The following is a 57918-nucleotide window of genomic DNA, read 5'->3' as shown; positions in this document are numbered from 1 at the left end:
TTCAAGGTTCGTTCAATGTCAAGGTTTCTGTGGAGGCCGCGATGCCACAACCTCTGATTGGACGCTAATGTTCATGTGTCTGTAGATAACGTAGCTATAAATTCGTGAATTGTAAAGTAAGCTTGCAACGTCCAGATGTTGTAAAACTTGAGTACGTTGCTTCAGGAACATGATATATTGGTGAATATTCCCACTTTCTCTTTTTCAAATACAATGTTAAATACGCTGGTCAATTCTGTATTATAGTCTTGGATCTGACTATGGTTCTGTAGGAAAGTTTGAGTAGGGAGAATATTTTTGAAGAAATGTTTAGTTGGTGGCGCGTAGTCAGTATTTTGGACTTGGGTGGACACTCACCAAGTGGTAGGTTATTCCCTATGACGTCAACAAAGATGGCCACCGACGTTACTTCAATTTTATCCTACCTGCTATAGTTTTCTGCCAATGTCTATGAAATAAAGGTCAGAATGAAGCTGTCTATGCGAACTAAAGAGAAAAATATATTTATTACTATTGTTTTATTAATTTTTCACGAAAACTCACCCAATTCCAAATGGCGGTCTTCTCGGAAAGCGTTCTCTCGTTATCAGTGTGTTTTAGTGGTGGGAGAATAACTCTTTTTTTTTTAAATTCTTCAAACTCAAATGGTGATAGAGGCGAAATGTGCTGAAATAAAGAATTGGACCCCAAAAAACTGTATTTTTCATGCTATTTCGTAAGGTGACTTAGCTATAAGGGTTCAAAAATTAATTTCCGATAAGATTGTCTGTTATTCATTTCACAAGTTCTTGTGATTGCCACAACAATACTGTTTTTCATCAGCAAGGGACACTAGGCAAATAGGCAAAAATGCACCTAATGATACCCCAGGGGCGGAGTGATCATTGCTCCGTAAGGGCGGGGTTCCGCTGGGGTTCTCTCCGAACAGGCGCAAAATTTCGTTAGAAAAACTGACTGTAAATTGTGCCTTATAGAGTATATCTTAGAGTTTCTAGATTCTGCACATATTTAACTTGCGGCAACCTTAGCAATTCATCAAAACCGACGCAAATTCATGAACATTAACTAGTTTCGGGAGCCCTGAAACTACCATACTCCTGTTCAGTTCATCCCTAAAAAGGAAGGGGAAAGATAGGATGTTAAAACGTGTTGCAAATTTCTGCATTACTTAATTAATCATCAGTAGAAATACTCTATATAAAATGATAAATGAAATGAAATAAAATGGAGTTTAACGTTCTACTGTTCTGCTCCTAACCTGGGCTAATGAAGACAGGCATACGCCATACAGTGTGGTATGAGGGAAATTTTGCCTGGACAGCGGCACTACGGCCCACTCTTATATCGAATTCCAACTGCCATTACGTGCACGCCAATGTGTACACGGGACCTCGGTTTTCGTCCCATCCGAACGACTAGACAGCTTTCCTTGTCAGCCCCCCCCCCCATCCTGCATCACTGACAAGGGAGAACCACGCCGGAAAATCTGGATGAATTTTCTCGGCCAATGCAGGGATCGAACACCCGACCTCCAGGCTAGCGAGCTAGCGTCTTACCCACTTAGCCACGTGATCCCCTATAAAATGATAAATCGTGTATTATTTTACAGGTACAAAATAGAAAAAAAAAGATATGTTTCCGTTTTATCTAATAAACAATTTGTTATAATTTCATGCAGAAAGATTTTCTGTTAAAACGTGTTGAAAAATTTTGTATTACATGGAATTTTATCTTATAAATTAACACTTGGTATTTTGATCGAGTATTTTACAGCAACCGTTTCCGTTTAATCGAAAATTAAAAAAACCCAATTTATTTTTAGTTGGAGTGGAAAGTGCTACAGGTGGTAGATAATATTTAAATGTTGTTTAAATGTGTATTTTCATAAACTTATTATGCAGATAGATTTTTATACGGAAGGTCCACTTGGATATAAAATACGATTTTGTGTGAAATAGGCGTCCTGAATACAATGCAACATAGGAGGATTATGAAATTTTACAGTCTAGTAGTTTATTTATCCCCTGATTCTGTGAAATAAAGAACATTTTGCCACCAAAGCTGGTTTAAATACCGTTTGATGCAAAGTAAACATACCCTTTTCTGCTTGCCCAGTTTGCGATATTTTAGTATGTTTACGGTAATAACATGTCTTAAAACGTTTCTATTTTAAAGGTAACAATTATTATCGTTTTAGCCTCTTGAGCGCCCACAAGAATTTTCAAAGTGATCAAGGGCCTTCCATCTGGCAGTAATTATTGGAAATTGTTGAAAATCAATAGGCTTCTTCGTCTCATGAACTTACACACAGTGTATAAATTTAAAGTCAATCCGATATTAACTTTAGCCCCTAAAGCCTCAGCAAGCAATTGTGGACGCTGGACCGACGTACGGACGGATTGGGACGACGGCAATATACGACCACCATTTCAATATGGGCACATAAAAATTGTTTGCATCATTTTTGGGTAATCCGCCCAGTGGTGTTGGGTATGTCGCCAAGGTATAGGCGGTATGCCCCGAGCAGTAGTGGGCTATTTGCCCCACTTCCACCACTCGTGCAAGTTTTAAAATGACCGATACTAAATACTGGTGTTATTATCGATATAAATTTGATTTCTATATCTTTCATAGCTAACTTATAGCTACACTCGATGACTCCCATCTACAAATTTGAAAGTCACACACTAGGATAAAATTGAAATAACGTCGGCGGCCATATTTGATGACATCATTGTTGAATAACCTACCACGTGGTGAGTGTCCACCCACTTTTACTGCACCCTATTACATTACGGCGTAGTGATACATCATTTTTTGACAGCAATTCAACCATTGCAAATTCCTTTATTTTGACCCAGTGTTTCCATCAAAGTCAATTAAATAAAATAGTTCATGTTAAATAAAAAAAAAGTTACTTTCAATGAAAATTGAATTGTTCTTTGAAAATAAAAAAGTAGTCCCTTTTTAATTGACCAATCAAATTATAAGGAGATACCACAGTAGATTATGAACTTTATCACATAAGCGATATCTACGGTAGAATGTGCTATTGGGTGGTACAGGAATATATTCTGGGTTATATTGTTCTAATAGCTAAATACTCTGCCGGTTTTGCTTTCCGAATACGATTTGTCACGTGGATCAGTATATAAGAGGCTCAACTGTACTAAATGAAATGAAATTGGGGTTTAATGTCCCAACGTTCTGCTCCAAACTGGTCTAATGAAGACGGGCATACGCCATACATAGGGTGACCCATGTACTCACAGAAATACAGTCCACCGCTGATAGTTCGAGACTACCACTGAAGCGTGCACATTCGCCGTGCCGAGACCAACTTTCTTACAGTATGATACTATAAATAGCCATGGCACGTGCAATTCTCTACAAATCTATCAACTATTACTGCCGTAAAAAAATGATTGTTGACGATTTTGAATAGCAGTTAAATTAAGCTTCTTGGTTATTACAGCAGATTTAGAAATTACGTTCGTTTCATTTTTTAAATCGCTTTATCATTAACTGTACCGTTAAGAGCGGCATCTTTTGGTTTAGTACAAATAATATCTCTGAATCACTCGGGTTAGGCAGGAACATGATACTAGCAGTAGTTTCATTTTACTTTTACAAGCTTCTTAAAACGATTGTTGAGCTACCTAACGTGCTTATTTCTAAATTCAATTTCTTGTTCTAGCTTTCTGTTACGTTTCGTAAAAAAGTAGTCTTGATTATCCCGACCTGTCAATCAGACGTAGAATGGTCGATAGACTGGTTAACCTATCTTTTACTCAAAAGTGTCTGGATGTTATGGACGACTCTTGGAACCAGTTTTCAGTCTATTATTTATACATGATTAATGGTCATAGCTTATTAAGTACAACATGATCGTTTATTTAGTGACTATAATTGTGTGAAACTGATCTGAGGCTTGGCATATATATAAATATTGTGGCGTAATTGTCGAGATATATGGAGATATTTATTTATGGTGGGTCACCCTACCATACAGTGTGCTATGAGGGAAATTTTACCCGGACAGCGGCACTACGGCGTACTCTTATATCGAGTACAAACTGTCAAGGTATCTTTTACGTGCACGCTAATGTGTACACCGAACCTCGGTTTTCGTCCCATCCGAACGACTAGACAGCTGTCTTTGTCCACAGTCCACTGACAAGGGTGAACCACGCCGGAAAATCTGGATGAACTTTCTCGGCCAATGCAGGGATCTAGCATCCGACCTCCAGACTAGCGACCCAACGTCTTACCCACTTAACCATCGTGCCCACCCCCTCGAGTGTACTATGGTTAATCCAAATGACCAAAATAAGTTTACTTTCGCCAACGTCTTTACCACATCAATCAGTGTAGTCTATTGACGGAACAATATATTTCCGTATGACGAAGGTACACATATTAGAGCCCAAAATATCAACCAGGCTCGTATTATTATTTTTACATCATATTTATAGTGCGCCCTTTCATATAACATGCTCAGGGGTACTTTACAAAGTGACAATGTAATCGTAAATAAACAACAAGATTATGGACAGGTTAACGATTGTATACAGATTCAGTTAAAAGCCTGGTTAAATAAATGTGTTTTAAGTTTAATTTTTTTAAAAAAAAAAAGAATATAGAGATGTACAACATCTGAAACTAAATGGTAGATTATTCCATAAAACAGGTGCTTGATAATGTTGACGACAAGAAAACCTCATAGCAGAGTTCACAATATCAGCCGGACAGGTGATTGTCACCACATTCAACTTAATGAAAACGATAAGAACACCTCACAGCACATTTCATATAATATGTGCACATTTAATAGTGTATTTTGTACCCTTAACATTTACACTTGTGAAACCCCCCGTGGGATGTAGGGTATGGCAAGAAATAGTTACTTTAGTAACGTATTGTATCGGCTCTGCTCTATACAGCTAATATGAAAATAAGGCTTTTCCCTCATCTCGGCTCTAAGGCTATTTTGGAATCCTTGCCGTCTATTTTTTCACCGTGATTCTTCTTTGGTCGCCAAAAGGAATCATTTCTTGCCACACCCGACACCAATTTATAAAATTCCAACACTATTTTCATGTAGAATTGTGCGAAACAAAAACAACTTTCATTTGAATTGGTCGCCATTTTCAAATTCGCGCTCATCCAATATTCCAGATTTAGGAATGGAATTTTACCGTAAACCAAAATTCGTGCTGTACATGAGAATAACACATATAATATTTAAAATATTTTATGCAGGTCAATATAATGTGTTGTTCTGTTTTATAGATTTTATGTAATAATTGTTCATGTATGTTGAATAAAAAACTTTAGTGATCATGTACAGCACGAATGTTCGACTCTTTACAGATGACTGCCTGCTCTACCGCACCATCAAATCTCCACAGAACCATCAAACCCTTCAAAATGATCTCTCGGCCCTTGAAGACTGGGCCAATACCTGGGGAATGAGATTCAAATTGTATATTGTATTGTATATAGGCTTATCGGTAATTGTTTTATAATAAGCCCAGCTGAGACATAAAATTGTTAGGTGTTGTCTTTTTTATCACACATTTTTGGCAGATAAAATATTCCAGTTGGCGGTAAAGAATGTGAACATTTTTATAATATAAAAATTATCATCCATTTTGGCGGAAAAAAATCGGAAGCCAGTGTGAGCCCTGGATTCAATGCAAAGAAATGTTATATCATGAGTATAAACAGCAGGCCTATCAATTTATATACCCTAAACAACGTCATACTCCAGCAAGTGAAACAAAACCCGTACCTTGGAGTTACACTCTCTGAAGACCTAAAGTGAGACACTCACATTACCAGGCTAATAAAGAAGGCAAACTCCTCAGTTGGATTCCTTAAGCGCAATCTCAAGTACTTTCCCCAATCTTGCAGAAGATCAGCCTACTTAGCGTTGGTTCGCTCCACCCTGGAGTATAGCTCACTTGCCTGGGACCCCTACTTACAAAAGGATATCAACAGACTTGAGAGAGTCCAACGCCAAGCTGCAAGGTTTGTCTCCGGTGATTACAATTCTAAAGAAGAAGGCTGCGTCACAAGGATGCCGAAGGACTTAGACCTACCATCACGTCAAGGTGGTTGAGGGGCTGGTCCCAGCTTTTAATTGTGATGACTAGTTACCTCCCGCTAAACCCAAACGCCGAATTAAATCCAAACAGAATTCTGATTTTATAGTAAAACATATAGTAGAAAATCATGTAACAAACAATTTCAAGTAACAAACAATTCCAAGTGCTTTAAAACAGTGCCATGTAATACTGAACTTTATAGACACTCATTCTTCCCAAAAACAATTATTAATTGGAACCACATGGCTCCATCAAAAGAGAGCTTTAAATCAGCTCTATCAAGATAGTAACGCACTCCCTGTGACCCATATTGACATTGTTGGTAACCTTCTAGTGTTGTAGAGTGAAGTTGGTATTGTTATGAAGCGTTAAGTGAGCTGTTATTCATTAAACTCATTCTAGGTATTGTAAAGTTTTCAGTCTCATTTACTTATATTTTACAATGGCTTTCACCACTTACGTTTTTGCCTTTAGCTTTCCTTTTTCTTTTCTTCTTTTTTTGGGGAACTCATATGTACATATTAATTTTATCCATTTAGAATTTATTGTTTTCCAATTACTTATATGCGGTTGGCTAGTTACTGGACAGCACGCTAACACGTCCTCAAAGCATTTCTCAAAGTGATTTGTATTGGTAGTGATCTTAGTCACAGTGTGTCGATCATCCGCCATGTTTAGACAATGACCGAGTCTCAATATCACCTTCGATATGTAACTAACACAAATTTAGGGATCACCACAGGTTTCAAATTCACATAGATAATAGTCTGGTCGCATGCCACTATGCCCACTTTTCTAATAAAAACAAGTTTCACTCAGGCGAGGAACAATAGAGGGATTAAAAAGCGTTAACGAGGGAACAATAGAGAGATTAACAAGGGATTAATTAGTGTGGTCAGTACTTAGCACATATCTCCTGATATATGAACTACAGTTCACCTGCATTTGCAGAAGTAAACTGGAAGTGACTAAATATTCAGTCTGATGATTGACGAGATGAACTCACTCTAATCGTTAAATTGATGAATTTTATGATAACATGATTACACTTGAATATAATATGAATAATGTTCAGCACACATTACACTGTCTTTATAAGGACACACAGAAGTCATTCTGCCATATTTCATCATGGTAAACGTTCAAGTAGACATCCAGTACATCCCAAATTCCCGGGGAGGAGAAAACTTAGTCTATGGAGGATATAAATTCCGTGTGAAGAATAGGAAGGAAGAGCGGGTATACTGGAGATGTTGTATACGAGGTTGTCCAGCAACCCTGAACACCCATCATGGCCTCATCACCAAATATTCCAGAAACCACAGCCATGCTGCTAACCCACACAAGGTGGCAGTTGACAAATTTCTTGCTGCCATGAAAACCAAGGTGCAAGAGGAAACCAAACCAGTCTTTGCCATTTATCAAGAGGAAGTATCAGGTATGTATTTATCTCAATGCATTTAGAATTCATTTGTAAATCTGTAATCTTGAGTGTCGATGATTTAAAGGCTTCAATGTTAAAGCATAATGAACATTGTTTCTAAACAAATCAATCGAGCGTCTTGTCGAGTATTAATGAATATTTTGTTTTCTTATTTTGTGTACAGCCCTTCGATCTGACCCTGACTCAACTGAGATGATTAGTGAGGTACCAACACTCTACAGTTGCGGTTCTTCCCTGTATAGAGCCCGAGCAAAGATCCTTCCAGCACTTCCTCAGACCCGCAACGACATCCAGCTTCCAGACTCCTACACCAAGACCACATCCGGAGACGACTTCCTTCTCCATGCAGCAGCAGACAACAGGTTCCTGGTGTTTTCCACTCCAGAAAATATTTACCACCTCGCCAATGCAGACACCATATACTGTGATGGAACACATGAGCCCTTCCTTGTACACCCAGATCTACACTATACATGCTTTTGTGCACAATAAAATGTTCCCTTTGGTGTATGCACTATTACCCGATAAGAAGGAGACAACATATGTTGAGTTCTTCAGATGTGTTAGAGACAAAACATTGGCACTTGTCAATGTTGATCTAAACCCAGATCATGTGTTTACGGACTTTGAGGTTAGTGTACAAAATGCTGTGAGAAATGTGTTAACTAGATCCGAACTGAAAGGTTGTTTTTTTCACTTTGGTCAGTGCATTTGGCGCAATGCCCAGAAGTATGGATTTCAGGCAGATTTTTCTCGAGTGCCGGAAATCAAGAAGATCATCAAGCAAGCAGCAGCATTACCGCTGATTCCAGTACAGCAGGTTGAAGATGTATGGCTGCATGCTCTTGATGACGCACCACTCCAAGATGCCAGAGTGTTGCAATTTGCAAACTATGTGACTGAGTTCTGGGTGGAGGGGCAGCATGGCAGAATGATGTGGAATCACTTTGACACTGAAGGCCAACGCACAACGAACCATGTTGAAGGATGGCATTCGAAGATCGCATCCATTCCTGCCACCCCTCACCCAAATATCGTCAAGTTGGTAGATTTCCTTAAGAATGAGCAAGCGTACTCTGAGGTCACCATACTACAGTTGGGTGCCAACGGCAAATTACGGCCTAAGAGAAGGAAGTACCGGCAACTTGAAAGCCGACTTCAAACCCTGAAAACTGATCTTTAAAACGGTATAAAGACCTTATTTGATATATGCCGATTGCGTAGCCCATTTAACTGCTTTGTAAATGACATGAATGATTTTTGATTTTTTACTGTTTATGTTTTACTATTATGATATTTTTTTTATTGTTTATGTTTTACTATTATGATTATAATTTTAACCAATTCATATTTATCTTGTTGTAACTATTATTATTGGTATGTTATATTTTTATTGAATTGTAAAATGTGATGTATGATATATCAAACAGAAAAATAAAAATAAAACTTTATACAGTAATATCTATATTTTTTTCCTTCCAAGTGCCCACTATCAACTAATCCTAATCCGCTTAATATACTAATCCGCTTAGTGGGGGCACACCAATAGTCTAGGTATTGCGCAGAAACATATAAATCCGTCAGTTTCTTCATACGAGGATAAAAATTTACTCAGACCGAATTTTTAAGCGTCCTCTCACATCCGCCATTTCAAGTAAGTAATTTTTATACATAACTTATACCAAATACAATAAATAAATAAAAATACAATACATAAACAAGTAATGTAAAGGTGTTAATGGTACAAATGTTGTAGGGAGTCAAGTTACGAATAAATTAACCACACAAGGGTCCAGTATGACAGCGGTTTATTTATTACTATACATTCAAAACTCTGAAAGGATACAATTTCAATATAAATAAGATAATCAAACATATAAAATCAATGCATTCATATTCATTAAAACAACATATTACATTTTAATAATAAAACACCTCTAAATACTATTTACATATACTTATATATATATATTTAGTCTATATCAATACTTTAAAGGGAAAACTACCTCCTGTTAACCAACATGAAATATGCAGGTATAAATTAAAGATATATTATGGGAGATAAGATAAAGAGGTGGCAGTTCTCGCTATGATAGTTAAAAACTAGATAGTGTAAAGGTAATTTGCTGAAAATTTCAGTCAAATTGATCCACCATGAGCCGAGAAAGAGAGAGAGAGAGAAATGGGGTTTAACGTCCACTCGACACAAACTAGGTCATTTCGGGACTAAAATATGGTTTGATTTTATTTACATAATTCGCTTGCGCGTAGGGGTCTTTAGCAGTGGGAGGAAACCGGAGGACCCGGAGAAAACCCACGAGGTTGGACAGGCGACCCTACTCCTTGCCACGTACAACCGGGGATTCGAAACCACGCCAGTCGACTCAATGACAGACTTTATGATACAGCGCGCGCACGCTAACCATTCAGCCATCCAACCCCCCAGCCGAGAAAGAAGCGGGTGAAATTTTTGCATAGTCTCGGTCATGATAACTAAAATCATTAATATAAACAGCATAGTCTCGATTATCCACTTTTTCTGATTTAATTATAAGTGGCCGTTAGCGGCATATAGGAATCTAATCCAGCCAACATCGAAGGCTAGCCTTGACATCGAGAGTTTATTATGGTCTGGATAAGTTAATTTATGTCTAATTGATAATTTAGATAACATGTCAGGCCTAACACAAATTTAGGGATCACCACAGGTTTCAAATTCACATAGATAATAGTCTGGTCGCATGCCACTATGCCCACTTTTCTAATAAAAACAAGTTTCACTCAGGCGAGGAACAATAGAGGGATTAAAAAGCGTTAACGAGGGAACAATAGAGAGATTAACAAGGGATTAATTAGTGTGGTCAGTACTTAGCACATATCTCCTGATATATGAACTACAGTTCACCTGCATTTGCAGAAGTAAACTGGAAGTGACTAAATATTCAGTCTGATGATTGACGAGATGAACTCACTCTAATCGTTAAATTGATGAATTTTATGATAACATGATTACACTTGAATATAATATGAATAATGTTCAGCACACATTACACTGTCTTTATAAGGACACACAGAAGTCATTCTGCCATATTTCATCATGGTAAACGTTCAAGTAGACATCCAGTACATCCCAAATTCCCGGGGAGGAGAAAACTTAGTCTATGGAGGATATAAATTCCGTGTGAAGAATAGGAAGGAAGAGCGGGTATACTGGAGATGTTGTATACGAGGTTGTCCAGCAACCCTGAACACCCATCATGGCCTCATCACCAAATATTCCAGAAACCACAGCCATGCTGCTAACCCACACAAGGTGGCAGTTGACAAATTTCTTGCTGCCATGAAAACCAAGGTGCAAGAGGAAACCAAACCAGTCTTTGCCATTTATCAAGAGGAAGTATCAGGTATGTATTTATCTCAATGCATTTAGAATTCATTTGTAAATCTGTAATCTTGAGTGTCGATGATTTAAAGGCTTCAATGTTAAAGCATAATGAACATTGTTTCTAAACAAATCAATCGAGCGTCTTGTCGAGTATTAATGAATATTTTGTTTTCTTATTTTGTGTACAGCCCTTCGATCTGACCCTGACTCAACTGAGATGATTAGTGAGGTACCAACACTCTACAGTTGCGGTTCTTCCCTGTATAGAGCCCGAGCAAAGATCCTTCCAGCACTTCCTCAGACCCGCAACGACATCCAGCTTCCAGACTCCTACACCAAGACCACATCCGGAGACGACTTCCTTCTCCATGCAGCAGCAGACAACAGGTTCCTGGTGTTTTCCACTCCAGAAAATATTTACCACCTCGCCAATGCAGACACCATATACTGTGATGGAACACATGAGCCCTTCCTTGTACACCCAGATCTACACTATACATGCTTTTGTGCACAATAAAATGTTCCCTTTGGTGTATGCACTATTACCCGATAAGAAGGAGACAACATATGTTGAGTTCTTCAGATGTGTTAGAGACAAAACATTGGCACTTGTCAATGTTGATCTAAACCCAGATCATGTGTTTACGGACTTTGAGGTTAGTGTACAAAATGCTGTGAGAAATGTGTTAACTAGATCCGAACTGAAAGGTTGTTTTTTTCACTTTGGTCAGTGCATTTGGCGCAATGCCCAGAAGTATGGATTTCAGGCAGATTTTTCTCGAGTGCCGGAAATCAAGAAGATCATCAAGCAAGCAGCAGCATTACCGCTGATTCCAGTACAGCAGGTTGAAGATGTATGGCTGCATGCTCTTGATGACGCACCACTCCAAGATGCCAGAGTGTTGCAATTTGCAAACTATGTGACTGAGTTCTGGGTGGAGGGGCAGCATGGCAGAATGATGTGGAATCACTTTGACACTGAAGGCCAACGCACAACGAACCATGTTGAAGGATGGCATTCGAAGATCGCATCCATTCCTGCCACCCCTCACCCAAATATCGTCAAGTTGGTAGATTTCCTTAAGAATGAGCAAGCGTACTCTGAGGTCACCATACTACAGTTGGGTGCCAACGGCAAATTACGGCCTAAGAGAAGGAAGTACCGGCAACTTGAAAGCCGACTTCAAACCCTGAAAACTGATCTTTAAAACGGTATAAAGACCTTATTTGATATATGCCGATTGCGTAGCCCATTTAACTGCTTTGTAAATGACATGAATGATTTTTGATTTTTTACTGTTTATGTTTTACTATTATGATATTTTTTTTATTGTTTATGTTTTACTATTATGATTATAATTTTAACCAATTCATATTTATCTTGTTGTAACTATTATTATTGGTATGTTATATTTTTATTGAATTGTAAAATGTGATGTATGATATATCAAACAGAAAAATAAAAATAAAACTTTATACAGTAATATCTATATTTTTTTCCTTCCAAGTGCCCACTATCAACTAATCCTAATCCGCTTAATATACTAATCCGCTTAGTGGGGGCACACCAATAGTCTAGGTATTGCGCAGAAACATATAAATCCGTCAGTTTCTTCATACGAGGATAAAAATTTACTCAGACCGAATTTTTAAGCGTCCTCTCACATCCGCCATTTCAAGTAAGTAATTTTTATACATAACTTATACCAAATACAATAAATAAATAAAAATACAATACATAAACAAGTAATGTAAAGGTGTTAATGGTACAAATGTTGTAGGGAGTCAAGTTACGAATAAATTAACCACACAAGGGTCCAGTATGACAGCGGTTTATTTATTACTATACATTCAAAACTCTGAAAGGATACAATTTCAATATAAATAAGATAATCAAACATATAAAATCAATGCATTCATATTCATTAAAACAACATATTACATTTTAATAATAAAACACCTCTAAATACTATTTACATATACTTATATATATATATTTAGTCTATATCAATACTTTAAAGGGAAAACTACCTCCTGTTAACCAACATGAAATATGCAGGTATAAATTAAAGATATATTATGGGAGATAAGATAAAGAGGTGGCAGTTCTCGCTATGATAGTTAAAAACTAGATAGTGTAAAGGTAATTTGCTGAAAATTTCAGTCAAATTGATCCACCATGAGCCGAGAAAGAGAGAGAGAGAGAAATGGGGTTTAACGTCCACTCGACACAAACTAGGTCATTTCGGGACTAAAATATGGTTTGATTTTATTTACATAATTCGCTTGCGCGTAGGGGTCTTTAGCAGTGGGAGGAAACCGGAGGACCCGGAGAAAACCCACGAGGTTGGACAGGCGACCCTACTCCTTGCCACGTACAACCGGGGATTCGAAACCACGCCAGTCGACTCAATGACAGACTTTATGATACAGCGCGCGCACGCTAACCATTCAGCCATCCAACCCCCCAGCCGAGAAAGAAGCGGGTGAAATTTTTGCATAGTCTCGGTCATGATAACTAAAATCATTAATATAAACAGCATAGTCTCGATTATCCACTTTTTCTGATTTAATTATAAGTGGCCGTTAGCGGCATATAGGAATCTAATCCAGCCAACATCGAAGGCTAGCCTTGACATCGAGAGTTTATTATGGTCTGGATAAGTTAATTTATGTCTAATTGATAATTTAGATAACATGTCAGGCCTAAAGAAAGACTTCTAATAAGCAGATTTTGCTCTTGCATAATGCATTTTTAACTAATTAATTTTACTAATAGAAATAGGTTCTTACCCAAGAAGGGTTTTTGAAATGAAAGTAGCCAGAGACTGGAATGAGGTGAAGTACCTTATACGCTCTCTGTAAATAAATAAAATATGGGTTATTGTATATTAAATGTATGAAAGAGGTGTATTGACAATAAATGTATTATTAAAGCCACGTGCTTTAAATATTGTTAATACTGTTGATTGTATGCAATGTAGCCTATTTGCAGAATGTAATTAAAAAAAACAGATTAACTTTAACTTATTTGAAAATTTTACTAAAAGCCAACATGGCCGCAACTTTAACAAAGACCTTTTGAATAATGAAATATATATATAAAACTAATATTAACACGTACCTTTAAACTGTAAACACAAATCTGTAGATAATAATGCTACTAATGCACACGATTGGTGAAAATAACAATCGACAATTCTGAAACTCTAAGTATAAAACTGATATAAGGATTGAATGAAACATGCAACCCTATTCTACAAAATTCTATCTAAGAGTGACCAAGGAAATGATAAATACAAATCCACGAAACCTTCGGGTCAAAGGTGAAAATGAACCCCCAGTGAGCAGAGGATGAACTCGAACTCACTGGATACCTTTAAGAAGAGTGTACAGAACAGGACCGTTTAAAGATGAGTTCCCGCGTACAAACTGGATGATTTAATGGTATATATGTATGGAAGGGGATCGACGCCACATTAAAAGACATGTAAACACGAGTAGAAGTTACTATGTCAGCATATGAAAGTGTTGTTTTGATGATTTTTCCATGTTCGATTTTACAAAATAGAAAAGTATTGTCCACTAACGAAAAAACACATGTACAAATGCGCCTTGTAATGTTTGTATTTTCTACATCTGATCTTTCAACTGTTGTAATTTCTACTAGTGGATAATCGACATATGTAACTTCGACATCGGTATTTTCTTCCAATGTAATTTCTCCACATGTCACATTCATCAAGGCGTGGTTCCGATTTTAGCTGAAGCTTGCGTCATAAAAACAAAACCTCCCTTCAAGTAGTCTCGGTCATCCAGACAATATGGCTCCTCCGCGATAGCTCCCTCGTATGGAAGGGGATCGACGCCACATTAAAAGACATGTAAACACGAGTAGAAGTTTCTATGTCAGCATATGAAAGTGTTGTTTTGATGATTTTTCCATGTTCGATTTTACAAAATAGAAAAGTATTGTCCACTAACGAAAAAACACATGTACAAATGCGCCTTGTAACGTTTGTATTTTCTACATCTGATCTTTCAACTGTTGTAATTTCTACTAGTGCATAATCGACATATGTAACTTCGACATCGGTATTTTCTTCCAATGTAATTTCTCCACATGTCACATTTTTAGCAACTATTAAAAGTTGTATTAAAATTTAGCATAACACAATATGTTAGTGTTAACTTCCGTTAAAAATTATTGATGCTCCCCATGCAACTTTCTGGTAGTAGGAATGACTTTCCTCGAAGGGTAGCCTCGGTCATCCAAGCCCGTTAGTCGAGGGAGCTATCGCGGAGGAGCCATATTGTCTGGATGACCGAGACTACTTGAAGGGAGGTTTTGTTTTTATGACGCAAGCTTTGGCTAAAATCGGAACCACGCCTTGATGGATGTGACATGTGGAGAAATTACATTGGAAGAAAATACCGATGTCGAAGTTACATATGTCGATTATGCACTAGTAGAAATTACAACAGTTGAAAGATCAGATGTAGAAAATACAAACGTTACAAGGCGCATTTGTACATGTGTTTTTTCGTTAGTGGACAATACTTTTCTATTTTGTAAAATCGAACATGGAAAAATCATCAAAACAACACTTTCATATGCTGACATAGTAACTTCTACTCGTGTTTACATGTCTTTTAATGTGGCGTCGATCCCCTTCCATACCCCTCGACTAACGGGCTTGGATGACCGAGGCTACCCTTCGAGGAAAGTCATTCCTACTACCAGAAAGTTGCATGGGGAGCATCAATAATTTTTAACGGAAGTTAACACTAACATATTGTTTTATGCTAAATTTTAATACAACTTTTAATAGTTTGCTTTCTTTGTTATTTTTATGTGTCTTGAATTCACCATTTCTGGTGTTCATGTCGTTAACATAATTTTGAATGCATAGTTATAGTTTCGAATAAAGAACCGCCCCTGTCGGTCCTGTCGTCTGCTCCACATTGGTGACATCGATCAATCGTAGCCATGGACAATAATAATCAGGTATATTTATGTTTGAATATCTTCCACAAAAAACTTGTTCTTAGAGCACATAAGCGTACAAATATACTACATAAGTGACACAGGTCTTTCTTCTTTTTTTGGTTGTCAGATGGTAGCACTATCTACACTACAGTTCTACACTCGTTCAGTCGTTATAGTTTCACGCGTAGACGCCGTAGATACCACATGGTCAATGAAATGGGGTTTAACGTCCTATTTTGATGTATTTTTTGTATTGGCTAATGAAGACTGGCATATACCATGCAGGGTGCAATGAGGGAAATTTTGTCAGGACATCCATCAATAACTCGCCTAGCCCTAGCTAGACTATGTCTATGAAATGAATCACTAGGCCTACTACTACTAGTACTATCAGTATCTCTAACAATTTCCAACTGTCTGGGATTTTTAGCAACTATTAAAAGTTGTATTAAAATTTAGCATAAAACAATATGTTAGTGTTAACTTCCGTTAAAAATTATTGATGCTCCCCATGCAACTTTCTGGTAGTAGGAATGACTTTCCTCGAAGGGTAGCCTCGGTCATCCAAGCCCGTTAGTCGAGGGAGCTATCGCGGAGGAGCCATATTGTCTGGATGACCGAGACTACTTGAAGGGAGGTTTTGTTTTTATGACGCAAGCTTCGGCTAAAATCGAAACCACGCCTTGATGGATGTGACATGTGGAGAAATTACATTGGAAGAAAATACCGATGTCGAAGTTACATATGTCGATTATGCACTAGTAGAAATTACAACAGTTGAAAGATCAGATGTAGAAAATACAAACGTTACAAGGCGCATTTGTACATGTGTTTTTTCGTTAGTGGACAATACTTTTCTATTTTGTAAAATCGAACATGGAAAAATCATCAAAACAACACTTTCATATGCTGACATAGAAACTTCTACTCGTGTTTACATGTCTTTTAATGTGGCGTCGATCCCCTTCCATATATATGGACCAAAAACATATTCAAACTAATTAATTTGTCATAATTATGCTTCAAATCCTTCTCAAACATTGTATTTGCGAAGGAATGCCCTGCTATTAAAATTCGATCAAACCAGGTAATGTTTACGTCACTTCTTGGGAGTCAGAGGAGAATTCATTGCATACATAAGACGATGTTTTCTTTAATCGCTTACTATTTATTACAAATATCGAATCCTAATTAAATTCTCGGATTATCCACTACCCGCGTCTTTTTCCGTCATTTTTATCCCATAAAGTATTGTATGTCTAAGTCTTCATAAAGTTTATCAACTTGTACATCAAGCGCTCAATGTTCGCTTGTGACCTTTGACATCAAGCGTGCATAAGTTCCTAATCGTCGGGCTGTTGATCAGGGGAACCCTTACATTTTTGTCCTGTATACGCTCCATGCGTGTTTTTCGGGGAATCCAGTATTTTTCTAGTAAGATTGGATATCTCTACTTTCCATATACCAAAATTGCCATACTTTTATTGGAAATAACCACCCGATTAATACTTTTCTGGGAACCCATCTTTCAAGGTGCAGTGATGTGTGACATATTACTTAAGATTTCATTAGCATTGTGATCATATTAAAATACCCATAAAATAAATAAATTCGCTCTACCACACAAATAGTTTAAAACAATAAACTGGCGCTTAATAAATGATAAATTTATATATTTTGCTAATGAGTTTGAAATAAAGTGTAATTTAGCTTTGAATATTTCGAGCGATCTTCATTCCATTCTTGTAACTTCTGATGGTTTAATTTAAGTTTAAGTTCTTTATATACAGGTAAAACAACATATTGATTATTGAAAACTGGGGCAAATCCAAGAGATTCCAATAAATATTTAATATCATATGCCCAGTTAAAGACTTTATTTTTATTCGTCATGTACACCTGATATAATGGATTTGTTTTAGATGAAATAATATTTGTAAGGGAACTAGGTTCAGGTTATTTCGAAAATTGCGTACAAAATCTCTATGATAGGTGAGGGGTAAACGGTACCCGATACTCTGAACCTTGATTCTTAAGTTGCCGGTCCCCTTCCCATTTGTTTAATTTGACTGTTGCGTACCACGATCAACTTTCGTGAATAACAAACTCAGATGTCATCAAAAACACTGCTTAAGAAGACCCTTAACCCTTCCTCCATCACTTAAGAACGCCCCCTTTACCCCCCTCATACATTGAGTTAATTCAACTTCTGCGTACAACATTATTTTTTTCTTAAACGTTTCACTATTGGTCCACTAGAACATAAGAGACATTTAGGTGAAATTTTCATTTTTGTTTGGATTATTTTTTTTAAATAATGTCTAATTGAGAGTAATGGATATGTTTTGTTAAGATCATTTCACTGAGCCCGCCGGTAATCTAATGGAAGCTCGTGGACCACAGCGGAAGCCAATTCCTGTCGGAGCCAGGTGAACCATGAACGATTACAGACTTTTTGAGGTATTTTATTTTTCAAGAAAATTTGATAAAACAGATAATAAAGTATTTAGGGCTGGTAGTAAACACCATACGTATGAAAAGAACAAATTATCTACTGAGGTTAATTATCTCCAAAAAAGTTGAATTATGTGTTAATTTCATGGGTTATTGTTTCCGTTACCAAGTTTTTGTCAAGTCGATTCCGGTCATTTTTATTTTTGGTATCAAAGGTTGGGAGGTTGCTTGTTCATGTGAGCATAAATTTTCTGAACCCACCCCATGAAAGAAGTAGCCTAGCTATAGCGCTGTTTTGAAATACGGACACTCAGACACTGTCATGTAAAAGATAATATTATTTTAATTAAAGGGGAAATGTAAGAAAGGCCCCAGGCCTATTTTCCTACCCTTTCGAAATAAAGTGATTATTATTTATTATTATTTATATTATTATTTTTCAAAAATATTGGATATTTATGTCAGGTTGGGATTCTGATTGCTTGGGCAAGTTGGGCTAGAAAATCCACGATCAGGCATTTTTTTTTCGGTTTGACTTGGTCTAGGGGAGGTAACTCCATTCAATAATAACAAACATGCGTGATATAGGACTCGGACTAGTAATTATAAATGTGCATTTCGTACCTTTGACGAAGTACATCCAACCAGATCCCCCTTTCTGCTCACTAACAGTTGGGCTAGGAAATCCACGATTAGGCATTTTTTTTCTGTTTGACTTGGTCTAGGGGAGGTAACTCCATTCAGTAATGTCAAACAGGCGTGATATGCTTTAAAGAGTTGTCTCCCATGCAAATTGGTTTTATTGGCAGTTTCTGAGAGAAAATTAAATAAGTGTTAGTAGCATTTATACCGGTTATTTGTTGACGTTTCAAACCAAGGGCGTCAAACTTTGAGGAATCTAGATAGGCTTTGATATCCAGTCAGGATACATATCGCGTTCGCCCGAATCGCCTTAATTTAATTTTGTGGTAACAGCACTAGGTCATCTACAAACTGTGTATAGTTAAAGACCACGTAAGATTAAAAATCTTAATTGAATGTACTTATAGCCAATGGTTACTATATCCATTTTACGGCAAGTTCAAACTAATCTGATTACCGGCGGCTGCCAGGCAGGATACGCCCACATTTTCGAAAGTGATTTTTCCTACAATCAAGGGCCATAATTCAGGAAATTACAATTCGATATGCGCAAATATCGAAAGGAACCAAGATCCTTGTGTTATAAACTTACATTTCAAGTTTCAACTAAATCGGATAAAAATTGTGACCTCCATAGGATCCACAACCTTGATATACCATATTTTTACGCTATTTGAGAACGAAAGGCGGCCATTTTGTCTGTCAGTTTTGGGCCGATTTTCAAGAAATTCGAACTCAGTCGTCCTTATGGTGTAACGGTGATATAATAATAGTTTTTTTTTTTTAAAAATCGGATAAAAATTATGACATCTACAGGGTCCACAAGCTAAAAACGTTATTTTTCGTACAATTAGGGGCCATAATTCAGGAAGCTACTGTCCGATATGCGCGAATATCAATAGGAACCGAGATCTTTGCGTTATAAACTTACATTTCAAGTTTCATCAAAATTGGATAAAAATTGTGACCTCTATAGGGTCCACAACCTTGATATACCATATTTTTACGCTATTTGAGAACGAACGGCGGCCATTTTGTCCGTTACACCCTAAGGATGGCTGGGTTCGAATTTCGTGTAAATCGGCCCCAAAATTGACAGACATTAAAAATGGTTGCTGTTCGTTCTCAAATAGCGTAAAAATATGGTATATCAAGGTTGTGGACTCTATAGAAGTCACAATTTTTATCCGATTTTGTTGAAACTTGAAATGTAAGTTTATAACACACAGATCGCGGTTCCTTTCGATATTTGAGCATATCGAATTGTAATTTCCTGAATTATGGCCCTTGATTGTAAGAAAAAATCACTTTCTTTTTAGCTTGTTCTCTACCCATCTCTCGAAAATGTGGGCGTATCCTGCCTGGCAGCCGCTGGTTAGAGTATGATTTTGCAATCTTTCCATTTTCGGCCTTAGGCCATGGATTGGGTTTAGTGGGAGCTTTGAGTGAAGATAACCGAATTAATTTCAATCAGATTGGTGTGGACTTGCCGTAATAAAGTTGATATAGTAACCATTGGCTACACTTATCGAAAAGTTCCCAAGCCCATCTTATGTGCACTTTAAGGTGCGAGGACTTGCCAAGAAAAGACGGATTTGGCGATTTCATCATGAAAAATGTTTTCCCAATTTTCTCAGTCACTGATATTACACATTTGTGTGTATTGGGTGGGACTGTCCCAACTTACTAATTCAGAGAGAGAGAGGGAGAGAGAGAGAGAGAGCATACACCAGCTGGGAGTCGAAACCACCCGCCACTTGACTCGATAGCAGGCCTTATGATGTAAATCGCACCATTCGCACCCCACTCCAACTATAGAATACAACAATCAGGAGTTAGAATGGAATCCCCGATTATGAACCGAATGAGGGCACAGAGAATGAGCTTCATATTTTCAATAATTTAAATTAGAATCTCTCGTTCATCAAATGTAACATTTGATCTTGTACCCAACCCAAAATGTGTCCCATTTTTCCTCCCCCACCCCCACCAACGCCCCTCTAGATCCCACAGAAATTGTTTGAATATTTAAACAAAATTAAAGGGATTGGTTATTTGGAAGCAAGGAGGACGCGTGGCAAAAAGCAGAATTACCTTTTTCAAAGCGCAGGCCCTATACATGTTCCACGGGGTTTTAGAATTTGATTCAAATTTTATAGGAAGTGCGGTCAACTTTGCTGCGCTTAAATCCGGACAATTAGGTGGGGGTTTGGCATTCTGCACACAGAGAACTATTTACTTTGAGAATAGATCCCACACTGACAGACCGACTGACTTTATTTCGTAGTTGACCTCGATACGGAAACATAAGACAATATGTTATTGTTGGCCTACAATAGAATTAACCTAACGGTAATTCAAGTAATTCGATAGACTTATCCGCGTGAAAGAGCACAGTCAGTGGGCGGTTATTACTTGTTGAAACCCCACGTCAAGAGTTCTATTATTTCATAGGTTAAAAAAAATGAAGATATACAGCTACAATCAGTCGTCATATTTACAATTTGTTTACAATTGTAGATTATTGGTGATAGTCAGCTACAGTAATTTCAGTTTGAAAGTCTACTAATACAAACGCACTCGAAAGATGATTATCAAAAGATTAACGAGGTGAGTCATCTCATTTTGACTAATCCAGGCTAAGGCGATCAGTAATATAATCTATGTATTTATAAATCAAATATATAAGTTTGTGACAGTAGTTTTTTTGGATGTTGGCGGCCACGGTAGCCCAGTGAGTAAGACGTTGGCTCGCTATCCCGGAGAGCCGTATTCGATATCGGTGTTGGCCCAGAGTTTATCTGGATTTTCCTGCGTGGTCCTCCTTGTTAATGGTGTAAGATAAAGGGTACTGGCAAGGGTCAATGTATAGTCGTTCGGATGGGACTAATAACCGAGGTCCCGTGTACACATTGGCGTGCACATAAAAGACCCCCTGACAGTTGGAATTCAATATAATAGTAGGCCGTAGCGCCGCAGTCCGGGCAAAATTTGCCTCATAACATACTGCATGGTGTATGTCCGTCTTCATTAGCCCAGTTTGAGCAAAACAGTAAGACGTTAAACCCAATTTCATTTCATTAGTCTGTTCTTCTGTCCGTCTGCACTAGGACTGAACGGTGGGGTATATTAAACTGTATAGGGGTATATTAAACTGTATTATGGCCCTATTTGGTTTATATATTTTGAAAAATGTATTCGCTTCAACGAATGCACTATTTCGTTTCAACGAATTAAATATTTCGTTTCAACGAATTGTCTATTTAGTTTTAACAAATTATCTATTTAGTTTTAACAAATTATCTATTTTGTTTTTTACGAATTAATTAATTCCTTTTAACGATATAATTGATTCCTTTTAACGAAGTAATTAATTCCTTTTAACGAAATAACCAATTCTTTTAAACGAAATAATTAATTCGTTAAAACTCATTAACGAAATTAGATTATGTTTCGTTACCACTTATCATCGTGTCATGGTCATATTGAAGACTTATTCAATGGTATTTTGCTTCGGCTGTTCATGTGTCTAATCATGTTCATATTGTATTGCTATCAATGCATGTACGGACAGCTTTGACACCTTCTTTATTTAATAACCCTACTACAATAGTTAACGGTTGGGTGTGGAAGCATATAGAAGCCCTATTTCGTTTCGTTTTTTATACTTTCGATGGCCTTCAATACAAGAAGATCTAACCGGTTGTAGTTATGGGTAGCATAAGGGGTCATACGAGTGACTTGTGGCCCTATGACGTTAGTTTTTAAAGGACAATATTGGTGTCAGTCATTATAAAATATGTGATGGAGCTCGTTAAATACATCCCAAATATAATTTTAACACAGAGATCATTGCTACGGGAGATATGTAACAAGCATGTGAAGAAACGGGAAGTGACGTCAAACATGACAAACACGAGTTGTCCTTCTATATAACTGACTGAAGTAACGACAATTAAAAAAAAAAAAGAATTGGCTCTCAGTAGATAAAAGATAACGAACAAATTAGAAAAAGTCCGTGCATTACCATGTTTTTATTAAGAACAGAATGAATAAAAACGGGGGAATGCACGGGATTTTTGTATTTTTCTCGTGTCCCTTATCTAGTGACAGCCAATTCTATTTTTGAATTGTGAGATACCCTCTCACCGTCCCATATAATAACTTTTCAACTTCAACGGGATTATCAGTGAAATGAAATTCGATCGTTTGTCTGTTACCGCTCGTTACTTCGGTCTATTATATTGAATTACAACTCTTTTTTTTGAATTGTCAGATATCCTCTAATCGTCTCATATAACAACTTTTCATCTTCAACTGAATTATCAGTGAAATGAAATTCGATCGTTTGTCTGTTACCGCTCGTTACTTCAGTCAGTTATATAGAAGGACAACTCGTGTTTGTCATGTTTGGCGTCACTTCCCGTTTCTTCACGTGCTTGTTACACATCTCCCGTAGCAATGATCTCTGTGTTAAAATTATTATTTGGAATGTATTTTACCAGTTCTATCACATATGTAATAATGACTGACACCAATATTGTCCTTTAAGAGGGTATTCGGAAATATAACTTTTTGGGGATTTGTTTACTATCGCTGTGAATTTCTAACTCCCGTTCCGCTTGCCAGACGATAAGTACTCGACTCAACAGGCCATTTGAACGGTTATTTCCTCACATCAACCAGAACGTGGGGTATTTAACAATTCTTCCAGATCATAGTGTAGTGGGGACAAGTAAAACGAAATTTGAACAATAACGAAACGAAATAGGATGTGTTTCTTAATCAGATAGGGAAGTTGAGGGACGGAGACACGAGATGGCGATCGAATTTATACAATCGAGACCAAATCATAGGATTTATGACATTGCCGATCATGCTTATTCAGAATACTAAACATTTTATTGTTCTTTGTTTTTCAGAAAATATTTAAAAGTTCTTGGAGCGACCGCCACCTTTATCTGTTTTGCTTTAGTACTATTGCCAATTAAAGAAACGTGTACGGAGGTTCACTTGCTTCATGACTTACATTCGGACACAGACCATAAAGTGTTTCATGCCTTAACATCTGAAACAGGTCATAGAGGGCTTCATGATTTAAAAGATGAAACCGATCAAAAAAAGCTTCATACATATATAGATGGTAGATTAACATCAGAATATGAAATTGAAACTACCTATAAAGAACGTAAAATTATATTATGGTATGTTCCACCTAGATATGTTAATAACACACCAAATTTACAACCTTTAAAGGCGTGTCCAGAGAGAAGCTGTTTTATGACAACAAATACAAAGTATATGAAAGAAGCTGCAGCTGTTTTGTTCAATGCTCAGATTATGCAAATACCCAAACCGATGTCAAGACCAGACCCTAAACAAATATGGATACTTCATGATACAGAGCCCGAGAAACCCGACTGGAGTCACAATGTGGCTTTTAGAAAACCAGAATGGCGAGATTTATTCAACTGGACCATGTTTTATAGGGAGGATTCGGATATTTTCGCGCCTTACGGCATTGTGAGAAAGAAAACACCGTCTGAGTTGTTTAATAGAGATTTAGATTCGCTTGTTAAATCAAAAACTAAAAATGTGGCTTGGATGGTCAGTCATTGCACCACACAGGGTAAACGAGTTGAATATGTTAGGCTACTTCAGAAATATATCGACATCGATATCTACGGTAACTGTAGTCTTTTACAGTGGCCAAGAAACCTGGACAAGGAATTTATGCTTATGATAAATTCAACATATAAATTTTATCTAGCTTTTGAAAATTCATTTTGTGTGGATTATATAACTGAAAAATTCTATCGTTACTATAACGGTGATTATATTTTAGTGGCTCGAGGTGGGGGAAATTATACAAAATATATTCCTGCTGGAACATTTATAGACACTAGAGATTTTAACAGTACTAAAGATTTAACTGATCATCTACACTATCTCAGTACAAATCACGAGGCTTACATGAAAATATTAAGAAAAAAAGATTTGTATATAAGTGTATATGAACGTTTGGACACAGTTGAAAATAACGACATCGTATTTATCCATTATCAATACGAGACACCAGCCCTATGTGAAATATGCTACAGAATCAATAATTTACAAATATATTCGAAAACAATAGCTAGGGTTGATGAATGGTTTGACGAAAAGTTGTGCTATCCCCCGAAAGACCTGAACTGTTTTAACAATGAATGGTATGTGTTTATCTGGTTTTTCTTTACTTGTTTTAGTTGGTGGGGAGTTGGTTGGCTGAATCGATAATAAGGTCTGCTAGTAGGTCATGTGGCATGGTTTGGATTCCCCGCTTGTACGTGATAAAAATACAGGATCGCCTGTCCAACCTCGTGGCTTTTCTCTGGGTTCTCCAGTTTCCTTCCACCACTGAAAACTCCTACGCACAAGCGAATCATTGAATTAAAATTGGACGTGAACCACCCCTTCTCTCTCTCTCTCTCTCTCTCTCTCTGTTATCTTGGTTTATCTCATGTGTTATATCTAGTTATCTTGGTTTATCCCATGTGTTATATGTAGTTATCTTTGTTTATTCCATGTGTTATATCTAGTTATCTTGGTTTATCCCATGTGTTATATCTGGTTATATTGGTGTATCTCATGTGTTATATCTGGTTATCTTGGTTTATCCCATGTGTTATATCTAGTTATCTTTGTTTATCCCATGTGTTATATCTAGTTATCTTGGATTATCCCATGTGTTATATCTAGTTATCTTTGTTTATCTCATGTGTTATATCTGGTTATCTTGGTTTATCCCATGTGTTGTGTTATATCTAGTTATCATGTGTTAAATCTGGTTATCTTTGTTTATCTCATGTGTTATATCTGGTTATATTGGTGTATCTCATGTGTTATATCTGGTTATCTTGGTTTAGCCCATGTGTTATATCTAGTTATCTTGGTTTATCCCATGTGCTATATCTAGTTATCTTTGTTTATCTCATGTGTTATATCTGGTTATCTTTGTTTATTTCATGTGTTATATCTGGTTATATTGGTGTATCTCATCTGTTATATTTGGTTATCTCATGTGTTATATCTGGTTATTTATTTTAAACGATTTATCATGCTTAATGAGCAACTCTCACTTTGTTTTATTTTTTTATTTTATATTTTTGAATTTAAACGATTAATTATGCTTGTTGTGTTTCGTGGGCCTTTAAGGCCCGTCATTCTACACCTTTTTTAAAAATTGTATTTTGATTGTTTTTATTCAATGTGTGACACTTAAATGAAACAATTCTTCTGTAACTTAAACTGGACAATAATTTTCTTCTTGTGAAATAGAGAGTTAAAGGGCAATATTGGTGTCAGTCATTATCACATATGTGATAGAACTCGTTAAACACGTTCCAAATATAATTTTAACACAGAGATGATTGCTACGATAGATGCGTAGTGAAGGTTTCTACAAAAGGACGTGACGAACACAAAAGGAAAACACGAGTTATCCTTCTATATAATTGACTGAAGTGACGAGTGATAACAGATATACGGGCGAATTTCTGCTCACTAAAAATTCCTTCGAAGACCAAAAGTTGTTATGTGAGACTGTGAGAGGATATCTGACAATTCAAAAAAGTAATTGAATGTCACTAGATAAGAGAAAACGAGAAAAATTGAAATAGTCCGTATATTCACTTGTTTTATTCATTCTATACTTAATGAAAAAATAGTAATGCACGAAATTTTTCCACATTTTTTCGTTTTCTCTTTTCTAGTGACAGTCAATTTCTGTTTTGAATCGTCAGATATCCCCTCACAGTCTCATATAACAACTTTTGGTCTCCGAAGGAATTATTAGTGAGCAGAAATTGGCCTGTGTTTTCATTTTGCATTCGTCACTTCCGTTTGTTGAACCTTGATTACGCATCTATCGTAGCAAATTATGTTTGGAACGTGTTAAACCAGTTCAATCATGTGATAATGACTGACACCAATATTGTCCTTTAAGGGATTGAAACTAACAATAGGATTATTAGTATGTGTGATTACAGATAGCCCACTATATATCCGATTAGTCTATACCACCTTAAATAAACATATCTTTATTTGCTGTACATTATATTATAATATGATATATACTCTTCACAAAAGTAGGGGATATTGAAATGCAAATACCTATGCAGGTTGTGATATGATAAATAGTCACTGACACTTGACATGCTATGAGAGTATGTTCACAGGTGAAGAACTTATCGCCCCAACAGAACCACTGAGCTGCATGTGCGACACGCAATAGCGCCATACACGTAGGAGGGGTTCATTGTCAAATTTGATACTTCAAGGAAGGGTTGATGAAAACTGCCGTTTGCTGGTTTACCCTATCCATGTTTGCTTTCCTATCGGTTTTTGCATAAGATTTACTGTTTAGCGTATCTCTGCTTTAGTGTGTTACGTTTAATTTGATCGGGATACGTGTTCGTCGACGTCAACGTCAACCGACAACACTGCAAGAATTGGCCGTGGCACTGCAAGCTGAGTGGGTCAGATTGCCCCAAATCGTGATTGGATGGTTGATTAGGAGCATGCCTCGACGAATAGCTGAATGTCTGAGGATTGGTGGAGCAATTACTCATTATTAAGTCAAAAATCAGAAACGTCCATTTTCACTTTTGACAGTGTATCTCTTTGCGAGTGAAATGGGGCCGTCAGATGAGCCGCCCATATGAACTGTTTATGTTCATGTGTAGGCAATTGGCTTGTTATTAACATACACTGGTTACCTCTAATAACACAGCTGTGCATTTCCGCAGTTTTGTATTGTTTCTAAATATCCCCTACTTTTTTTTTGAAGAGAATACAATACATATTGAACATGCATATTATGCAATTTATTCTATGTGTATCCGCATACACCATTACACCCAATTCTTCTTGCATGAATTTGCTTTTTCAGGTTGAACATTGGTTTCTGGATGGTTGTTTTTTCTGCACCATTCTGTAGAATCTTATTTTCTATGTAAAAACACTCCTCTCCTATTACAAAATATATTATTTCCAATATGTTTGGGTGGAAGTATTCCCATTAATCTCTTGATTTTCCTAAAGATGTATGTTTCAAATACTTCCGTTGCCAGTCATTACAGAATTTATTTGCCCAATCGGGCTTATATTGTAAAGCCTTAACCTTTATAAAAGAAATACATTTTTATAGAGAATTTCAATCTATATATATATATATATATATCCTTGTTTTTTTTTATGTTTTATATTTTTAATATGCATAATTAAACTATTGTGTTATTTAATTTTAGTTATGTTTACTGTGATATTTAATTTTAATTATGTTTACTGTGATATTTAATTTTAAGTATGTTTACTGTGATATTGTAAGGGTTGGGGTGGCCGAATGGTTAATATGTGCGCGTTGGATCATAATGTCTGTCATTGAGTCAAGTGGGGTGGTTTCGATTTCCGCTTGTACGTGACAAGGAGTAGGTTCGACTGCCCAACCTCGTGGGCTTTCTCCGGATCCTCCGATTACCTCCCATTGCAAAAAAAAACATACGCGCAAGCGACGTATTGTCATTTCATCCAAATATTATATTTCCTGATTGGCATCGGTGAGGAGGTAACCCGGTCCAGATTTTTTTTTTTTTTTTTTTCAATCGTAATGACATTTTCGACCATAAAATTAGTCAAGATGATACCTTGGAGTGAGGGTTGGTGGCAGTCGGGGATCTGTCTTTGAGTTTCTTTAGACGGTGGTAAAAATGTCAATGCTTACTGAACCATGTCCATATACATGTCTAAGGTTTTCAGTTACATCATAATACAAGGACTAATGACAAATTTTTATCTTTTTCTAATCATTAACATTTTTTCTTTGGTAACTTAAAGGCTCGGTGCGCCATTTACCGCTGTAGGAATTCCTTGCAACTACAATATTGTTGAAGTGTAATCTCTAACTAATAGGAATATCAGTCTAAAATGGTTCAGTATTTTCAAAGTTATGATCAATTGAAATTTCATCGATCTATGTTGTTCGAGCGTAATAAGACGCCGCCATCTTTTATTGTTAGCGGAGAAACCGTTCACACGTTCCTGAAGTTTTACGTCCACTTCCACCAAGGGTGGTATCGTAGACAAGATTAGTGTTTCCTAAGAAACTTGCCAGAGGAAGTCTCTAAATAGGCTTGATCCAGCAAACTTGTGATAAGATTCAATGTCTTTGCAGGAAAGCGTCCAAGGTATTTTTTTATCCAAGGAGAAACCTGATGGATCTAGTTAAAATCTGATTGAATCCATACCGGGATATTATCTAGCGTTGTTATTTTTATTTTATTTTCTTAAAGGCTCAATATCACTCTTGTTGTAACTAAATAATATGTCCCAATCTTTATTCTGGTCAACAAATTGTACTATTTTACAATATTCCAATTAATTGATGATACAAATTTCATCTTAACACACCCAATTTAAAAAATTGGAAAAATTCAACTAAATGATTTGAAAAGCCTGACGTAAAGCTTTCAAACGTGACTTGATTTAAAAATATTTTTGAACCCTCTGGACAAGTAAAATATGATTTAATGGATAATTTACACAACAGGTAGGACACTAACACATCTAGTACTTAAAATAAGGCTATTTTTTTATTTTCTGGAACTGTCAAGCCAGCAAGAGTGTTATTGTCCCTTTAAAGAAATGTTAAAAAATCAATTTGAGTATATATTTAGCGTGTATTAAGCCGTGAGAAATTTGATATTTTAGTCTTTAATAGTCAATTCGGGGAGTATCACTTGCAACACATCTTTTTCAATCAATTTCAATCGCTCAATTGGGTTTTTTCCACATTCAATATTGGCCCTATAGTGTGGACTATTACTTTCAGATCTAACAAAGATTAAACACCAAGCTGAGTGCGAAGGAATATTAAACAAGATATGTAAATTATTTTACTAGTAATACTTTGAAAATATTTCCAATGTTTATTTGTCAGATATGTTTTTTACTTTCTAACATAATGTCTTAAAGGGGGATTTGATTTGAGCAGTCGTAAAAAAGGTATCAATGCAAAAATAGCACAAGAAAATGTTAATGCTGTATTTACTATTTTCCATGAAGACCTGTATTTATTTGTAGCAGAATACCACCCGCTACCACCCCACTCCCCAAATGACGCTGCGTTGGGACCCGCTACATTCTGTCGTATTTGGGAAACCATGGTCTTAAGTCATGGTGACATAATTTATTAAAGATAAAAATTAAAAATCACTTCTTAATAGTTAAATAGATATCGTAGGCCTTAGCTTACTTTTGAAGAAGAAAACATAGTTATTGCCAACCGATTATATCCGAATTTACTATTTATTTACGAGTTTCTATTTTAAAGGAGCTAAATCGCTAATATTTGGGATCTAGAAATTGACACAAATGGGTCGCAACGCATATAATAATGTAATGTGAATGTATATAAACTGATTTACATTCAATCGTTTGTTTTTACTGCAATTTCTAATCAGTTATGTTCGGCGAAATACGCCAGAAGTCTCAATCCAATGGCAATCTCTAGCGCTTGGTTATTCCACTCTATACCGATAGTATTTATTGCGCATGCTCTCCAGATAAGAATATGACGTCACCATTTGACATGACTTGTGGAATATATCTAGCCTCTTTCTACGAGTCCCTTGTTAAAAATGGCGCTGAAATGCACCATGGTACACGATTCGTGTACCAACGGTAAAATGTATATTTTGTCTTAATTATTGGATATCAGAAGCCCATCTTTTTCCCGTAAGATCACAACATCAATGTTGATTTAAATTGACAAATAATTCGTGTTTTCAATGTCGAAGATTTTGGATGATATTGAGTTAGAGACTTAGCTACTTTAAGCTTTGCAATAGCAAACATAAATGTAAAGTAATCTGATAGATAGGCCTACATATTTCCAAGATAAAAATTACAGAATCTATTTTAACTACTGGCAGGATATTTTCTCTTTTTTATATATATATAAAAAGGGTTGGAACGATATAGAAAATTTGGGCGATGTAATTTTTTCAGTATACCTATACTGAAGAAAATAGAAACAGTGACTGTCTAAAAGCGATCAACAGATTGGACCCACAAACTAAGAAACCATGGGTCCCACCAAAAAGATCGTCTGTTTGCTCACATATTTCAAAATCGACGACTTTATACTATCCAAACACGCCAGCCACAAATTATTAAAACCATTAGCTGTACCAAGTATATTTCAATGGAAAGACAACCAAAAGGTATGGAATCAACCCTAACCAACAATAGCTTAATTATTTGACAAAAGTCCCTTGTTGAGTACTATGATCCCTCTTGCATTTTTGTGCAAATATTTCTTTATGGGATTAGTTACAGCTGTTTCCATAGCAGGTTTTATAGAAAAACATATGGAGATATTTTAGTGACATACAGAATAAACCCAATAATTGCCCATATCCCAATAGTATTAAATATGGAAAAACAACAGTTAATGATCTAAATGCTATTGCTAATGTGATGAATGATTACTTCACTAATTTAACTGATGACATTAAGCCCCCCTATACACCACTTTCTCAAGAGTGCAAACGAAAGATATCAGATTACGTATAAAAATGATAAGATTCCCCCAAAAAACAACTTTTCTATTACTTGTATTACTACCACAGAGGTATTAAAACATTTATTGAGTTTAAATAGTAACAAAGCCATTGAGTGTGATGGTATTGGACCCAAAACTTTAAAATTGTCTGCGTATACAATTTGTAGCTGTTTGACATATATCATTAATCTTTGTATTTCTCAAAACATGTTCCCCAGTGCCCTTAAACTGGCTAAAATTATTCCTATACATAAGAAGGGAACTAAAGATGATCCGAACAATTATAGGCCAATCTCCCCACAATTCAAAAATATTCGAAAGACACTTGAGCACTGAAATTTAAACTTTTTTGGAAACTTTCAATGTTCTTTATGCTTACCAATCTGGATTTAGATCAAATCATTCATGTGCTACCGCACTGATCCGAATGACAGATAATTGGCTTGATGCTATCGATAATGGTGCGATGAGTTGTATAGTGTATCTGGATTTTAGCATTTATCGATTTGATAATAATTCGCAAATTTTGACGGAAGCAAAAAGTATGTTTAGGATCAATTACCTCCTCAATTACTACAGTCAAATGCGGGGTTCCACAAGGTTCGTTCCTGGGTCCTCTCCTATTCCATATTTTTATAAATGATCTCCCACTCAATATTGAATCAAGTCAGATAGATTTGTTTGCTGATGACAGTACCCTGCATTGTTCATACAAAGATATTTAATCCATCGCCAATAATCTCCAAAATGGTCTCTACATGTATTTGGTTGCTAAATGGTATGAAAACAATGGGATGGTAATCAATCCTTCGAAAACAAAATCAATGCTGATTTCATCAAAACACAAAAGAAATCAGAAAAACCTAACTTTATCACTCCATGGTGAGAAAATTGAGATGGTTACTACCGCAAAATTACTTGGAATTCAAATTGACCAAGACCTTAAATGTGAAGCACAGATAGTAGATATGTCTAAAAAAACTTGCATCAAAGATATTTCTCCCAAATAAGATAAAAGATCATTTATACGGAAGCGTAATGGGGCCACATATTTTTTTTTATTATTCTATTTTCAAATTTTCAAGATACTAACTTGAATTTTCAAGATACTAACTTGAATTTTCAAGATACTAACTTGAATTTTCAAGATACTAACTTGAATTTTCAAGATACTAACTTGAATTTTCAAGATACTAACTTGAATTTTCAAGATACTAACTTGAATTTTCAAGATACTAACTACTAACTTGATTTTTCAAGATACTAACTTGAATTTTCAAGATACTAACTTGAATTTTCAAGTTACTAACTTGAATTTTCAAGTTACTAACTTGAATTTCCAAGTTAGCTAACTTGAATTTTCAAGTTACTAACTTGGATTTGAATTTACAAGTTACTAACTTGGATTTGAATTTACAAGTTAGCTAACTTGAATTTAAATTTACAAGTTAGCTAACTTGAATTTTCAAGATACTAACTTGAATTTTCAAGATACTAACTTGAATTTTCAAGATACTAACTTGAATTTTCAAGATACTAACTTGAATTTTCAAGATACTAACTTGAATTTTCAAGATACTAACTTGAATTTTCAAGATACTAACTTGAATTTTCAAGATACTAACTTGAGGGGGAAAGAGTATTGAGTTGATACTCAACTCTGATAAAAAAAAACATGTCTTCTCTTCATAAACTGGCAGTATTGACCTAAATAAATGAATGAGTGAATGTTGTTTATAGCACGTCGAAACCGTAAATCATGTCCATCTACGTGTTATCGCCGATAATCTGCTTATGTTTTGGGAGTATCCCTAAGTGATCGGATGGGACTCGAACCCTCGACATCACTGATGGCAGACCAAGGCGTAGCCTATCGGCCACCCGACCCTCTCCCCAAGACTCGCCTTCTAGGACACGCTAGGAATGGGGCGATGGACACATTCTACTATCTAACTCTGTACTATTAACCTGTAAAATAATACACTGTAAAAAAATTATATTTATTTTACATTGTTTCTTGAAGTACCTCGTAACGTCCAGGGTTCTAAAGGGTGGGGGGATGGCAGAGATGTCCTAGGGAGCAGATGTTCCAGAGAAAAAATGACCGGGGGGGATGGGGGGAAACTCTGAAGGTAGATGGCCTTGGAGGGGGGGGGGGGTAGATGTCCCAGGGGGGCAGATGTCCTGGGGGCCAAAAGTCCAGTGAGTAAAAGTCCGGGGGTAGATATCCTAGGAGTAAAGATGTCTTTAGGAGGAAATGTCCTGGGGGTAAAAGTCCTAAAATGGTGTTTTATGGCACGTCGACACCGTAATAATCTGGTCAATTTGCGCCAATCTATGTGCTATCAAAGATGAATTGCCTAATGCGCGGGGAGTAAATACGCTGCAGGGGGAAACCGGAGTACCCGGAGGAAACCTGCGTGATCGAATAGGCTACTCCCGCACCTTGTCATTGAGGTCGGCGAGAACGGGATTCGTACCTCGACCCCATTGATGACAGACCGACCACCCGACCACCCTCAAAACTGTTGGACTAGTAAAGTAGAATTTAATGAGATGATTTAAACTAAAGGCAGAACTAACACATTTAGAACTTAGAATAAGGCCTTTTTTTGAACCAGCGAGAGTGGAATTGTCCAATTTAGTATCTTGAAAATTCAAGTTAGTATTTTGAAAATTCAAGTTAGTATTTTGAAAATTCAAGTTAGTATCTTGAAAATTAAAGTTAGTATCTTGAAAATTCAAGTTAGTAACTTGAAAATTCAAGTTAGTAACTTGAAAATTCAAGTTAGTAACTTGAAAATTCAAGTTAGTAACTTGAAAAATTGAAAATAGAATTGAAAAAAAACTTGTGTTGAAACAACACAAGTAAGGTGTCGCTATTTAACAACACAAACTTGTGTTGAAACAACACAAAACTTGTGTTAAATGTTGAAACAACACAAAACTTGTGTTAAAATTTATCAAACAACACAAACTTGTGTGAAAATCTACACAATACTTGTGTTGAAATTTTTGAAACTTGTGTTGAAATTTTTGAAACTTGTGTTGAAATTTCTGAAACTTGCGTTAAAATTTCTGAAACTTGTGTTGAAATTTCTGAAACTTGTGTGGTTTCATACAAACTTGTGTATAACCATCCACAAAAACTTGTGTTGTGTTTTTCCCCAATATATATACAGTATAGCACCTTTTTATGCAGGACCCATCTCTTTGCTCTGTTAGACCTGTAAAGTTTGGTAAAAGAAGGAAACAAAATTTTCTTCCAAAACACAATTAGATTTTAATTCTCTTCAGAAATTTTTTTTTGTTTTTGTAAGATTATTATTTATTCATAAAATCATAGGAAAAAGTAAATTAATACATCAAAACTAAATAGATATTTGAAATGTTAACAGAAAAACAGAGAATTCTAATACTAATTATATTGTGTTATATATGATGACCCCCCCCCCCCCACACACACACACACACACACACACACACACCCCACTTTACCCATCACAAAATATAACATAGCTATTTAAATTGTTCTTAACCCCACACACTTTACTTATCACAAAATATAAAATAGCTATATAAATTGTTCTTTACCCCAAAACAAGAACTGAGAATATAAAGATATGTACACAGTATCCCTACCCCATACTCCAAAATATATAATTCAAATAATATCTAAATTTAATAACATCCAAACCAAGCACTAAGATTAATTATGCACTAAATTGAAACAATTTCAAAAACTGAAAAGTGCTACAAAATCACACTACAAGTGATTTGTGAGACATATAGAAATAACTAATATACACAGAAAACTAACAAAAGAAAAATGCACTATTTTGCAGGAGTAATAAAATGATGTAAAACCTTTTCCTCATTAAAAAAACCCCAAACAAAATGAATATTTTGTAAATAAAAGAAGCAAAGCATCAAGATTACAGGATTGAAATAAAAAAATATCATATGTACAAAAAACTTATATACAATCACAAGTCATAAGCCACAGTGGTTCAGTGAGTATAAGGTGTTGGCCGAGAAATTTCAACTGGATTTTCCGGCATAGTTCCCACTTGTCAGTAGTGTTGGATATGGCAAGGGATAATTGGGTACAAGCCCGGAATCGAAAGAGAGAGAGAGAGAGAGAAATGGGGTTTAACGTGCACTTGACACAAACTAGGTCATTTCGGGATTAACAAATGGTTTAATTTTATTTCAATAATTCATTGCGCATAGGGGTCTTTAGCAGTGGGAGGAAACCGGAGGTCCCGGAGAAAACCCACAAGATTGGACAGGCAACCCTACTCCTTGCCACGTACAACCGGGGATTCGAAACCACGCCAGTTGACTCAATGACAGGCCGTATGATACCGCACGCACGTGCTTACCATTCGGCCATCCACCACCCCCTCCCCCATTCCCGGAATCGAAACCATCCCCACTGCGTTCACTTAGAAGAACCCTTGACAATTGAATTATTTCACTCAATGACAGACTTCCTGATCAAATGTGTGCGTGTTAATCATTGCCCCCCCCCCCCGGATTCTCGTTAAAGAACCCTTGACAGTTGCAATATTTTATATAAGAGTAGGGTGTGGGGCAGAATCACTCTAAGAACACAGAAAAGTAGGATACTAAACCGTATTTCATTTCATAAGCAAGGGAAAGTCACCTTTATGTAGGTCAAGGTTTTTTGTAATTCCGGGTGTATTTGATCTACATTTGGTTTCTAGTAATGCCTATTAAATACTTTATGATTTCTGACCAAATTCTAAGTGATTTATATGTCACTTTACTTGCTATATTATACATACATTTCTGAAGAGAATTAAAATCTAATTGTGTTTTGGAAGAAAAGTTAACATTAATAACAAAAAATAAATATTTAAAAATTGGGTCAAATGCATTCTTTCCCAGAAGTATAAAATAAATTGATGCTTGGGTTTTCTTGTTGTTATCATACAGCTAATACTCTTTCAATGGTGTTCCAGCCTAAAAAATAAAAAGTAGGCAATAAGAATACTTTCTATGGTTCACAACGTTTAAATAAACAATTTATTTTGCCACATCGAGACCGAGTCTCTATTTGGTTTCAACTTTGCGTAATGCTTATTGTGTCTTGTCCAGTTACAGACCCAGGCAGATTATGATGCTCAAATCAAATGAGTTAGAAGTCAGAAAAAAGTCTTGAGATTTGGGACTGAAGTCTCATAATAGGTCAACTATTCACCCTTTCATACATGTATTGTCTGCAAATCCAGACTCCCTACTACATCATGGCAGCACCTATTTACTTGGCAATGTCTAATTATTTTTGGACCCATTCTTATTTTATTTCCATTGACAACAAATTGGATATTACCCTTTAAAATCTACTGAAATCTATTTGAAAGTAAAATACTGTCCATCATTATTTTACTGCTATTTACTGTAAAAATACACATACATGTAGGGCCTATCGCAACTTGAAGGAAATCAATGGATGTGATTGGCAAAAATCAAGCATGCCAAGTACTTGAAACAGCAGAGTCCTAGGCATTGCCCCAAGAAGAATAACTAGATTACCAAGCAAGTGTATAGAAGTACTTCCTGATTAAAAATACAAATATGTTACTTACATTTTGCGTGTTTTCCCCTTGTCAGTGATACAGGACGGAGGACCTGACAAGGACAGCTGTCTAGTCGTTCGGATGGGACGAAAAACCGAGGTCCCGTGTACACATTGGCGTGCACGTAAAAGATTCCTTGGCAATTGGAATTCGATATAAGAGTAGGCTGTAGCGCCGCTGCCTGGGGTAAATTCCCTTCATAGCACACTGTATGGCGTATGCCCGTCTTCATTCGGATGGGACGAAAAACCGAGGTCCCGTGTACACATTGGCGTGCACGTAAAAGATTCCTTGGCAATTGGAATTCGATATAAGAGTAGGCTGTAGCGCCGCTGCCCGGGCAAAATTCCCTTCATAGCACACTGTATGGCGTATGCCCGTCTTCATTAGCCCAATTTATGAGCAAAACAGTAGGATGTTAAACCCCATTTCATTTCATTTTCAAAATAATAAAATAATTTGATGGCTTAATATTCAAAAGGTACAGTCCTTCATGTTTATAAAATTGTACGGGAGCCATAAAAAGCTCCTGATACCTTGAATATATGCAGTTTAAAAGTAAACAAAAATCTCAATATTTAGGAGAGAGAGAGAGAAATGGGGTTTAACGTCCATCCAACCCCCCCACCAAGTGTATAGAACCAGTTCCTGATTTAAAAAGCAAATATGCATGGTACTTACATAGTCTTTGTCTGATAAGCAAGATCTGTGAGAAAACGTCTCCACAATATCAATAGCCCTTTCCAACTTGATCTACCGAGGTGGGTAACTGAAAAAAAATTGGCAATGTATTAGTTGTCTGTCTACCTGTGGAATAACATGCATTTGTATCTGTTAAATTTTTGTGGTAGACAGATTGATATTATTTATATAACGTCTTACCCCAAACAAATTGCAAAAGAAACCATGAAGTTTCTGAGAGCGATATTTCGTAATTAGTGTGCTTTAATGGTGTGAGAATAAATAATTTCTTTTTAAATTTTTCAAACACAAACTGGTCATATATAAAATAGCATTTTCTGACAAGACCAGCGATAATCTCGTAAGATATGACTTTTACTATGTCTATTAAATGGTTTTCGACGTCTCTTCAAGGTCACCGTCTTGCGCCAAAGTCGTGAAACGCACCGTCGGGGGATTTGTTGGGGCCTGTCTCCCCCAGAAAAATTTATAGAAATTTCAAGTCGGTCTTGCCTGGCCGTGAATACGGCAACCTGAAAGTGGTCGATTTTAATGTAGACATCTGAACTCCAATCAACAAATCAATCAACCAGGCTGTTGTCGTTGCATTCACATGACACCAGACGTGTCACCGATGAAACAAATATGCCTGAAACAAATGTCGCTGTTAGTGCGACCCATTTGTGACAATTTCACGGTCCCAAATAATAGTCCTTTTTTACTATTAATAGTAATTCAATCAGTAAGTGCTATTTACCTTATAATAGTCGTCTTGGCTTTTACCCGACATTACACAAAACACCAATGGTAACTGTCGGGTGGTCTCTCCAGTCTTAATGAAGGCGTGGATGGAAAACAGCTGAGACCATGGCTTGTTCACCACCCGAAAAGTTGCATCCATATACCAAGTTTTTGCGCGTGCGAGTAGTTGCATCTGTCTATCAGTACAAAAAATGTGATGGCGCCTTTCCCCAACTTTTACTCTTTTTTGATAAAATCCCGGTGCACTATGATCAATGAAATCTTCGTCAAGCTAAAACAAAAAAAAAAAATAAAAAAAGTACATTTAATAATTACATGTTAATAAATAAATAAAATTGTACATTTAATTACATGTTAATAAATTCTTATATACATGGGTATTTAATTGCATGAGTACTTACGCTTAACGACACGTCAGTGGGATCTTTTGGTCGCAGAGTCTGTCGGGTTCTTTGTAGCGACCTGCCATGGGTGGTCTGCTATGAATGGGTTCTTCTGCAGAACCGACACTGGATAAAACTCTCTCCGCTATTGAGGAACATGACTTGGTAAAAACATTTCCTTTGGCTTCATGCTTTGCCTGTAATGATAAGATAAAACATATTAAACTACAAATATATTATTGGTTTATTTATATTTTATTTATTTACACACATATATAAATTTTTAATTTAATTGATATATAATTTCTAAACCTACTGTAACTTTTATCTTGGTAGCCGTCTGTATACCGGGTTCTGCTGGGTGAAGATGGTTCTTTAAGCCTGGTTGGTATGTATCACCATCTTGGATTACTGTAGCCGGACATCGTGTTGGTCCGCTTCTTTTGGAACACCTCCAAATCGTAGTTTTCTTCTCTGTCTAAAATATATTAAATTCATTTATTATTATAGAGTTAACTAGGTTAACTAGAGTTAATTATCTTTACATTTTGTAGCTGAAATACATTTCTATACAAGGTAGTTAACTAGGTAAAAAAGATCACCCTACCTTAATTGTATAACTAAACCCTTGGTTGTCAAACAACTTGGACTTGCCACGGGAGGTACCAGCTTCTACCTGCGTATACACCACTACGGGTTCTTCGTCGCAGAAGACACTAACGTCGGCATCGTCTGAGATGGAGGACTCCATGACCGGAACTGGCACATCGTATCGGGTTTCGGCTGTAAACGATTCTTCTACTTCCATAGGTTCAGTTGTTGGGACCTCCATAACTTCTTTTTGTTGTTCGTCCATATCTTCCGTCTGCTTATTAGATTTAAGGTTGTTTTTTTTAAACATAAATTAGATTACAATTCAACTAACACAAAAGTGTAAAAATATTTTTTTCTAGTCTGTGCCCGCGTTTATGTCTACTCTTGGCAAAATTGTTATAATATAAAAAAAATCATGAAACAAGAATCAAAATGGCCGCCAATCGGGTCTCCAACGCCAATCCAACCTCCCAAGATATAATTTCAAAACAGATTCTTACCTGCTGGTTCAAGTCGAGCCGTTTCTGCTTTAATCATAATGTGATTCTGTAATGTAAGTATTTGAACAACATCGTAGCGCCGAACAACTAATGTTAATTAAGCATGATTTCAGAAAAATTGAACAGATTTGATAATAACATGCCGAAATTTTTTTCCTGACCGCGCCATATTATAAACATGAACTTCCGGTTTAAATTGTTGGAGTTTTTTTTAAGGAAACGAAATACTAATATTATACAGAGAAACAATATCGATGCTAAATTACATACATGGTATTATTTTTTTATATAAATATTCACAAACCTGCGGTCTTGTATTCTATGTGACCATTAGCTTACATTTGTCAAACATATCACTGCTCCAAAATCATTTCAACACGTTGTTAAATGTTAAGTAATTGTGTGAAATCACTTCATTTAATGTCCGCTTCCACCGAGATGATATCGCAGACAAAATGTAGCCTATGGTACGTTGATTTTATCAACCAATCACATTCAATAACAGTTTTACTTATTTTCTTGTCAACGCATTTGGAGTCAATTGTTAAAATCACACCGGGCATGAGCGCTCAACAGGCCTTTGATCTACCAGTTTATTGGGCCCAATTTTATTTTAACTACAGACATCTTAACACCAATTAGCATTCAAGTCTGTCTGGCTATATTGTCTGAGTAAAAAATACCTTTCTCTTACTTGTGGACCCCCGGATTAAGACTTTGTATGGAGTTCAAATTTAAAAAAAAAAAATATTTGTTGACGGTACACATTACTTGTGTTAATTATATGGAAAAAACACAAGATTTGTGTTAATGCATTAAAAAGAACACAAGTTTGTGTTAATGCAATGCAAAACAACACATAACTTGTGTAGAATAATTTTCACACAAGTACTTGTGTTGAGATCCAACACAAGTTTTTTTTCAGCGTAAAAAAATATGTGGCCCTATTACGCTTCGTACATTTACCTTACGAGACAAGAATTTTGTTTTATAACATTTACATACTACCAATATTTGAATATTGCTCTATTGTTTGGGGAAATGCTACCAAAAGTAGATTAGACATTCTTTTAAAATTACAAAAGAGGGCAGCAAGAACTGTTTATTTACTAAACTCGGTTGACTTACCCTTACACAGAGGATTCTTTATAAGAAAATTGTCTTATCATTCAAAATTATTACATTTAATACTCCACTTTATCTAAATTCCTATTTTATTGAAAAATCTCTTGTTTCCAAAATGGATATCTTGCTCCGTTCACAGACCAGTAAATCTCTTTTTCTTCAAAATGCAAAACGGAATCCATGAAACGTACTTTTCATTATTCTTCATGTCTTTTATGGAACAATCTGCCTTATGATATAAAGATGTGTAAAAATGTTGAAAATTTTAAGATTAAACTGAAAACTCATTTATTTTGCACACTGAAGGAACCATAATATTCAACTGATGACATACTTATTATTTTTAACTTGCAACTGCATTCTATCTTATTTTGTGTGTAATTATAGTGTTCTTCTTATATTCTACTTGTATAATGTATGTTTTGTAGTTTGGGAGTGACTTCCCAAACTTCCCACTTTAAAATGCTATTGCATTTCAAATGATTTTGATTTTATCCTGATATTACATGTATATATGTCTTTGTAGCTTAGGAGGGACCTATGGAAGATTAGGGTTTTTTTTGCAAACTAAATACGTTGCCTCATTAAATAAAGTTTTTATTATTATTATTATAAATATTATAGGTCCACAAATCTTGTGGAGAGAGCTAGAGAATGTCGAATATGGGCCATGACATTGGTTTTATTTATGGGACTTGATTTATTGGCTTGTTCCCGTATAGTGAAATATTGAGTTATTTCCCTTGAAACAGGCGGCTATTATCCAGATGAGGCCAAAAAATAATATCCGTGTATATAACGTTACCACCACCCCTCCCCACAAATAGTGTAGGATAATTAGGGCCGTTTCGGGCTGTTGTTGATATTGAAATTTCGGTGCTTGAAAAATGGCTGTAGAAAACCACAGCTAGAGCGATTTACAGGACTTGCATGGGAAATGAGAAAAATGTTTAGGATAACAATAAACACGGGTATTTTAGTCTGGCCTTAATGCACTTAAAAAAAAAATAAAATAAACAAATATCTTTTGCACCATTGTTAATAAAGATAGACATGTATTTCATTTGATTAGTTTAAAAAAATACGGGCACATTTATCATAAATGACTTTCAACTTTCAGAACACTTCACGGCAAACAAATAATAGTCTCCAGTCACAATCATATAGCCTTCCGTTAAAAGGACAAGAAACAAGAAGAGATTTTTCTGTTGTTGACCACTGCTATGCCGTTAACCCAGACACGCTAAAAAGAAAATATTTAGAAGTAATGGAGGAATTAAAAAAGCACTAAAAAAGAATTATCAAATGCTAAAAGAAGAGAAAAGAGGAGTAAACTCACCACTGCGGCTCGGCTACAAGATCTCCGAAAACTGTCCGAACAAACAGAAGAATTCCTGAATGAATATAAAGGTACTTTCAAGCTAGAGAATATTATATAAAATAACTATTTTTATCATGCGGTAAATGATTGGATACCAATCGATAAAAAGAAAAGCCCTTTCCCCAGATAATACTTACAGATGAAGAGTATGTGTGTGTGTGTGTGGGGGGGGGGGGGGCGGGGGAGGGGGATATTGAGATTTTAAATCACCGAAAGAAAAAAAAACCCATAGATATGACGATTATGTGATTCAAACAAATACAAAAATCTGTATTCCTGTAGATAATTTTTTAAAAAATTTTTTTTATAGAAGACCAGAAACAATTTGCAACAATTTATTCTATTATGGACCGAAGTCTTATGATTATATAAGGGGCAAATTTGCTTTACCCCATCCATCAACAATACGCAAGTAAATATTTGTTTCTTTGTAAAGATATACATACACTGTAGAATAATTATTTGTGGCCCACAATTTGTATGAAATATACCATTTATGGTTTCAACCTTTATGATCTTAATTTTGGTATTTCTATTTCAGATGGTTGAGTAGCATCGACGTCAGGGATTTCTCAGCAGGTACTGGAGATGCTACGAAAGAAAAGAACAGAGAACCCAACTGAATATACTTACTGCTCTATTATGATCGATGGCATGTCAAGTAGAAAAAGAGTTGGGTAGGATCCAAAAGAGCAACAGATGGTTGGTTTTCTTAATCTTGGTTCCGGCATAATTGACAGTGAAGTCACAGAAGCGCGTGAAGCTTTGGCCATACTAGCTGTTGGCATTACAGGTATATATACATCCTATTCATATACTTAGTTTACGTTTTAATGTAGTTTCTTTCTTAAAGTGTCGTGATGTTGGGTTGTTGCTTTCTGAAGGGCGACACCACGACATCACGACATGATACCGATCAGTCACTATACTTTGTTGATGTGTAAAGGCTAAAATACATTGCCCAGCTAGAGAAGCAGCTGTAAAAATATCCATCTATACCAAGATCATCACCTACTTCCAATGAAAAAAAAAATACTTTATTAAAGAACGTAAATTATTTTCAGGTCACTGGAAAATTCCAATCGGATATTTTCTGATTTATGACATCTCTGCCGACGTACAGTCACAACCTATTTTATCATCCTTATCTTCATTATTTGAAGTTGGTTAACGAGCTGTGGCAGTGGTAATGGATGGACATTAATGGATGATAATTTAATATCTCATTTCAGTCATCCATCTAAGCCCTCCCTAAATGTATATCTCTTTTTTGATGCGTGTCATTTATTAAAGAATCTCAGGGGTGCCTTGCATTCTTTGCGAGAGCTAAGTGAAGAATCAATTGGCACAGCCTTTTGGTCTGATATTGTGAAATTACAAAATTTACAATAAGAAGAAGGTTTGCGAGCGGCAAACAAATTAACATCTAAACATATTGACTTCCATCAGCAAAAAAAAGAACGTTAAGCTTGCCGCTCAAACTCTGTCTTCGTCGGTTGCCAAAGGCTTGGAATTTGCCGCAGCTTCAGGCAGCAAAGGTTTTGCAAATTGTAATAGCACCATAAATTTTATTTCTATTGTTGATCAAATGTTGGATATTTTTAATAGTCGTACACCAGCAATAAAATATGGATTTAAAAGTCCTATACGGGCCAATAATATTACTTACATTGAAATGTTTTTATTAAAGACAAAACTATGTTGCTAAATTTAAAAGACATGGCGCGAAAACGTGCATGTACAGGAAAGCGCAAAATAAGTGTGATTGGGTTTTCATCAAATATTGACAGTCTTTTAGGTCTTGCTAAAGAATTACTTCTTCCGTCTACTGAAAGCAGCCTCACAATGCATTATATTTTAGCATATAAATTATCGCAAGATTATTTAGAAATGCTATTCTCTGCGATTCGCAGATATGGCGGCTGGAACAATAATCCCTCGGCAGCCCAGTTCTCAGAAGCATATAGATCACTTCTTGGTCATGCAGGAATTCTTATTTACGAGTCATCTTCTTCAAACTGTATACCACAAGATACCACCTTGATATTACATATTGAAAACCAAAATAATCAGCCAGTATTAAAGGACAATATTGGTGCCAGTCATTATCACATATGTGATAGAGCTGGTTAAACACATTCCAAATATAATTTTAACACAGAATTCATTGCTACAGAGCTGAGTAATACAGGTTTCCTGAATCGGAAGTGACGAACACCAAAGGAAAACACGAGTCATCTCTCTATATAACTGACTGATGTGACGGGTGATAACGGATATACGGGCGAATTTCTGCTCACAGATAATTCCTTCGAAGACCAAGAGTTATTCATTAATGTGAGACGATTCCATACTACCAGACTGACAAACATCAATCACGAAGGAAAATTAATTCATAAGAAGCTTACAAAAACAATATTATTTCAAAATCAGTAAATAAATATTATGATACTTGTAGTAGATACATTAGTTCAGTTTGAATATTCCCAGTGTGTCATATTACATTGAAGAATTTTGTGCATATAAAATATACTTGCACGTGTTCTTTTACGTGCAATCCCACATCGGGAGCGAACCTGAGACCTCGGGGTGAGGTACGTCTTATTCAGTGAGTCACCGTGGCACCAATGTGTTGAAAGCGAAATTGTGAAAACAGAATTAAATTAAGAAATTTTTATCAACATAATTTTGAAAGATTATTTATGCAATATATATTGAATAGAGAAGTATATTAAACATACATTATGCAAGAGCTAAATCTACCTTTAGGCCTGGAATGTTATGGATATGGCAAGGGATAATTGGGTACAAGCCCGGAATCGAAAGAGAGAGAGAGAGAAATGGGGTTTAACGTCCACTTGACACAAACTAGGTCATTTCGAGATTAACATATGGTTTAATTTTATTTCAATAATTCGTTGCGCATAGGGGTCTTTAGCAGTGGGAGGAAACCGGAGGTCCCGGAGAAAACCCACAAGATTGGACAGGCGACCCTACTCCTTGTCACGTACAACCGGGGATTCGAAACCACGCCAGTTGACTCAATGACAGGCCATATGATACCGCACGCACGTGCTTACCATTCGGCCATCCACCACCCCCTCCCCCATATACGGAATCGAAACCATCCCCACTGCGTTCACTTAGAAGAACCCTTGACAATTAAATTATTTGACTCAATGACAGACTTCCTGATCATATGTGTGCGTGTTAATCATTGCCCCCCCCCCCCCCCCGGGTTCCCGTTAAAGAACCCTTGACAGTTGAAATATTTGATATAAGAGTAGGGTGTAGGGCAGAATCACTCTAAGAACACAGAAAAGTAGGATACTAAACCGTATTTCATTTCATAAGCAAGGGAAAGTCACCTTTATGTAGGTCAAGGTTTTTTGTAATTCTGGGTGTATTTGATCTACATTTGGTTTCTAGTAATGCCTATTAAATACTTTATGATTTCTGACCAAATTCTAAGTGATTTATATGTCACTTTACTTGCTATATTATACATACATTTCTGAAGAGAATTAAAATCTAATTGTGTTTTGGAAGAAAATTTAACATTAATAACAAAAAATAAATATTTAAAAATTGGGTCAAATGCATTCTTTCCCAGAAGTATAAAATAAATTGATGCTTGGGTTTTCTTGTTGTTATCATACAGCAAATACTCTTTCAATGGTGTTCCAGCCTAAAAAATAAAAAGTAGGCAATAAGAATACTTTCTATGGTTCACAACGTTTAAATAAACAATTTATTTTGCCACATCGAGACCGAGTCTCTATTTGGTTTCAACTTTGCGTAACGCTTATTGTGTCTTGTCCAGTTACAGACCCAGGCAGATTATTATGCTCAAATCAAATGAGTTAGAAGACAGAAAAAAGTCTTGAGATTTGGGACTGAAGTCTCATAATAGGTCAACTATTCACCCTTTCATACATGTATTATCTGCAAATCCAGATTCCCTACTACATCATGGCAGCACCTATTTACTTGGCAATGTCTAATTATTTTTGGACCCATTCTTATTTTATTTCCATTGACAACAAATTGGATATTACCCTTTAAAATCTATTGAAATCTATTTGAAAGTAAAATACTGTCCATCATTATTTTACTGCTATTTACTGTAAAAATACACATACATGTAGGGCGAATCACAACTTGAAGGAAATCAATGGATGTGATTGGCAAAAATCAAGCATGCCAAGTACTTGAAACAGCAGAGTCCTAGGCATTGCCCCAAGAACAATAACTAGATTACCAAGCAAGTGTATAGAAGTACTTCCTGATTAAAAATACAAATATATATGTTACTTACATTTTGCGTGTTTTCCCCTTGTCAGTGATACAGGACGGAGGACCTGACAAGGACAGCTGTCTAGTCGTTCGGATGGGACGAAAAACCGAGGTCCCGTGTACACATTGGCGTGCACGTAAAAGATTCCTTGGCAATTGGAATTCGATATAAGAGTAGGCTGTAGCGCCGCTGCCCGGGCAAAATTCCCTTCATAGCACACTGTATGGCGTATGCCCGTCTTCATTAGCCCAATTTATGAGCAAAACAGTAGGATGTTAAACCCCATTTCATTTCATTTTCAAAATTATAAAATAATTTGATGGCTTAATATTCAAAAGGTACAGTCCTTCATGTTTATAAAATTGTACGGGAGCCATAAAAAGCTCCTGATACCTTGAATATATGCAGTTTAAAAGTAAACAAAAATCTCAATATTTAGGAGAGAGAGAGAGAAATGGGGTTTAACGTCCATCCACCCCCCCCCCCCCCACCAAGTGTATAGAACCAGTTCCTGATTTAAAAAGCAAATATGCATGGTACTTACATAGTCTTTGTCTGATAAGCAAGATCTGTGAGAAAACGTCTCCACAATATCAATAGCCCTTTCCAACGTGATCTTCCGAGGTGGGTAACTGAAAAAAAAAATGGCAATGTATTAGTTGGCTTAAATTGACTAGACAGTTTTGATTATTAAAAAAATGTTAATTTAATTACATTTGTTTTGTTTCATGTGTTGGTTTGCTTTGCCACAGATGAGACAATGATATCTACATATAACTAAGATTCTGTCTCTGCTCATACATGACGTGTACAGTTTTACTATACTAAACTGAATTTTAGATTTCAAAATAGCATAACAATCTTTTCTATTAGAATTGAATAGTTACCCACCAAGAAAAAGCTGCTCTATCATCATTTTTTCCAGCCATTTCTTCTTCCATTTTTTTCTTTTATAATTTCGTTTGTTATTACATGATCTTTTTCTGGGTGATTTGCATATACATCCAATATTGAAACTGAAAAAATAAATACATGATATGTAATTTACGATTAAAGCTACCTTACCATATATACAAACTGTGTGATATGAAATTGAAACTAATGTATCTATATGTATCAAAAGTTTTAATCCCAAGGAACTACCTAAGACGTAAAAGTTTATCTTAATAATCCTTGTTTGTCACATGGTTTAACTGTCGCAGTAATTAGAAGACGGCCATGGTGACTGAGTAAATTAGGTGCTGGCACACTAGCATGGAGGCCACAGGTTATCTCTTGGGGTTGACCGAGAAAGCTCATCTTGATTTTGCAGAGTGGTTTCCCCTGAGATCCAATGTACACGTTGGCGTACACATAAAAGTTCTCTTGGCAGTTTGAATTCGGTATGAGAGTAGGCCATAGTGTCGCTGCCCAGACAAACATTTTCACTTAGCACAATGCATTAGACCAGTCGGAGCTGACCAGTAGGACGTTGTCTTTAAACCCCATTTCATTTCAGGTAAACTAGTATTTTTCTAGTAAGATTGAAGTCTCTCTACTTTCTTTATATGTAAATATCATATTTGAAATAAGTCATACTTTTATTCGATATGGGGTGGGGCTGGGGGGAATGGTCTAGTAGGTAATGCATGCGCATGAAATCACAGGGTCTGTCATTGTGTTAAGTGGCATGGTTTCAATTTCAAGGAGTAGAGTCGCCTGTCCAATCTCTTGAGTTTTTTCGCTGGGTCATTCGGTTTCCTCCGTTTTCTAAATACATGTACCCCTACGCCAAGCGAATTATTCATATTAAATTGAAGCATACCTTCTCTGATCTCTGGGTCCTTTTGTTTCCTCCTTTTGCTAAATACCCATACCCGCAAGCGAATTATTCATATTAAATTTAACCTTACCTGTCCTTTTTCCCGAAACGACCTAGCGTCTGTAGGCTAAGTAGATATAAGGACCCATCTTGCAACAACTCTACATGTAGGTTCGTGCATAATTAATATTACAGTAACATACCAATTTTTAATACATGTAGAATGAGACAGTGCGCAGGGAAAGGGTGGAAACGGAAGTAGGCTAATCCTCGTCGTAGTTGATTACCGGTATGCATATAGGCACAGCATGGACTACTTGATTCTTCAAATACAAGTACATGTAAGGCCTTGTTTATGTCATTTCTCTCTCCCTCTCTCTCTGTTGCATGTAAGTGCCATATAAATACTTTATTTTGGATTGTATGTTCACATACACTAATCATTGTAGGACATTGGTAAAAAAAAAAAAAGAAAATATAAAAATTAATTGAAATTTTTACCTGTTTTTCTTCGATTCAATGCCAATGGAGTCCTTGGTAAATTCTCAATAATTATTGCTGGAAGGTGGAAAGAGTCACATATCATCATTGACTGGAAAAAATAATAAAACTATAGAGAAACTTCCACAGGCTGATTCTAGTTCCATTATTTATTAACTGTGACTGAATCAGGCAAAAATGGGGCCTAATATTAAATATTACACAGACTCACAGAGGTTGAACAACGGATTACATGTCATTTGGGACTCGCGTCATTTGGGACTCAAAAAAATATGACCACGACATTTGGGACTCGGGTATACGACGTTTGGGACTTTGGTATACGTCGTTTGGGACTCGGGTTAACGACGTTTGGGACTCGGGATAATTTATTAGAAATAGGCCAATTCAAAACACGAAAGAAAATATTTATTAACATGAAACACGTGGTTAGTAAAAGGCTCAACCAAACGATAAAACATTAGTTGCACTTACGGTTCTTTGATAATCATCGTTTCTCATAAAAGTTTTATATTTATTTAAAACGAATAATATGCTGATGAATTTATTTGAAAATGACCTACACAAAAAACAAAATAAATATTTACACGACATGCAATCTTTTTTTTACAAGCCCCTAGAAATTGTTAACGATAATCCGTGAGCTGCACGTTGACATGTTTTTTCGTAGATGGCAATACCAATTGATAAATTAGTGCGTGCAAGGCAAAGTTTTTTTGTGGAAAATATAAGAAATGGCAACGAACAAAGCGGGATAATTAAAGCTGATTAACTGATAATCCCAATGTTATTACAGTATGTTCAAAGAAACCTAACGGTTCTTTGGTGGATGAGGAAAAACGTGAGTTGTCAATCATCGAGAATGGCGGCCGTGTGTTGATTGCAGTTATACCGTTTCACGAAAAAACATTAGCAGTGGTCGGTCAATCAAGCTCGTTTACTATTTATAACGCAAATTTTTCGATTCGGTTAAAACAAAATATACGTCCATTTTAATTGGCCGAAGGATGTGTGACTAATAGAAATATGGCGGGCGGACAAACTGACCAAACAGTATATTTCGAGGTATTTGAGGTAAGCTAATTTAATATTATATCATAACTGCATGTGCATACTTGTGTTTCTGTGTGATTAAATATTCAAAAAATCATTCTTAGGATACAGCCTCGACACCAGTCCGCCTTGAATTGCAATGTTTGTTTTGTGTTCTGGGCGCCATTTTGAAAAAAACTGACATGACCTATATAATACAATCCAGCGATAGTGCGGTCAATTTCCTTTAAAAGGGAATCCGAATTTGTTAATTTTCTGCAATATCACTTCGGTGGTAGCAGACGTTAAATAAAGCTATTTCACGTACAAAGACCTACAATAAAATCCAGGTGAATTGGGAAAAATATTCATGTATTTTCTTGATGAAGAGTAGCTATTTCAATTTGTAAATGCCCAGTCATCTTAGACAAATAATAATTCCAACTTCAAATCAGTTGTATTTATTCAAATCATACTATGAATAATTGTATTTTTCCACTTGCATAATAATAAAAACTTGACTTTTATTATTTTATTTCTTCAGGCCAAGAACATGGAAAATTGGTAATTGCCTTGTATCACTGCTAACTATAAGGCACAGGGAGCCTTGGGCAGAAATGATAATAATATGGTTCTCAGATATGTTACTGTGTACAGACTGAACAAAAAATATATATACACTTGCTATTACATGTACATTATATCATTGGCAATAATAAGATCCAATTTTAGTTTTTAGTTACACACTGTTAACCACCAATAGATGACAATAAATCATAAAATGTATTCAGCTCGACGTAAGACTTAAATAAATAGATACAGTTGGTTTAACTTGAATAGAAGTTTTGATTATCTATGCTGCATATATGCATATATCACCTTACAGCTGAATCACATTACATATCTTTTTAGTTGATGTTCATATCGTCTTACGTATTTGTCAACATCAATGTGACCTTGTTCTGTCACATTAGCCTTTTCAGACTTGTCTCACCTTACAGCTCAATCACATTACATATCTTTTTAGTTGATGTTCATATCGTCTTACGTATTTTTCAACATCAATGTGACCTTGTTCTATGTCACATTAGCCTTTTCAGAATTTACTCACCACACCCTCGCATAGTTATGAATTTATTGTTTCACTTGACTAAAGAAACATTTTGTAGGAATGTATGCTTTTATAGATTGGACACTTGTTTGCAATATCATTGTCGGTGGAAACTGGCACTATACCTAAAGAATGACTGAACAAATAGCGGAGACGGGGTTTCAGCCGGCTGATTTAAATTATTTCTTTAAATACAGTAAAGCTTGAAATATGTCAGTTTTCACTCTTTAGAATGTTTTTGTAAATAAGTTTTTATTATAGTTTCCGTGGCGTATTCCCAATAAGCGTTAGAAACAAAGATATACACCCTTAATCCCGGTGCCGATAAATGTTGGGTTGTGTGGAACATGCTAACAAATCTCGGGTACGATATATGTTTGATTCTGGTTGAGAACAGCATGAGAGCAACATGAATGTTTTCATTGGAGATGAGACGCAAATATTCAAAGGGGTCAGACAAACTCTAAACCAACCGCGTTCCCTTTACTGAGTCCCTTCAAAGGAGGCCCTGTCTGTCTACCTGTGGAATAACATGCATTTGTATCTGTTAAATTTGTGTGGTAGACAGATTGATATTATTTATATAACGTCTTACCCCAAACAAATTGCAAAAGAAACCATGAAGTTTCTGAGAGCGATATTTCGTAATTAGTGTGCTTTAATGGTGGGAGAATAAATAATTTCTTTTTAAATTTTTCAAACTGGTCATATATAAAATAGCATTTTCTGACAAGACCAGCGATAATCTCGTAAGATATGACTTTTACTATGTCTATTAAATGGTTTTCGACGTCTCTTCAAGGTCACTGTCTTGCGCCAAAGTCGTGAAACGCACCGTCGGGGGATTTGTTGGGGCCTGTCTCCCCCAGAAAAATTTCTAGAAATTTCAAGTCGGTCTTGCCTGGCCGTGAATACGGCAACCTGAAAGTGGTCGATTTTAATGTAGACATCTGAACTCCAATCAACAAATCAATCAACCAGGCTGTTGTCGTTGCATTCACATGACACCAGACGTGTCACCGATGAAACAAATATGCCTGAAACAAATGTCGCTGTTAGTGCGACCCATTTGTGACAATTTCAAGGTCCCAAATAATAGTCCTTTTTTACTATTAATAGTAATTCAATCAGTAAGTGCTATTTACCTTATAATAGTCGTCTTGGCTTTTACCCGACATTACACAAAACACCAATGGTAACTGTCGGGTGGTCTCTCCAGTCTTAATGAAGGCGTGGATGGAAAACAGCTGAGACCATGGCTTGTTCACCACCCGAAAAGTTGCATCCATATACCAAGTTTTTGCGCGTGCGAGTAGTTGCATCTGTCTATCAGTACAAAAAATGTGATGGCGCCTTTCCCCAACTTTTACTCTTTTTTGATAAAATCCCGGTGCACTATGATCGATGAAATCTTCGTCAAGCTAAAACAAAAAATAAATAAAAAAGTACATTTAATTACATGTTAATAAATAAATAAAATTGTACATTTAATTACATGTTAATAAATTCTTATATACATGGGTATTTAATTGCATGAATACTTACGCTTGACGACACGTCAGTGGGATCTTTTGGTCGCAGAGTCTGTCGGGTTCTTTGTAGCGACCTTACAAGTGCTGCCATGGGTGGTCTGCTATGAATGGGTTCTTCTGCAGAACCGACACTGGATAAAACTCTCTCCGCTATTGAGGAACATGACTTGGTAAAAACATTTCCTTTGGCTTCATGCTTTGCCTGTAATGATAAGATAAAACATATTAAACTACAAATATATTATTGGTTTATTTATATTTTATTTATTTACACACATATATAAATTTTTAATTTAATTGATATATAATTTTTAAACCTACTGTAACTTTTATCTTGGTAGCCGTGTGTATACCGGGTTCTGCTGGGTGAAGATGGAACACCTCCAAATCGTAGTTTTCTTCTCTGTCTAAAATATATTAAATTCATTTATTATTATAGAGTTAACTAGGTTAACCAGAGTTAATTATCTTTACATTTTGTAGCTGAAATACATTTCTATACAAGGTAGTTAACTAGGTAAAATAAATCACCCTACCTTAATTGTATAACTAAACCCTTGGTTGTCAAACAACTTGGACTTGCCACGGGAGGAACCAGCTTCTACCTGCGTATACACCACTACGGGTTCTTCGTCGCAGAAGACACTAACGTCGGCATCGTCTGAGATGGAGGACTCCATGACCGGAACTGGCACATCGTATCGGGTTTCGGCTGTAAACGATTCTTCTACTTCCATAGGTTCAGTTGTTGGGACCTCCATAACTTCTTGTTGTTCGTCCATATCTTCCGTCTGCTTATTAGATTTAAGGTTGTTTTTTTAAACATAAATTAGATTACAATTCAACTAACACAAAAGTGTAAAAAGATTTTTTTCTAGTATGTGCCCGCGTTTATGTCTACTCTTGGCAAAATCGTTATAATATAAAAAAAAATCATGAAACAAGAATCAAAATGGCCGCCAATCGGGTCTCCAACGCCAATCCAACCTCCCAAGATATAATTTCAAAACAGATTCTTACCTGCTGGTTCAAGTCGAGCCGTTTCTGCTTTAATTATAATGTGATTCTGTAATGTAAGTATTTGAACAACATCGTAGCGCCGAACAACTAATGTTAATTAAGCATGATTTCAGAAAAATTGAACAGATTTGATAATAACATGCCAAAAATTTTTTCCTGACCGCGCCATATTATAAACATGAACTTCCGGTTTAAATTGTTGGAGTTTTTTTTAAGGAACAAAATACTAACATTATACAGAGAAACAATATCGATGCTAAATTACATACATGGTATTATTTTTTTTATATAAATATTCACAAACCTGCGGTCTTGTATTCTATGTGACCATTAGCTTACATTTGTCAAACATATCACTGCTCCAAAATCATTTCAGCACGTTGTTAAATGTTAAATTAATTGTGTGAAATCACTTCATTTAATGTCCGCTTCCACCGAGATGATATCGCAGACAAAATGTAGCCTATAGTACGTTGATTTTATCAACCAATCACATTCAATAACAGTTTTACTTATTTTCTTGTCAACGCATTTGGAGTCAATTGTTAAAATCACACCGGGCATGAGCGCTCAACAGGCCTTTGATCTACCAGTTTATTGGGCCCAACTTTATTTTAACTACAGACATCTTAACACCAATTAGTATTCAAGTCTGTCTGGCTATATTGTCTGAGTAAAAAATACCTTTCTCTTACTTGTGGACCCCGGATTAAGACTTTGTATGGAGTTCAAATTTAAAAAAAAAAAATATTTGTTGACGGTACACATTACTTGTGTTAATTATATGGAAAAAACACAAGATTTGTGTTAATGCATTAAAAAGAACACAAGTTTGTGTTAATGCAATGCAAAACAACACATAACTTGTGTAGAATAATTTTCACACAAGTACTTGTGTTGAGATCCAACACAAGTTTTATTTCAGTGTATAAACTATTAATTAGACATTTATTAACAAAACAAGGCCATAATCAAACTCTCGATGGCATCGGATACCGGAGATTTTAACTAAATTAGAAAGGTTTGCCATTTAAAAATGGGAAAGCGAGGCTAAGTCTCGAATATACCAGTGCCTAGATAACAAACCTTGCCTCCCAACCCTCAGTATTTCAAGATAAGAGATGGTGCTATATAGTTCCACGCAGCAACTCCAACGCAAATCACATCGGGCCTCAGTAAGCAAAATTGACAACATATTTCATCAAAACAAACTACAGTTAAGCAAAAATCCTACCTGAAACGGGTATAAATCATCGTATCTAAAATCGAGGCGTTAAGCGGTTACTAGGAACGCCATTTTTAAACAGGAGATGTATGTCGGATAAAAACAAAGCTTCATTAATTTAAACGCGAATATTTGGAGTTGGGCGATAGTTGTGCCACTATATTGGTCTCTGTAAGTTGAAATAGTTATAATAGTAAAAAAATATCTTATTGTTTAAGATGTCACATGCATTAGTAACGAAACTGAGTTTGCCACTTGGAACTAAAGGTACCCAATCATAGCTAAAAACAAGCACATCAGTATATCTCAACGTTTTTAGCTACGTTCTCGTAGCTAACCAGTGCCCTGGTTAACACAATGCACACATCTTGTCAAAACTACAAACACTGATAACTTGGCTCATAATGAAGTAACCTGAATGAAATTTTCAATATTTTCATTTTACATTATCTATTTTTGAGATATCATAGCCAAAATGGTCAGCTCTTTATTTAAATCTTGCATAATGAATCTTTAATGTACATTTGTATGATAGTATATGTCATTATTAATCAGAATATCCATAGTTTTAGTAAATTGGTGTTGATTTAAATAATCACATTCTTAGAACTTCTGTATGTGGTCCATGTTATATAATTTATATATTGTATTACAGTTATATCAATTAATTATCGATTAACAGTCCAGTTATAAGTTGAAATATGAAAACGCATATATAACTTCTTAAAACTTTTTTTTAAAAAAATTAATAATGTTAAAATAAAGCAATTTCGTTGAACAGTTTTATGCTTGGGTCCGTGTTATGTAACGCCACTATTATAATTTTAGCCTTCCTTAAACCTAATAGACACTATTTATTATACTTTATTAATTTATTATCAAATACATGTATGTATATATATAAATTATTAAACGTTCTATAACTGTTAAGAAAATGCGTAATAAGTTGTAATATGAAAACGCATATAGAAAGTCATAATTTTAACCTTGCTTAAACCTAATAGACACTTTTTTTTATTATTCTTTATTAATTTATATATATAAATTTTAATTATTCTATAACTCTATAGAAAATGCGTAATATATTAACTTAGATTAAATAACATATTACGATCTTATTAATGTAAAAATACTTCTTTTTTCTTTCATTTTTTTTTTTTTTTTTTTTAATATCTGCAATTAATTGTAACGACAAGAGGATATTTGTTGAAACGTTGCATTATTAAAATTGCTAGTGATTGTTTTTCTGAAAGCTGTGTTTGTGTTATTTCCATACTATTCCTATCACTAATGAACAAAATAACTGTATCCAATATCGACATAAAGCGCACCCACCCCCACCCCCACCCCTCAAAAAAAAAAAAGAAAGAAAGGAGGAGTAATGCATGTGTTTACGGTTGATTGGCTAACAAAATAAGATTGATCAGTGCTGGAATTTGTCTGCAGAAAACCACGAAAAGACCTAGGAAATGAGGAAAAAAAAAATTGGGGACAGCGATTTTGGCTAAAAAAAAAAGAGTCGGTTGGGGAATCGTAAGCACAGATTTTTTATATTTATCTTTAGATAGTTTGTTGGCCCGATCCGAAACATAAATAATGCAAGGTCCTCTACCAGTGCATTACACACGCGTAGTCATACACTGGTAATTATAGAATATTATAACACCAAAATAATATAAAATTATAGTTGCGTACTGTGTGTAGATGCCAAAAAACTAAAATAAAATATAAAATCCAATCAATCGTTTATTTACAAACGATATGACGATCAAAATAAAGCCCACAACGTGTATTGTTTACATTAGAAACGTCGCGCTTTCGGCTCTTCTTGACTTAACCGGAAGTCAGCACTGGTTTGTCATCACGTCATTAGTAAACAGATTGGCGTCATCGGTCATCGAACTAAATCATAGATCCATGACTAAATATTTAGTTCTATGCATCGGTCTAGTTATATACGTCATTGGATAAAACCAATACGTCAATAAGCCCATTTTTTGCCATCCACCGCAACCAGGTGGTGTGCGCATGATTCAAATTTACGTGTTTTACTGGATCACGTGTTCAAAATATTGTGTATTACGTCACATACCATGTGCCAAAGCGGGATCACGTTGTGCGTAAGGCTCATCGATGAACTAATTCGCTCGAATGTATCGTTTTTATTATATTTTCGTAGAGGAATTATCACTGATATAAACAAATAATATTAGTGTGTATTCGGGATTGTATAGAACGCGATTGATATTTTTAAAGGAGGAATAATAATAATGGAGAGTATTGCCGTACGACGTTCGATGTTTTTGGAACTAGCATATTTAATATAAACTGTTAATTATTGCCGAATCATAAAAGCGTTTTATAACTTTGAAACTTATCTATGTGGCGATGCCTTGTTTTGTAATTTAATCCCCATAGACTTTTTCAAGGGCACTTTGAAAATACCGGTGCCACGCTCCAGTTTGGATAAGGCCTTTCTTATATACTTAGGCCTAATTTAAAATTATCACAATGATTTATTTTTTTCCCCAAGGGAAATACAATTGGCTCCTAAATCTTCTCACAGTGTGCTTATCTCATATATGTTATATTGTTAAAGTAAACTTTCATTAATATTAATCATAATTTAATAAAAATTGAATTTCAAATACATTTGAGTTGAGCCATTTATTTTTTTTTTCAAAGATAAAAAAATACTTCTGGCTCCAACATTACATTGTCTCGCCGTGTTCTCATGATTT

The 57918-nt window shown here is 35.8% G+C and overlaps 1 protein-coding gene and 1 long non-coding RNA gene across 5 annotated transcripts; one reads left to right on the top strand and one right to left on the bottom strand.

The window, feature by feature from the left end:
- The first annotated feature begins 14271 nt into the window (after window positions 1–14271).
- Window positions 14272–32956, top strand: LOC126815293 (alpha-(1,3)-fucosyltransferase C-like). Its single transcript, XM_056100016.1, has 3 exons — window positions 14272–14282; window positions 24299–25234; window positions 32950–32956. The coding sequence occupies exons 1-3, from the start codon at window positions 14272–14274 to the stop codon at window positions 32954–32956; spliced, it is 954 nt and encodes a 317-aa protein (XP_055955991.1).
- Window positions 32957–36201: 3245 nt separating this feature from the next.
- Window positions 36202–54642, bottom strand: LOC126815491 (uncharacterized). Of its 4 annotated transcripts, XR_007677930.2 has the most exons (9): window positions 53953–54642; window positions 53469–53723; window positions 53254–53339; window positions 52946–53134; window positions 52546–52821; window positions 49258–49348; window positions 47847–47971; window positions 47500–47587; window positions 46131–46346 (listed from the first exon to the last, which is right to left on the bottom strand). It is a non-coding gene; the product is annotated as an uncharacterized LOC126815491 (long non-coding RNA). The 4 variants fall into 4 exon arrangements; XR_008787471.1 differs by lacking the exons at window positions 46131–46346; window positions 47500–47587; window positions 53953–54642 and adding exons at window positions 36202–36615; window positions 37914–38001 and having other exon boundaries at window positions 53469–53903; XR_008787470.1 differs by lacking the exons at window positions 46131–46346; window positions 47500–47587; window positions 53953–54642 and adding an exon at window positions 37432–38001 and having other exon boundaries at window positions 53469–53895.
- Window positions 54643–57918: the final 3276 nt, after the last annotated feature.

This window comes from Patella vulgata, chromosome 3 (genome assembly GCF_932274485.2).
Source record: "Patella vulgata chromosome 3, xgPatVulg1.2, whole genome shotgun sequence".
Classification (NCBI taxonomy): Eukaryota; Metazoa; Mollusca; class Gastropoda; family Patellidae; genus Patella; species Patella vulgata.
Note: the sequence above shows the minus strand (reverse complement) of the source record. Positions and strands in the feature narration are given on the sequence as shown.